General features: G+C 40.1%; 4 protein-coding genes across 4 annotated transcripts; 2 read left to right on the plus strand and 2 right to left on the minus strand.

The window, feature by feature from the left end:
• The first annotated feature begins 4,677 nt into the window (after positions 1–4,677).
• Positions 4,678–30,084, plus strand: pcsk2 (proprotein convertase subtilisin/kexin type 2). The gene is made up of 12 exons (XM_070840852.1): positions 4,678–5,094; positions 6,961–7,065; positions 11,336–11,449; positions 11,889–11,997; positions 12,797–12,834; positions 17,679–17,755; positions 18,716–18,804; positions 19,729–19,904; positions 22,352–22,567; positions 23,870–23,970; positions 25,407–25,634; positions 29,053–30,084. The coding sequence occupies exons 1-12, from the start codon at positions 4,912–4,914 to the stop codon at positions 29,540–29,542; spliced, it is 1,926 nt and encodes a 641-aa protein (XP_070696953.1). The 5' UTR covers positions 4,678–4,911; the 3' UTR covers positions 29,543–30,084.
• A 2,083-nt stretch (positions 30,085–32,167) lies between these two features.
• On the minus strand, positions 32,168–40,446 carry LOC139211203 (filensin). The gene is made up of 8 exons (XM_070841484.1): positions 40,073–40,446; positions 39,325–39,385; positions 38,686–38,781; positions 37,388–37,480; positions 35,563–35,676; positions 34,286–34,506; positions 33,388–33,479; positions 32,168–33,138 (listed from the first exon to the last, which is right to left on the minus strand). Exons 1-8 carry the CDS (start codon positions 40,444–40,446, stop codon positions 32,168–32,170), a joined length of 2,022 nt encoding a protein of 673 aa, XP_070697585.1.
• A 6,379-nt stretch (positions 40,447–46,825) lies between these two features.
• On the plus strand, positions 46,826–52,241 carry prokr1b (prokineticin receptor 1b). Its single transcript, XM_070841523.1, has 2 exons — positions 46,826–47,289; positions 51,536–52,241. The coding sequence occupies exons 1-2, from the start codon at positions 46,826–46,828 to the stop codon at positions 52,239–52,241; spliced, it is 1,170 nt and encodes a 389-aa protein (XP_070697624.1).
• Positions 52,242–66,111: 13,870 nt separating this feature from the next.
• On the minus strand, positions 66,112–71,758 carry plek (pleckstrin). Its single transcript, XM_070840980.1, has 9 exons — positions 71,685–71,758; positions 69,069–69,224; positions 68,689–68,870; positions 67,794–67,885; positions 67,493–67,677; positions 67,218–67,322; positions 66,795–66,878; positions 66,619–66,688; positions 66,112–66,474 (listed from the first exon to the last, which is right to left on the minus strand). The coding sequence occupies exons 1-9, from the start codon at positions 71,724–71,726 to the stop codon at positions 66,335–66,337; spliced, it is 1,056 nt and encodes a 351-aa protein (XP_070697081.1). The 5' UTR covers positions 71,727–71,758; the 3' UTR covers positions 66,112–66,334.
• Between the last annotated feature and the right edge of the window lie 331 nt (positions 71,759–72,089).

The following is a 72,089-nucleotide window of genomic DNA, read 5'->3' on the forward strand; positions in this document are numbered from 1 at the left end:
TGCCATGCCTCACTGCACATCAAGCCCAACAACCCTGTGTCGTCCCTCTGTTCCCTTCTACGTGCTTCTCCAGCTGGCCTGATGGGAGTAATAGATTTGTACAACGCAGCGTTATAGTCCAGTCTGCTTGTAACGTGGCTGCAATTAAACCCTACTTCCACAGTTACTTCAGTTTGGCCACTTCATAGACAGATTTCGCTTAAACATCAGAATGGGGAGACTTTACATCTCCTGTGCACAAAGATCAAAAACTTACATTTTATATGTGCCACTTTATGCACAGGGTTTGTATTGACTGGCATCCTGGTTTCCACAGCTGAGCATATTACCGAACCAAGTGTCATTTGACTGCCCGCTTGCCTGCTTCCATGTCTCAAAAACATAGGTTTATCCAAAATGAAAGATCTAAAGCGTGGGGTAATGATATGTCATCATGTGGCAACCCCCTGTCATTATGAGGAGCAGTTATGTGTGTGGGTTCTGATATCTGTCCACCTGTGAAGACCAACATCTTATCTCACAGAACCAGAGGCAGGCAGTGGCCTCCTATGATACAGAGAGAGTGAAGCAGCGCAGAGAGACACAGAGAAAATAATAGAACAAGAAAGTGGATGAAACCATTAGAGGCGCAGCTCCTGACACTATCCGCACTGTAATCAGTGGGGAAATAGTACCCACAATCCCCCACTCACTCAAAGACATCCCACAACAGCGACACCAATTCCCAGTAAAGAGCTACCTCTGAAATGACAGCTTAAGTACAAGGAGGCATAAGAAAGGCCTTTTGCTTTTGTGTTTTTATCTCTGCGCTCTCTTTTTTCTCTGTGCGCTCTTAATTTCTGTGACGCTAATAGAACAAGAAACTGTGATATGTTGGCTCATGGTTCCATTTGCATCTCTTTACTTGAAGTTCTCCAAGAGCGTTCAGTGAATCTAGAGAGTTGTGGTTAAACCCATATCTAAAAGAGAGCAGAGGAATTTGATCTCTAATCATAAACTATTCATAAACTCTGCATATAAAATCCATAAAAACTAAAAAAAGTGCGCTTTGAAAACATATTGGATGTTTCTGGATGGTTTTGATTTAGCATTGAAAACAACACATTGCAGGAGTGAAAGATCAATACTTACTTCTGTGCGAGCTACTGAACAATTCCAGTGTAGTTGAAAGGTTGGTGGCAGATGTTGCATATGTGTGTGTACATGTTTGATCATCTTCTGGGTATCAGCTTGTAGCTGCCCGTCCAATCGCTCCGGTTCTCACTGAAACCTAGTCTACTCCAGCCTGGGGCGAGTATGAAAAATTAAAGATCCATGTTGTTCAGCTCCTCCTTCAACACTGCCGCAGATAAACACCCATGCTTTTTAACAGCCCCCATTAAGGTTATGTCATCTCTGAACGCCAATTTATGATAAAGGGCAGTGTTTCCCAACGCATCTGATTCAAATAATGTTCTCATCATCAAGTTCTGGGGAAACCTGATAATGGATTATTTGAATCAGGTGTGTTGGAGCAGGGACGCATCTGTATGGCATGAAGCAGGTTTGACAAACACGGATATAAACATTGTACAAAAGTCTCCGGAGCTTGAAATAAACAGCTCATGATATTTTCATATGATTTGCTGATTATAACAAGATTGTCCCACAGCAAATAACAGTGCATGTTAGCAGTGGTGTCAGCATATTACTATTATTATGGACTGTTCAGTGTCTAATGAAGTCAGCTAATTACATAACAAAGGTGAAATGTGCCACCAAAGAAACATTTGTCTCCTATGTCTGTGTTTTTTTGTTTTTTTTTGTCTTTAGAAGTCAGTTAAACAGGCACAAGATGCTTCAACTTGCTGTCTCAGCTCATATTGCACGATTATCCTCCAAATATCTATCTATAACAATAATAAACAATTATAACATGAAAATCCTAATTTCAGAATCTTTTCCAAAGCAGACGCACTCTCAAATATCACTTGAGATGCTATACAAACTCATAATGCAGTTTAGTAAGATCAAGTGACATTTGATCATTAAATAAAAACAAATGGGCGACAAGCTTCTGCTTCAGAAAGTACTGAAAATTACGAGTTGAACGAATGTCTTTCCAAATATGAGCTAAATCAAATTATGTGAAACTTTAAACTTTATTATGTCTTTCCCAGGATGCCTTGTACTTAATTGAAACATCTGAAAAATGGCCTTTATTCATCCACCAACTACGAGCCACAAGATGAAAAGCTTTAGATGCAACACACAAGTTAGACATGTTAATTATTGTAATTTTTATTATTCAAGATATATAAATCAAGAATAAACCTCTAAATTTGACTATTTTTTTTCATGTTTGAATGATGAATTCACTGATTCGTGCTTTTTTGATAGAAATGTATACAGTGCAAACCATGACGATCACTGGTATTGTTCATTTCACGTCACATTTCTTCCTCTCCATGCTCAGTAATGGCAGCGTCTGCCTCTTGTGCATTAGGACAGATACAGTTGATTCAAAGCTGTTATCGCTATATGTCACAAACATTGGCTTCATTTCCCCATCCTTTCTTGTCCCACAGACCTCAATTCTGTAAATGTTAAAAAAAAAACTTTCTTTATTTTTATCAGACAGCATGATCTTAATTTAGGTTGGTTGCAGCAGACTGTCTTTGCACACTGGGAACAATGTGCGCTAAGAATCACCAATATTATCATAAATAACCTGATTATATGCTGCACAACTGAGTGACACCATTTCCACCATGTCAAATTGAGTCAATTTCCTTCTGCAAAACAGGCATGCACAGGCAATATAGGCACACCTGCCCACAGCAGAGGTGTCATAATCTTTGAGTATTACTTCACACAGTGGGAAATAGAACAGCTTTAAAGGCATACAAACGCCTACTCCTCTCGCAACATTAATTGTTAATGAGTTGTCAGAAAACCCTGTAACTGTCAGAAAGCAGAAAATGCTGTAGTTTTCCTTCACATGTTTCCCATGCATGTGTGATGAAGAGGATGCAATCAGCACTTAAAACAGGAGTGCGGATCAGTCACAGGGGCCCAGCCGTGAGGAATGGTGCACTGATTGAGAAGGATGATGGCTTGCTCAAGCTAAATAAATAATCTCTGGGCTCCAGAATTGCAGGAGTGTGGGAGCAGGTCCGTGGGGAGCATAGTGATTAGTAAAGTGGATCCACTTATAGAAAATCCACCTTCATTATTTTTCCAGATTTCAGTGATAACTGATCCATGTGCTGTTGTGCTGCCTCGTTAACTCACCAATAACATGAAATATGGTGACAATGGCGACCCGTCACGTGCAACGTTCATGTTGCATGTGACCACTGTCGCCATTATGTTGATAGATTAGCATCCTTTAAATCCATACTGACAGACACCACAGATAAGAACACTTTACATACAAAACACAACCCATAAAATATACACATGCATATTTTATGAGGCTTTTCTTATTCTCCTCGTGAACATGTTATCTCACTTTTGACTGAATAAGTGAAATAATTTGCTGGCAAGACCGCAGAGCCTGAGAATTAATCATTTCTCATCACCGAATTTGCAAGTTAAACTGGTTTTATGTAGCTGTCTTCATGCAATACTGAATTGTTTTAGCTCTTATTCAAGGCCATTTTTTTTTTTTGCATACTTACAGCAAGCATCCATCTAACAGACAATGTGAGCTTTAGGGGCTGACAGAATGAATTACAACAGGTAATAACAGAACTTAACTTCAAAATCAGACAAACAAACCCTAATGAAATCCTAATGAACACATACAGAGTTCTGTTAAATGGAGAACCTGCTGATTCTTAAGATCACATTTGCCAGCTGTGAAGCAGAAAGCAAATATGACCCTTTTCACCAAACCTGTATAAAAGAAATTATTAGTATCACACTCACTGGAACCCATTTCTCCCTTTTCCTCTCCACTTTCTCACACGCACTCATCATTGATGCATGAATCCACAGAAGCTATGTATCCCATTCATGTAAGGTGCAGCAGCAGGGAAGCAGGGGGAAGGCAGGGGGGCTGGAGCCCTTTCATGGGTGGCCTTTGTAAGAGCAGTCTTATTGCAAGGTTATTTCTAACAACCTGCTGTTCACATTTAAACGACCAATTACAGTCCAGAGGGCTGTTCTTACATTCCCCGACAGAAAGAGGGTCACACTGGTCATAATAGAGGTATGGAGCATGACAAATCTTTAAAAAGAGAACTGCAGGCTGAGTGGCATATTGTTGAAATTCTGCTACACAGGAATTCCATGTGAATATAAATATTAAAGAGGTATTCCTATTATATATATATATATATATACATATATACATATATGTGTATATATAGTCCTTGCTGGGATATTATGTGAACGTGTTTTAATTCTGATGGAGCCAGCATCAGATAGTAATCCACAGAATTCCAACCATCTTAAAGGACGATGGGAAGAAGACTCCAAGGTGTTGAAAAGTGCACCCGAGCTCATCCGGGGGAGGAAACAACGGGACACACCCGCCGGAGTCCATTGGTACAACGTCACGCGCAGAAAGTACCCGAGCGAGTAAGGTGCATGAATTACAGATGAGAGGAGGAGGAAGAGGAGGAGAGCTAGAAAGCTGAGGATGCAGGTTTGGTCCACAACACACAATCTCCCCACTCGAAGCACCCAGCAGGAGCGGCTACACCTCGGAGACATCCAACTTGCAGTGGTCTCACTGTGGTCTCACCAGCTGACGACGCGGAGATGCGTCCGCTAAAGCTCTGACTCGACTCCTTTACATCCTCTTCCTCCTCCTCCTCCTCCTCCACCTCCTCCTCCTCCTCCCATCCCTGGCGAGGAGCATCCCGCACACTGATTTCACTCCGACGGGCAGGCAGACAGGCGGATTGACACAAGCCAGACACGATGCGTGGATCCCCCCGACATGGGACAGCCGTGGGATTTATGGTGCTGCTGAACGCGCTTCTGCTTGCGACGCAGGCTGCAGAAGGAGTGTTAACGGACCATCTTCTGGTTCAGTTGCATGAGGACGCGCAGGATGAGGCGCACCAACTTGCAACACAACATGGGTTTCAGAGTGCCCGAAAGGTAGGGATGCTCTTGTGAAATTGTCGCGCATTTCTGCCACCATAAGCTGTGTTTTTTGTTTTTCTCTTGAGGAAAGCAAACTTCAAATAAATGATTTGTTATTGTAAATTTAATTATTCAAATTCAAACCGGAAAAACACAAAGCAATGTTTCTAGTAGAAATAGTCAAACGTACTGTATCCGGCATCACAAGCAGTCCAGTCCACTTAGAGGCATCTCAGGGTTGGTTTTTATTTTTGGTTTGAGTTCATTACACTTTTGCTTAATTTGATGACGTCATTCCTACTCAAATGCAGGCCCTGGTTAGTAGGTTGCCCATTGGCCTGTGGCCTCTGGGAGCTCAAAGACGGCAAATTCATCCATATCTCCATATCTCCATGCACGTCCAGTGTCTGTGTCATAAAAAGCAAGTGCTTATTTTTGTGAAAGATTGTATTTGTTTTTTGAGATTCATTTTATTAGGATTTTTTCCATTAAAAAAAGAGCACAACCCCTCATGTCAGCAGGGGCTTCTCTCACAACATACTGTGGTGTGAGCTCATCCTTGAGAATTCACCTTTGTGGCTAAACTCCATCAATGGATGATGAAATTCTTGTTTGTTTTTTTTAATTACTTTGAATACCTGGTTTTCCGGAAGGGGTGACTCTCACTGAATTACATTTTACATTAAAAAAAAACCCCTCATCTTTCTTTATCTCTCACACACAGAGCACTTAGGATATTTGATCACATATCGTGACATGCATGGCCTTCCCAGCAGACATGGCATTTTACTTACCTGAGACAGTATGTCTTATTAAATAGCCTGACAGATGCAGAATGCATCACAACATGTGAAAAGCCATAACAAGCCATTTATGGCAGACCAATGAAAATAATTCCCTGACAGTGTGTGTGCCTTGTCACATGTCAAAATAAATGTGTGGGTGAAATTGGCTGGAGCCTTAGCCAGTGAGGCGTAGCAGAGAACAGAGGGGTGTCTGCGCTGCTCTGAATGAGGATTTTCTCTTCTTTTTCCCCTCCACAATAAAAAAAACCCTGGTTCAATCTGTAACTCATCATAATGTGATAGCTGTGAGGTGGTCGTGCACTGGTTCTCTGACTGCTAGTTCCTTTTTCTTGTAGCCACTCCATCAACCCCCCATCTTCTGCCTCCCTGCCTCCCAGGTTATGTAATCGGCAGCTATATTTGTCTTAATGGGATATGCACCATTAAACAATGGCTGTGTTGTTTGAATTATCTTCTATTGTTGCTTAATTAACTAGCCAGGGACACATAACCAGGACATACATACAAACATGAGAACAAAAACAGATAAGAGAGAGAGAGAACTGTGATCAGCCGATATTAAACAAAACCTTTGATACTAAAAGAGCATTCAATGATAGTGCAGTGTTTCTTTTTGCATTACATGCATGAGCTTTCATCTATATTTTGCAACAACATTGGAATTAAAGAGCAGTGGAAGATCAGAATAATTCTCAGCCCTCCGTGAGAATTTCATTTTCACATTAAATCTGACAGGCGCATCTGAAAGCATTTATTTTGAGGATTGACCTGCACCCTGGCTGTTACTAAAGCATAAGGGGGTCTTTAATCTGTGCACAGTGCTGGAGGGAAAGCTCTGGATGATGCATCTCATTTCCCTTCCCTTGTGATTTATTATGGTTGATTCCGGCACCATTCTCCAGCACCTCTTAAAATAGAACCTCTGTGAAAATCAGGGAATCAGTGCCTTCATTCCCACCTGGAGCATGACCTGCTCTCCTTCTCCTGTATTTATTTATGATCTATTGCATTTTTCTATCTGCCATTCATATACACTGTGCTCCTGATACATCTCCCTCTCCCTTTTTTTACCCAGCTTCCCTTCGGAGAGGGGCTCTTTCACTTCTATCCTCAGGACACTTCAAAGAGGCGCAGCAAACGCAGTGCCCGCAGCAGACAGCGGCTGCAAAAAGACCGCAGGGTAAGCATACATGCACTGATACAAGCATGCTATGTGTCTCCTGTACTCATGTGCCCAGATAAGCATGGCTCCCCAGTCACTTTGACTATTTTGAGTTTAGCATCCACGTAGAATACAATGCTAAATCAGGGCTTTAACATAATAGGAGAAAGTTGCATGCACCTAGCTTGCAAAAGTCACAACATTTATCACTAGATAAACACAGAACTTTCTGTATGAGAACATAGAACATCATGAGAGTAGTCATATTACAAAAGAAGGGAGAGGCTGTAATGAGTGCAATCCAAAAAAAAATGGGATTCACAAAATGACAAAAGATTACAGAAAAATGAAATTAGGCGCATCATTTTCTTCAATCATCAAAACTGTTGCTACAATGGGAAAGTCAAAAAATAATTGTGTGGTCTCCACATCTAGTGGGAGGCTTGATTGTCTGTGTACTCCTGTGACTGAGTATCTACGCTCCAGAGGTTGGAGGCTAGAATCTACAAATATACATCAAAGCGAAAATGATTATTGCTTCGTGAGCATTTTCTGTATTTTACTCTGATGTACAAAGATGATGTTGGGATTGGGGACCAGTGCTGTCAGTGTGTTATGATTTTAACACTCATTATATCAACTGTCATGTTGAACAGTCACTGATATCATGCCAGCAGTTATCAACAGGGAGTCATTCATCCAGGCCTCTCACTGATAATAAATAAATGTCATTCTAAAAAAAACTTTCTCTTAAACCTGACGCTGTCATAAGATCAGGTCCTCTCTGACTTTCTGTCCAGTCTCTTGAAAAGCAAACTGTTTTGTCATTAGGCCAAAGAAAAATCACTAATTCAACATCCAGGCCTAAATCACTTAATTTTGGATTTTTCTCTCTAAACATTGCTTTGAATGTGAATGTGAATTTGTGTATATATGCCTTCCTCTGAAGTGTTTTGATAAGACACACTAAGGAAACAGGCCTAGATGTTGTAACGTTAGATGTAGTGGTAATGTTTAATGATGTTTAATGATAGAATATGGTAAATTATCATAACATGACGGGCTATTTTTTAATATACTAATATGCTATTCCAATACAGAATTATATTTGTATTTTAAGACCAACAACATTAACTAGTGAAGTTGTAAAGTGTAATTATATTTCCACCCAAATGGATTATTGACTGATTTATAAGTAATGAGTGTGAAACAACTATCAACCATCACCTATGGGTTATTTTCATAAACAATTCATCTGCTGACTATTCTCTTAATGAATCATAAATCATTTGGTCCATACAGTCTCAGAAGAGAGTAAACGAAAATGCCCTCTAGTTGCTTTTTTCTTTCTAACAGCCCAAAACTCAAAGATATTCAGTTTACGGTAGGTTAAGTCATCTAAACAAAACATTTTGGCTGCGTGCTGAGCTCTGTGTGTTTAGCTCTGTCCACCGTTGAAGGCGGTGAAAGTGGAGGTCCTGCTGCAGACAATCAGCTAACCTCTCTAATTACAGTTGTGAGAGGTGCTAATGAAAATAAGTGCGAGCTACTCCACCGAGCTAATACAGCTAATGGAGGTGAGACAGCAAGGACACGGGCAGGTCTACATTCCAGATGCTGGCTTTGAAACAGATGCTTGACATGCTCATATGCGACACTGCAGCTATTGATTTCTGTGCATCTGTGGAATGGATGAGGTCAGCTCGTCTGATTTAATGTTGCCTGTTTACCATTCCGAAGCGTCTTCCTCCCTCCTTTCAAGGTAGCATGCTGTCCATATCTCAGCTTTACACCTGCAGCTCAGTTAAAAAAAAAAAAAAGACAGGACCCAGTTAAATGCATGTGAGCATTTACGAGGAAAATATATTCAAAGCTTAAATAATATTTTAAAGATTGAACAAGAATGGCACCACCCTGTAGCAGTCTGTTTTGAATTGATGTTTAAATTACACCATCCGTCATTACACCTTCATTTAACATACTTAAAACATGTCTAATTGAGTAGCAGCACTTAATGTGCCGTAGAGTGTATTTGATGGATTCTTAGTGTCCCAGGAGCCCTGTGCTTTGTTGGACTCTATTAGTGGAGCATGTTGACCCACTTCTGACTCACCCACTATCTTTTCCTTGTACAGTATTCCTCTGCATCTTTCTCTATGCTTGGCTGTCCTTGTGTTCTCTTGTCCTTTTACATTTCATGTCCCACGGTGATTCCAAATGAGACACTTATTTGTCCACACATCCATCCTTCAAATTATCCATCCATCCATCCATCCGCAGCTCCTTTCCTCCATGTTTTTTTTTTTTTTTTACATTAGACAAATACATTCAAAATATATTCAAGACAGGAAGTAGCTGTGAAATAAACAAATACAAAAGGGATAGAGGGAAATAGAAAACTGAATAGATCTTTGTGAATGAGCAGCATCCCTTGACCCTGAAAGACACATGCCTGGGAAAGCCAGACGGGAAATAAGGACGAGGAGAAAGGAGAGAGGCTGCACAGCTCTTTGATTTGAGGTGAACTGAAGCGTTGTGAGTTGTGAGCAGGCAGTGGGCAAAGGCGGAGAGTGATGGTGGTGCATGGGCACTGTTTGATGTTGTGAGTGGGCAGTACGACATGCCGTCTCCAGGGAAATACCAGCTCTCCTGCCAAGTGATGGAATAAATTGATGATGGATGGAGTGAAGGGGGGAAATACAGGGGAACTGTAGAGAGTGCTGGTGGTTTCCGTCTGAATGCGAATAATACAGCAAATGTAACATGAGGCCAATCCAAAAGGAAAAAGAAGTGGTAAAATGATTCACCTTTTTAAAATCATCCAAGACAGAAGATTATATGCAAATTTAGCGATTTAATTTATTCAGGACTGACTTGTCATTCAGAGGACTTACTGACGCATTGATTTACAGTGTGTGTGTGTCTGCTGATTGCTTAGAGTGTGCCATAAAAGACAGATCTGGATGAATAGGCTTTGGCCATTTTAAAATGCCATCTTAAGTGCTGCTCTGCTCTCTTATCTGTGGTGGTAAACACACCAGACAATGCTCGGGTCTCTCAGTCACACTGGAGTGAATTTGTTAAGGGTAAGACAAGAGGAACATTCAGCTAAAGGGACTCATTTTCTAAATGTTTGAAGCTGTGACAAATACATTTTGTTCAGCATCACTACCTCAGGTATAAAACGACAATTTAAGACAATGATGTTTAAGGTATGGATTTATTTGTAGTGTTGACAATTTTATGTGAAGAAAATCCACTTTCCATTCTTGCCGCTACACTTAAACACACATCAAGAGACGTAGAGAGGTAGAAAAGGATCTAAACCATTAAAAGAAATTATTGTCCTTGAGATCTTGGTGACAAGCAGATTGTTGGTAGTAAATTTCAAATTGACAGCTTCACTTCAAGCTTGGTTTAGGTATCGCTCGACTAATAGATTAAATGACTCGTCCTTCCTTTACCTCCTCTCAGCCTCTTCTGTTTTTCCAAATGTGTGAAGGTGGCTATTTGATGAAACCTCGCAGGAAATGGGATGCAATTTCAAATACGAATAGCTGAATTGATAGGCTGCCGTCGTTACTCTCCTCAAAACTACTGACAGGGATGAAGGTGGTGAAATACTGCAAGTGTACTGTTTTCTTTGTGGCTTGATTTCTAAATGTAGCAGGAATGAGAATACAGCACCATTGCCGAAGACGCCTAATCACTTTGACAACAGTTGCGAGCTTATCAAGGGCCTGAATTTCATTTAAAACATTCATCTTTATCATGTATGTGCTCTGTCCCATGATGTCTTGTAGTGCTTGATATTGTGGCAGCTTTCAATAAGCATTTATAATCCAAAACACAGCTGCTCATTCGCCTAAGTGTCTTTGATGATTTGAAGAAACACAAGCGCGTTTGTGAGTGTAATTGCTGTGCATTTTGTTGAAGATGTACTCAGAGGGGGAAAAAAACTGCATCTCTTGTGTGGCAGGTGAGTTTGGAAGCCCGGGCTGCAGCTGCAGCCCCTTTGATTAGGAGAAAAAGAATAGCCAGTTTAATTTACATGATGTTTTGCCTTCATGGTACAGTAAAGCGCAGCTGGGTGTGCTCATTTCCAATGCACAGAGCAGCACATGCCTACATCTCACGCGTTAAAAGAAATCCTGTTTCTAGTTTTACTTATGTGTTCCAGTACAGACACTGTTGTGCACCTTGATGATCCTTTTATGAAATGTTGTGTGAGGTCATTGCTGACTTTAAACTGACCCTGACCTGGTATTTCTTTCGCTTTCTTCCACAGGTGAAGAATGTCTTTGAGCAAGAGGGCTTTAGTCGTCAGAAGCGAGGCTACAGAAATATCAATGATATTGAAGTCAACATGAGTGACCCTCTATTCACCAAACAGTGGTATCTGGTGAGTAATCAGCCAAGCCGCTGTCTGCATGCCGCCTGACCTTTTAGGACCAACCCACATATTCTTTCACCTTAATTACTCATAGGCCAGGCATATTTCCCCTACTTTCTGAATCAACATTGTTATTCATTCGTTAATTAACCTGGCCAATAGTGTCCATGCCATCATGTATTCATGCTGCCTAGTTTCCTCCCCTTGTGTTGACCCTAACTGGCAAGCGTGACTTTTATGCCCCGGCAAGCTTGCAGCCATTCATCTGGCGTGTCCGATGACATTTACTTCCCCTTCTTCCCACCTTTACTCTCCCACCCCCAAGTGGTCCTTATGCATTGCCTCCCCTTTGAAAACACACACCGACTCTATGTTGGCTAATTTTTTAATGGTGGCTCACCTGGGTGCCGTGAGTCATGGATGTTCTCCATATTGTCTGAGTGATTAGATAAACACAGGCCAGGCAGACGGGACCCCTGGGCTGGATCTTAATGTGGCCGAAGCTTGGCAACTGGGCTACACAGGAAAAGGAGTTACCATCGCAATCATGGACGATGGTGAGTGTAAAGTGCTGTTGTTTCTTTCCTTTGAGTGCTGTCTGAAAGCAATCAATTATACCTTCATACATCCATCATTCTGATTTAATCACTTTGTTTACATCTGTTTAATGAACAATGCAGTGAATAGCAATGAAAGGTTGCTTTCCAGAATAAGTATGGAGACCAGTGATGTTTGCCCACAATGTGTTATAAAGAATATATATTGCTTCAGATTGGTTTGCAAATTCTCTGATGAAGGTGACTCACTATATCAAACTATGACGTACTGTACAACATAAGATCACATGTCAAAACACGTCACATTTTGAAGCCTAAAATGAAGCAGGTTTTTCTTAACTCTTACTGTATATCTTGAAAATTAAAATCACCATCACAGAGTTAATAAGAAAAAAGATTTTCCTGCAACATGCTTTGTTAACTTTTATTCTGAAGAATTTGTGTCACTGAGTCACTGGTAAAATGAGTTTCAAGCCCAAATGGTGCAGCAAGTGAAATAATCCTAAAAATAAATGTAGGCTAACTGCCTTGAGAAGCTGGAACCAGAAAATGTTGATAATTGACATAAATGATTCTTGGCCCTTCATTTTCTAGTTGTATTAGCGCTAATCCATATCTGTTGTTATTTGTTTGTTTTCGTCAGAAGTAAATTCCTCATTTATATCACAGTGTAATTAAGGACAAAACTAAATAAATTTAATAATAGCAATCAAACACTTGAAGTCATGCTATCCTCTTTGAAGCACACTCTCTCATGTTTTAATTATATCACTGATTAATGCCAAAAATCACATTTCAGGCATCGACTATCTACATCCAGACCTGGCATCAAATTATGTGAGTACCTCAGTGTTATTGAATTTCATACTTTCCTTCATTTCTTTGAAGTGCTGTTATTATCTGAAGCAGTGGTTCAGGTGGTGGCTTTCACGGATTTTGTGTGGGGTGCCATTGGCAGTGACAGGTGCTTTCCAAGTTGCCTTCATGGCTGCCGAGTCTCCTTGTATTCCTGGAGGACGCAGAGACAGGCAGACGGCCAGCCAAGCTGTTTAATGTTAATGCATACTGCACTGTGGCAGGCACAATGGCAGGCCGATCTGTCACAAGCAGAGATAATGCCAGGGTAGTTGGCGCTGCATAATGTGATGCTCTATCTCCAGAATACTGATAAAACCGTAAAGGACAAGAGGGATTGCTAAATGGAACAAGGAGATGCAGAAGGCTTAGTTTGATTTGACTATTAAGTTCGCAGTTTCGTCAGTGTGACTGCATTATGCTGTCATTTTGAATCCAAGGATGTATGAATGCAAACCTTCCAGAGAAATTGAGGTGTTGTGAGAGAGTGAGTCATGGTGCTTTGTTGGCCATAAAACACCCACTTTTGTCAATAGCTTGCATGTTTTTCGCACATATTTGTTAATATGATGTTGCAAAGAGATATTAAAGATTACACCTGTACTGTGTGTGCTCTGTTTTGCTTTTCCGCTTCAGCTCATGTGCACACTGTCTGATTCTTTCAAATGAGGCTTGCATAAGTGTGTTCCGTTCCCGTGTGCATGTGTCTGTACAGTTACCACTTACTTATATTTGCCTGCCTTTCCATGTTTCTTGCCTGTGAACAAGGATAAGCCTCGGCCCAAAAATAACGCTCAGCCTCAGCTGGAGTGATGCGGGAGCATACTTCACTGGATTGATGGCTCTTGCTGTGCCTAGATCTAAACTGTGTGTTTGTGCATGCTAGGGAAAAAAATACTGTGTATGTAATCCTGTTTTGTTACTGTCGCCATGGTGTTTCACAGACCCACAAATACCTCCCGCTATCAGATGAATAAAATCAGATAAAAATAGAGTAAAATGTCATTTTGGGTCCATTTCATCTTTCACTTAGATTTGAAATTTGTGTGCATACGTGTATCTGCTTCAGACAACCAACTATTGCTATTACATAAGGACGTTGGATTGTGTGTTTCTTGTTCTTCAAGATTTCCCATTTGGTATCATGATCACACTGATACATTTTGATATGGTGAATTAATTGTGAGAATATGTGTATCCTGAGATGCAAAATTTCTAACTTGGTAGTTCAATTTCATGGCACATTTGCAAAAGCCAATAGTCATAGTACTTTAAATGATTTCTGCACAAATGAACACATCTAAACAGACTCTAGTATCATACTACTGGGTGATATAATAGCTGATATACTGCTTTGTTTATTTCCTACATTTAATTATATTTAGTATCAGATAACAGTAGAGGTGAAATTCACTGGTGAAAATAAAAAGGAGGAAAAATTGGTTGGGTTTCTTTATCAGACAATTGTGATATTGAGTTGAACTAAGACCTTCATCAGAGCTGCGAATGTGCAGTTACTCTTTGTATCTCCATGCTTGCCAGCACCTGATCAATACTCGTATTGTGTTGGGCTACTTCAGTATTTGAAGCATTGATCACTTGATGACTGTTTTCTGTTGTGTAAAAGAGAATTCTGTGAAAAGACCGGAGGTGTGTTTGTGGGTTTTGTGTCCCTGCTGTACGCCACGGGAAGTTACCATGACAACATGTTATGATGTCACATTAACATGAAGTTCATCTCATATGTCGTTTTGTTTGAGTTCAGATGAGAGAAGGAGGGAGGGGGGTAAAAGAGAGTAAAACAACGAGTATCTATGAAATTCCCTTGAAGAGATTTTTAGAGATTTATGTTGTCGGTACTGGGCTGCGATGGATGTGATTTTAGATGATGTTCACAACCATTTTCCAAGAGTAGAGCTATAGACGGAGAGTATTTGTCTTCACTGCAATCTTCTTAAAGTCGGCTTGGACCTTGTGCTTTATTTCTTTCATAGTACTTTTACTTTAAGTCGTTCCGTAAAGGATTTTTAAGCAAGGTCACATTATACAGCAATCCTGCAGCAGCTCTCATAGATTATAGATTAGGGTATCCAGCACCAAATGGACTATTGAACTCAGCCGTGAAAATATGATAAATGGCACTAAGAGAGATGCATGAGGATATTTTGTCTGCTTAGTGTCCTTCGTTATCAATCTGGTAATAATTCAGGGAGAAAGCACATCCTAAACAAAATGGCAGGATTTAATATATTTACCTTTTAAGAAGTATTCCGATCCTTCACTTAAGTAAAATTATCTGTATAGCAATGCAAAAATACTGAATTTTAAGTAAGTCCTACATTCAAAATGCTGCTTAAGTAAAAGTGCAGAAGTATTATAAGCAAAGTATCAAAAGTAAATGCATTCACTCTGCAGACTAGGAGGTTAATGTATTATTCATGTATGACATTATTAAACTGTTAGTATATTATTAGTATTTTGCTGCTGTAGCCGGTCAGAGTGGAGTTAGTTTTAACCACTTTATATATTGTTAGGTATTTTATTCCAGTTGTTTCCAATCTAGGGGTCAGGCCCCTCCAATGGGTCACATTTTAGGGGTCATGAGATGCTCTGCTACTTAGATTTGTATCCTTTTTTATTTTTTCATTAATTTTTGCTGTTTCTGTGAGTTATTGAATAATTTTCCCTCTGTGGGCCTTAAATGGTCATTTAAAAGAAACCATCCAAATCTCTTTAGTGGCTATTAACAACTCGTAGACATCTGAGATGTGACAAGGATTAACTATGGCCATGCATTGCAATACCAACCAATAACTCCAGCTCCACATGTGCTGGTGTGAATAGTACAGTATTTCCCTCTAAACTGTGGATTACAAGCAGAAAGCGAGAAAAAATACCGTACCGTACCATTGTTGATTGTACTTAAATACAGTAATTAAGTAAATATGCAATGCAAAAACTTGTTTTACGCCATCTGAATCTAGAAAAACAGAGCATACCAGCCCTCACTGCAGTGTATAGTCATTACTCTCTCCAGTACTATTCGCTGTGAGAGCGGTGAACAGACGAGGGTTGCCGGGGAAAGGTGAGGTGGCTGAGACTGGGCACAATCCATTATTCTGACCCTGGTTGCTCACAGGACATCAGAGTCTGAGCAGAGTCTGATTGATAGCAGAAGATATGAGTTTGAGAAGCAGAGCAAGTGATTCATGGACATGGCCCTGTGTCATTTATTACCAGGGCTCAGCACTTTTCACTCTATTTAATGAAAAGAAAAAAAACACAGTCCTGCTCCTGATGTGAGCACAAAACCTGTTTTGAAACAGCAGAATATCTCCTCTCAAATGTTCTCTTGTGAATAATGACAATCATTAATGAATACAATTCAAACCAATTTTTTCACATTTTTAACCAGCCTTACTGCTGGTGTTATGCCACCTGTTAAAATTGTTTTATTTTCTTATTATTTCTGACATCAACATACCTTACAGAGAGAAAAAAGACAAACAGAGAAACAAATTGGAGAAATTGTTTAGATGGCATTTAACCTTCTGTTTACCCTCACCTCTCTTTAAACAGCTACAGAGGTTTGAACCTCTTTCAATGGCCACTTCATCATGCAACCCCAGTCACCGTAAGCATTTCTACTCTCGAGTTTCCTGCTCCACATTGTGATAATTACGGTGTTTCTCCATTGGGTCAGTAGGCTGTTGCCGTTATGCTTTCTCTTTGTCGCTGACTGAGTCATCTAATCTAAATGCCAGCCAGCAGAGCTGTCAAACCCGGGTGTGGAAACAGTCCAAAGATTGATCTGATGTGTTCGGTTCTGTGGCTGATTAACATGGCCGTGGCTCCTCTCTGTGACCACGCCAAGCATCTGTTCCTGGCTGCATGGAGTAAAATAGGTACCATTCCAAGTGACATGAGTGACAGGTAAAGCAGAGGTTAGAGCAGGCTGCAATAGCCTGTATGAGCTTTAGAAGCGTGTTTCAGAAAGAGCAATAAGACTTTCCCAAGGATTTCTGTTGACTCTTACTGTGCTTGTGTCTGTGTTTGGTTGAGTGTCCTTCAGACATGGCTATTCTGATTATTATATAATCATGTTGACTGCCTTAATGTCTCTCTGGCAGATGTGTGTCTTCTGCATCTTTTTTTCTCTTGCTTTTCCGCTGCTGTTCGCTCTGATCCTATTACTTTTGGCCATGTGGAATTAAATGCTGGTAGTGATTGGGCCATTATTTTCTCAGCTTGAAATCCCCGCTGTGACCACACATTATTCCACTGTCGCCGCAGAAAGACTTGTAGTTACATTTGCGCTGAGTTTGTTCCTGTTAACTTCTCTAAAACTGTTTCAGCAAAAAACTGAACATTGCAACATCAACTTATTGTAGGTCTGTTATAGTAAAGGAAGAGTTTGACATTTTGAGGATTACACTTACTCGCTTTAGAGAAAAAAACCATACAGCGCTCATGTCTGGGTGCAGATGGGAGCTGGTTAGCTTAGCTTAGCATAAAGCCTGGAAACAGGGGGGCACAGTTAGCCTTTGCAAGAAAGTAAATAACCCTATTTCCAAAAATGTCAAATTATTCCATTAAACTGTGTCAGTTATAACCAGCTGTACCTCAGTATAACTATCAGTATTTCACACTAGGAAGTCATGTTTTGGAAAACCTAAAAATCACCCTATCTGTTGCATCCAGATGACAGAGCAGGCGGTGATAAGGTCAGCACTTCACCACGTAATGCTCCTCTCCGCTCTCTCCCCTTTTTGTTTTTCTGTCTCGATGTTGTTGTTTTTCTAAATACATCAATTTGGTACTTTCAGAATGCTGATGCCAGCTATGACTTCAGCAGCAATGACCCGTTCCCATTTCCACGCTACACAGATGACTGGTTCAACAGGTAAAGATCACACAGCCAACCCCTGTTTATACAAACACATACTCAGTGTGTCTATGTGTGCACACGTGTGTGCTCTCCATGGACTCTGGCAACTCACGTCTATTGATTTTCTCTCCGCATAGTTCCATTAAGACATAATGGTGCAGTATAAACAGAGCTGTTGTCCAACACAACACAACAGAAACATAATGCCTATTTTTACCTGCTCACTTGGAGAAGATAAGGCAGATAGAGGACTAGCACAAGTCTAGTCTCCTCTCAGGGTCGCAGTATTCACAGTGGCGACCCTCTGTCTGATAACGCCTTATCTGCCTCCCATCTCCCAATCACACTGGGTGATCCACTGCCACTGCAACACATGTCGAGGAGAGGAACAAAGAGAAATATATTCTCTCTCCGCCTCTCCTCCTCCACCGTGCCTCCATCTGCCCAAATGTATCTGTGTGTGGAGGGAGCGAGAGGGGAGTATTTGGGTTTGCCAGTGTAGCAATTGCTGACTGTCGGGCACAACTCGCTGGCTAATCAGCTGGTTGTTATAAATAGCTGCCTGTCTGTAGCAAAGCATGCTGGGAGAGAGGGGTTGACTCTCTGCAGTGTCCCTGTAGGGAGCGGGGGGGGTGGAGAGATAGACAGACATCACATGGTGCACACAAAACACAGATATGTGCAAACATATTCAGTCGGACTCAGATGAATGATGGATGATGGATGAATATGTTGCCTCTCTATGAGCTAATGCTCTTCAGGTCATAGAATTACAGAGTGTTTATGCTAATTTTAATTGATTTATGACCACAGAAAATGCTAAACCTTTTCTATTAACAATTTTAATAAAAAGCAAGAGTTACATCTAATCTGGGAAATCTTATCTCAAACTTAATCCACAATATATCCTTTGTAAATTCCTGTAAATTCATGCAAATCCTCTTTAATATATTCTCTGCTTTTTGCTGTCACCAGTCACGGCACACGATGTGCTGGAGAGGTGTCTGCGGCAGCCAACAACAACATCTGTGGTGTGGGAGTCGCCTACAACTCCAAGGTGGCAGGTGTGTGTCATATTAAAGCTTCAGTTTGGACAGTGAGAGGAATAACAACGAGCAGACAGCGACGTTAGCAAGTGTCAATTCTGATAATGGTATGATGAAAGGGCCAAAGGTGTGACGAGGGTGATTTACTTTGAGGAAAATATTATATATATCATATATAAATAGGTTATTTTGAAGAATGGTGTTGCTTTGGTAATGAAATACATTTAAATGGTATACCTCGACTCATAGAATTACTGCCAATTACTGGAGAGGTCAATAGGAATCCACATAGCAACAGGACAACACCATCAATCCAGACAGCTCCATGACTGCTTAATTTGTGTGCTGCTATGAGACATCACTCTCTTGCTGTTTTAAGGGTTTAGATGCAGCATTATAAAGTTGTATTATACTGTCTTGACACTCTAGTTCAGCCTTTTTCAACCGGGGGGCTGCAGCACCCGGGGGTGCCGTCATAGACCGTATAAAAGAAGAGTGAGAAGAGTGAAGTCAATGCGGAAGTGCCTTAACCGACAGAATGTATGGAAGTCTATGAGAAAATGATGCCACTTCTCAGTTGATTTATAGAGAGAAAAAGTCACACCCATGATACCTTATTTCAGAAATAAAACGTGTTTAGTAGTCAACAACAAAAGGCAAATAATTTTTTTATCCTGTTTAATTGTGCCATGAATTACACATGTGATGGCGATGAAATATAATTTTGCAAGTCAAGAAAGTTGCAGTTTGTTATAAATATAGTTAAGTACCATTTAATTTTGTTTGAAACCAATGAGTGAGCATCATCCAAATGGGATCAAAAAATAATTTGTCTCTCGCTGTTGACGACCAAAAAATAAGGGCTGTGCTTTAGCAGCAGTAACACTACAGTAAACAAATAATAGCTAGAATCAGTCTTAAATGCTGCTGTTGCTCTTTCAGGTATCAGGATGTTGGACCAGCCCTTTATGACTGACATCATCGAGGCATCATCCATCAGTCACATGCCCCAGGTTATTGACATCTACAGTGCCAGTTGGGGACCAACTGATGACGGCAAGACGGTGGATGGACCCAGAGAGCTCACGCTGCAGGCTATGGCTGACGGCGTTAACAAGGTAAGGCAACATCACACCTACTTTGAGACGATATTAGCATGCTGATGTTAGTGTTTAGCCGTAGCCTCGTTTGATGTCTGCAAATCAAACGACCTAGCCTTTGGACGACCTAACCTTCGGACCGTAAAGCTTCACTCTACTGTACCCTTTTAATACAGAGATTAAAAGGTCTGCACACTGAGGATGCTCTGATGCTGCCGTAACAGCCAGTTTATATCAATAAAGGCTTTCTATTCTATTCTATTCTTTAGATACAAAGAATGTGATCAGTGAGTCGATCTATCGTAGCATTCTTAATGTGTGACTCTACTTTTAACTCCACAAGAATCTTTTCTCCCTAATTAACCAACAAAGTCAGAGTGGAGTTGCAGGGTTGTGGATCTAATTAGGAATTCTGGTCTTGCTCAAGGACACAAGGTGAAAACTCTCCAAGGACTGCCAACAAGGGCTTAAATATAGGTCCTGTGGCTGGAGGGCAGTTGCCATGCTAACAATGCCATTGCCAATTACTTACTTGATTAATCATCATGCACCATGTGCAGGCAGGTGTGGGTTGGTTTGAATTGACCCTGACTCAGGCAGGGTAGCTGAGTAGGAGCAAAGCTGAGTGTAATCTCATGATCATGTAAACACAACTAATCAAGCAGCCACTCTGCAGTCTGCCTCTTCGATTCTAATGATCACTCATATAAGCTACTGTGTAGGCTGAACATGATGTGCACCGTGCAAGAAAACATTTAAAAATTCAAAATTGTGTCGGACAGAGTGGCTTCAAGTCTGCATCTTTAACATGATTGTGTGCGGTTTTGCAAATTCACCACCGATAATGGAAATAAATGACACCGCGTGCTATGCAAAATTAAAGCACTCTGTTTGGATCGTGCAGGAGACAGACGGCAGAAGGTCTGAAGCGCAAAGGTGAGCTCAATGATGCTCGAACCTGTCTTTGCAATTTAAATGGAGAGCGACATACATAAGGATCGTGGTGGGAAGGACGTGCCACTCCTCGTCCACTTGATCCTTTGTTCTGTGGTTGGCCTGTAGAAACAGTTGCAGCATTTGGTGAAGAGGATGATCTCTGCGTGGAGCCACAGTCAGTTGTTTCACGTTTAAAGGCGCACTGTCAGTAACAAAGATGACATTTCATTGTGTGTTTGATTATGCAGAAGGTGATATGCTCCACTGCAAAAAAGGAGGTACAGAAAGGACATAACAATTCTTCTCAAGTCTTGACTACTGTAATGTTTTTACCTGATGTTACTAAAAGGAGATTGTACAGCTCTGATGTGTTCATAATGCCGCATCAAGCAAGGCTTTAAGTAAAACTAAGATCTCATTATGTTATGCTAGTCATGTTTCTCAATTCAGGATTTTTCCTTGAGGCCTCGCTGTGCTCCTGTACCTGGTTAAAGATGTCTCTCAGTTTTAAAATGACTTTCGTCGTTGTTATGTTTTTGCCTTGCTAATTTCTTGTTATACAGATTTCCAGCACCTTTATAAAGATGGTTTACTTCTAATCTTATGGTTTCTGTAGTCACTCAGTTGTAATGTACTTATTAGAGAAGACTAAGGGAAGCAATGTAATGTTATTTATAACAAAATGACAAGCTGCCACAAAATGCATGCATATAAAAGGGCTAATTAAACACATACAGATGAGACATTCTCTTTGTCTCATCTGTGGAGCTCTGAAAAGAGATTCACTTTAACACTAGTAGGCAGGAGACTTTGGACGAGTTTAGAACTGAAATGTGTGTGTGAATACCGTGTGGTTGTTTCGTGTGGATCAGCTTCCCATTGTTCTTCTTTGTCTGTCTGTCATTTCCCCCCCAGCCCTGTAGCCATCCAACAGACACTTGCTTAACTAGCTTATCATCAGCCTGAGCAAATTTCCAGTTTACTGAGTGTGAACACAGTTGTCACAGATCTCATTAGACAGTGTATGATTAGCTCGTTTTTTCCACAGAGCAGCATCAAAGTGACTAAATGCACCTTCAACGTTGTGATCTTATTCTGTTTACAACCAGCACCTGATGGTCTGAGGGGTCTGGTTGGCATGTTCCCAGTGAGCTTGTTAGAAATGCACCGCAACTATTAAGTGCTTTAAAGACTACAAGTATATTGTTTGCATTGGGAGCCATTTAAGTGATTGAAGCACTGTAATAATACTTTGTGTGTTTGGGTAAAGAACTGATTCACTGACTGTTTCCTACATTACATGTCTTTGAGACACCAAACTAACATTTTGGCATGCTTTCAGTTGCTGTATCTGTCCTAGCTAGATAATTGTAATGGATTCTGTAATGATTTGGAGTAAGATTATAGTTGACATCTACTGTATAGTTACAGTCTAGTGAAATTCCCAATTCTCATTTCACCTCTAGAATTGAACCGTCCCACAAAACTGTGATATATTTTCACTTCACGTCACGATGGTGGTGTTTTAGGGGCGCGGAGGAAAAGGCAGCATCTACGTGTGGGCATCAGGAGACGGTGGGAGCTATGATGACTGCAACTGCGATGGTTATGCCTCGAGCATGTGGACAATCTCCATCAACTCAGCCATCAATGATGGACGCACCGCCCTGTATGACGAGAGCTGCTCTTCCACCCTGGCGTCTACATTCAGCAACGGACGCAAGAGGAACCCAGAGGCTGGCGTTGTGAGTGGGACCGTGTTAAAGCACTTACATGTTTCTACAGAAAAAGAAGTAATCCCAAATGTGAATTGTACAATGTATCAATCTTTTTTTTTTTTTCAATGTTTACATGCACTTTTAGCATTCAAAGATAACTCAGTACTTGCTCATACTGTGTTGTGTCTGTCATTATTCATAGATTGAACTGTAAATAGCTTCTTTTCAGTTTGTCCAGCAAACATTGCATCTTAGACCTTTCAGGAGATTACAAGAGACCAGGGATCAAACCTGAGAAGCTGTTGCACTGTAATTGCTGGCTGGTAATGAAAAATGGAGGCTTTGGTGGAAGAATAGCTCTTTTCTGATTACCTTCCTGGACATCCAGATGCATCATTTTGCTGTAGTTGCTCAGAGCAGAGCTGCCATACTGTGTTGATCACAGCATTTAAGGCACAGTGGATGTGTTGTTAAGATAAAAAGGCAAATGTTTTAATGGACTCCTTGTCAGTCTTTATTTGTTCTTTTTGTCAGAAAATGTTTTTACCAAGACAAAGGGAACCAATAGTAAACAGTTCATTTTCTCCAATGTGCTTTATTGTGAGGGGTTATTTTCTATGTGAGAGGAAAGAAAAGTAAGAAACCAAACTGAATCTAGTGACTGGCCTCAGCATGCAGTCACCAAGTGGGGATCCCTGAGAAAAGGAATGGGTGAGTCACCAGAATCAATCAGAACAAGTACACAGGCTTTGAAAAGACAGACCGCTGACGCACAACAGATGATGCTTACCTGACAAATACCTGACCCTGACGGTTAATGCTCTGAAAATGACTGCTCTTATATCTTAGCATGCTCACATCGAGAATATAGACATAGTTTACAAAGGCAGTGATGTTTGTGTTTATGATTATGCAAATTACCTTTGGTTGTTGACAGGGCCACGGATCTTCCCCAGGGTTTCCTCTCTAATTTCAGTCAGTCTGTTAATTAACCCCCACATTAAATAATAGAATGCTTATTCAATAAATACAAACATAACTTGTCAGCTGAGGTGTGTGTATACAACAGTACAGCCAATGCACTCGTATTTATCTTTTTCTGTCCTTGTTCTAAAACTTCTATACTGTACAAACGAAATGATTATATTGATTGGAGACTTGTCCTTAAAGAAGTATATCACCGCTGGAACGATGAACTTTTTATAAATTGTACCAATTATAGTGTGACTTTACTTTTTAAGTGTATTGCATTTTTCAGCAGGGAGATCTTTCCTTTTTTTAAAAAAATAAGTGTATCTCATTTAAAATGCATTCTCGGTCTTTCTTTAGGCCACCACAGACCTGTATGGGAACTGCACACTGCGTCACTCTGGAACATCAGCAGCAGCTCCAGAAGCGGCTGGTGTCTTTGCTCTTGCTATTGAGGCCAAGTATGTGCTGCCCCCTCCGCACAATTGTAATTATTGATTCAGATGGACTGTCTGTATAACACATTATTACATTATTATACATTCTGGTATTTGACTCCTGTCTGCTGAACAAAGTCCTCATCAGAAGGTATAATTTCACAATAACATGCTTTCAACCATTAAATTTGGATAATCGTTGATTTGAGAGGACACTGTTTTTATGCTATTAATTTATGAGCTGCCATTTCTTTTGAAGTACAACTTTGAGCTTTTATATCGCGCTGATGTCTTTGACTTCCTTTATCAATCTCCAGTTTCATAATACTTTATTCTAATTTTCTCCCTCTGTCTGAACTCCTTAAAATCAGAAATCATTTCTCCATTTTTCACAGAATTGCTTATTTATCACAACCGTACAGTACAGGATCCATGTGCTTGTATCAAGGACACAAATCCTATTTGGATCAGTGGTATTTGCGTCTCTGTACAATACTAAAAAGATACACTTCGTATACAGTTAAGACGGGTTCAGTGCTTATGTTTTATTTATTACTGCACTGTCTTTATGCATGTACAGCAGAGAGACTGTATTGTTAGATGAAACACTGCACTACTTGATTATCATAACCTGCTGAAAATTTCATGCAGTCTAATTGTGACACCAAAGCTTGTATTATTTATGTTTACACCTGCATCTGTCAATCGTGTCGTATCGACAATGTGGTAGTATTTGTAGTATATTTTGTAATATTTGTGAATCCAGAGCAGATTGCTCCCTGTGGATCAGAAAATAACTGAAAACCTATGCCCACTTAGGTAAACCCACCTACACATGATTAAATGAGTGTGACAAATCTAAATCCTGGAGAATTACTGCTTCTCATCCCAGAGGAAAGCCTTTCTTTTCTCTTAGATGCCTAATTGCTCACATTGAAGGCTCACAAGATTCTGCTGCCACTAACTGACACCAGCTAGTGGAGTTGAGTAAAGAAACACTGTTTGCTTTGTACACACAATAATGATGTTGCTGTTGGGAGGAGCGGATGCTCACCCTGTCCGTCAGCAAATAACCCACGAGGCTGTTAGAACAAGTGCACTGCCTTTTTACTGCCCAAACACACTTGAATCGTGCGACGGCAGGAGTCAGTGAGTCAGTCAGAACAAAGCTGTCACTACACACAGCCAAGATAATGGAGGGAGACACAAACAAAGGCAACCATCTGCCTCAAAATACAGGCACTATGATCTTTAGATAATTGAAAGGATGTAATTAAACCAAAACCATGAATCAGATTTTTTTTTTTTTACTATTGTGGTAACCTTTAAATGTTTAATTCTTCCTTACTTGCCTGCCTACTATTTTTAACTTGCAATATTGCCTCTCCTCCATTACTCCATCCTTCCTTTATCCCCCTGCGTTTGTCCTGTCTACTCTGGTGACTGTTTGTCTGACCCAGCCCCAACCTGACATGGAGAGACATGCAGCACCTGTCAGTGCTGACCTCCAAGAGGAACCAGCTCCATGACGAGGTGCACCAGTGGAGGAGGAATGGTGTGGGCCTCGAGTTCAACCATCTGTTTGGCTATGGTGTGCTGGACGCTGGGGGCATGGTGAAAATGGCCAAGGAATGGAAAACCGTGCCTGAGCGTTTCCACTGTGTAGCCGGATCCATTCAGGACGCCCAGTGAGTCACATTTCTGCATTTTTTAAATGTTTTATACTATACATATTGCATATTACATGTGCACACTACACATTCTACAACTGTCCCTTCAAAGAGGTTGACAGGAAAACACTGCTGAGCACAAGAGACATATTCATCTAATTACTGGGTTATCCCAATAAGGCCTAATTCAATAAAGCATCTGTGATGGGAGTGTCCACTTCATAACCCTGTAATATTTAGATCAGCTACTCAGTCTGTCTGATGGTCCTATTGACTTATAATGACACAGACTGGAGGCTCTGTTTGCTGGTTAATGCATGACTCTTGCAATCTGCGTGTGTTTTCAGTATGACAGATTACGGTATGGTATTATGATGAACCCTAACAGCCTGGTTGAAAACATGTTGAAAGGACATTTAGTGTGGTCTTGTTTTGATTGAAAATGAAAACGGAAGAGACGTCTTTTCAAGCATAATAAAAAAAAAAAAAAATTTCTGTCCACTCAAAAATACCTTATTGCTACTTCACTTGGATGTTTGAACTTCAGTGCGCAGACTGATCCATGTGCAGCTTTATGTGAGATTATGTAACTTTTCAGAAAATAAATAACAGATTCTTTCTGTTCCTGTCACAGAAGTGTGACAGGACATCCAGTGCACATACCTGCAAGTACACATACACTTGTGACAGCTTGTGTCGAGCAGTTTAAACATTTTTTGTAGGAAAAAACATATCAGACACAAAGACCCTCAGCCTCTTCCCTCATCTTTCACAGACACCCCTTCCCTATCTTCTTCCCCACATCTCCTCCATCTACACCCTTGCTTTCACTTTATTCCCTGTGCTTTCAGCCTCCCACCCTGTCATCCTTTCCTTTCCACTCTCACCCCCTCTTCCTCTGTTTCCCCTCTCATCCTCTGCATGCCTCACAGGAGCTCTGCTATCCATCCATCTATCATGTTCATAGGCTTTGAGCTCCTGTGTGTGATGCCTGGTGGTTTCCTGTGGCAAGCCCTCTTATTCGCTCTAATTAGAGCACCACTAGTGGCCCAGCATAGCATGCCCTGGAAACACTGTCAATTAGATTGACTGACAGCCAGGAAGGGATTCCAGGTGGAGGTGTTCATTTGTTTAACTGTGTGTGACCTTACCACAAGCTTTCACACACAATGTGAAAATGTCAATGTGTGGGTGAAGATAAAAAAGAATAAGTAACGTCGGTGTATTTTTTGCCACCATCAACACCTCCAATTCCCTATTTCAGTCTCTAATCAGTGCTCCACAGATGATGCAGTCACAACAGCATGCTGTGAAAGTGTCCCTGTGTGCGTGCATGTGTGTGCCTCCCTTGAGTGCAGTGCCAGATAAAAAAAGGGAGCATCCTTTAAAAGTCATGTGGCTTTATTGTATCCCTGAGGACATGACATGCAACTGGTGGAGAGGACTTGCCGACTTGTGCAGCGCGGTCGTGACTTTAGACATTTCCCTGATCATTTAGTGTTCCACTGCAGAAAGTGGCATCAACTCTTTGCTCACATGGACGTACCTCATATAACTGAAAGAATAAGAAAGTTTGTAAAAAAAAATATAATATTCACGATGGAGAGATGCATCTCTTTCTCAAGCTTTTTTTCGAGCTGCGTTAAAAGCTGTGTCATATTTTTCATCAGTTCATTGTTTCCACAGCAGCACCGCAGGGCTTCTGCTGCCCCTATTGTGGTACAGATATAATTAGAACAAGCCTACCTCTGATGATAGTGTATCGCCAGTGCAAAGCAGTAAACACCAACACAGCCGTGCCCACAAACAGACTGCTCAGCATTGATCTGATAGCCGCTCTGCCAGGCTGTGGCTTACTTAGCTGGAGGAGAACTTCTCATCATCAATGGAGCTGACACGCAGTACCCCACTATGCAGTGGGGGTTGTTTTAATCTCCTCTGGTCCTGCCCTTCAGAGGCACCCCTCTCCCTGCCTTATGACCAGCTGCTGTAATTACTCTTGCAAATTGTGTGATGGGAGCTGTTCACCTACTGAGCACATAATTGTTTTGCCGGTCAAAATCCAAACATATTCACCCCCAGTTTTAGTTTTACTCACAGTCAAGTGTTTTATAATAAGAATTAAGCATGAACAATAATGCCACTTTTAATGATAATGATGATAGAGAGAGGAAAATAAAAGAAATAAAAGCAAATTTTAAGTCTGCAAAATGACTTTTACGTTGTCTCCATACAGTTTCTTTTTACACACACACATCAACTCACATCTGTAGAGTCTGTAGAGTCAATGGAAAAAAAAACTGTTAAGTGTTTGGTCATGTCAAGTTTCTCAACATGCATTGAAGGGTGTAACTTACTGTGATACATCCCAGTGTGAATTGTTCTGTTTTTCTGGGAAAGGCAATTTGCCTCATCAGCCCTTAGCAGTTCACTCACCTCTCTGTGCTCAGCATAGTGCTCTATTAATCATTTCTTCAAACTGAACAGTCTCTCGCACTCAGTTGCAGTGTCTTGTCCCTGTTGCCTTCTCTCCGACAACCCCCCACCCCCCCACCCCCACCCCCCACCCCCCCGGCCTGTGGTGCAGCCTCGGCCTCTAATAATGTTATTAAGCCTCCTCATAGTCTTTGGCCACCACCCCTGCCCTGCTGTGTTCTCCCTCTTCCTTTCCATCACCCAAGGAGATAGGAACAGCAGTATGTCTGCCCAACCACAAAGCAACAACTAGACCAAAGACCATCCTGCTTTTACACTCTGTTCTGAACAAATCCATTGTAGCAAAATAAGAAAAATAATCTATTCAAACACTGAAAAGGAGCTAGAATTCAGAGGTGGCCCAGTATGTGACACATTACATTTTATATTTCTTCTGCTTTTTCTTTTCTTATGGTATTATAATATTGTATATATTACCATTCATAATTGAAAGTGTATCAAGCAAGTATCAAAAATTTGCAGTTGCTGTTACTCATGTGACAATTTGCTGTTTTTCTCTGTTTTATACATCAACTTAGACTCCTAGAAATTGGGATGTGAATTCTTTGCATATTTTATAGTTTGATTAATTGATAGATTACAGAAAAATAATTGTTAGATTAAAGGATAATGAAAATAATCATTATTTGCATCCTCTGTGTATTGCACAGCTCTCACAAGAGCTGGGTGGTTGGTTCTGGAGGATAAGTAGGTCAAGTATTGTGCTTACTGGGACATTCAAAGGAAAGCAAGGCTGATTTACTACACTGACTGGCAGATAAAAAATGTTCCTTCACCTACTATCTCAGGAATAGCCAAACCCTTATAATTGTGGTCATATTCTGATCACATTCTTGTTTGATTTGACTCCTTTTACTTGACTTGAATGATTTTTTAAATCGACTACTCTGTGTCTCTGCCACATCCTGTTAATTTGTTCAATGTATTTCTCCTTGTCCAGTAAAATCCAGTCTGGCAACAAGCTGGTGCTGGCCATCAACACTGAAGCCTGCCAGGGGAAGGACAACTTTGTCCGCTACCTGGAGCACGTTCAGGCGGTGGTCACCGTCAACGCCAGCCGTCGCGGCGACCTCAACATCAACATGACCTCGCCCATGGGCACAAAGTCCATCCTGCTGAGCCGAAGGCCCCGTGATGACGACTCAAAGGTGGGCTTCGACAAGTGGCCCTTCATGACCACCCACACCTGGGGCGAGGACCCACGTGGGACCTGGGTCCTGGAGGTCGGCTTTAAGGGCGAGGAGCCGCAGCGTGGAGTCCTGAAGGAATGGACTCTCATGCTGCACGGAACACAAAGTGCCCCTTACATAGACCAGATAGTGCGTGATTATCAGTCCAAACTTGCAATGTCCAAAAAGGAGGAGCTGGAGGAGGAGCTGGATGAGGCTGTAGAGAGAAGTCTGAAGAGCTTGCTGAGTAAAAATAACTAAAATCCCATCTGCATGTTGCCAACTCTTTCACTTATCTTTCTCCCTCTCTGCAATCTTGCTCTATCCTTCTCTAAATCTCACTGCATCTCCTCAGTTCTTCTCACTCTCTCTTTATCCTCCCTTTTGTCTACCTCTCTTCCCCTCTTCACTCTGCTTTTTGTTATCAAGTGTTTCAATAAGCCCCGAACCTTCAATGAATGTTTCTTGTAATCCCATCATGATAAAAGTGTAACGTTTAATTATCTGTTCTACATAGAGAAAGGAAACTATATTACCTGAATTTTTACACTCTACAGAACTGTACATAAATATAATCCACTCTTTAATGCTCTTGCTTTAACTACCCTGCATCTCTCTTCTGCCAACTGTTGTACAGTTTGTGACTGTAAATGATTTTCTGTGTCATTCTACTTAAAGTTTAATATCTTGCAAAACAGAGCAGTGATACTTCTTTCTGTTTATATTTTTATGTGACATGCACTGTTTATATAAACAAGGAAAGGAATATGTGATTCATTTTGCAGCCTGTGGTCCTCAGTTCATATTTCATAATCTTTGACGTATATTATAATAAATCTATTCAGCTGTTTATTAAAGCACTTGAGTGATTTGCAACACACTTCCAAACATACTGAGTAAAAGCAACATGCCATTCTCTGTCATTTAAATGCCCAAATCTTTGAAAGAGAAAAACAAAGAATTTGCTAAAGACAAAGAATGAGGAGTACATTTTTCTTTGTCTAAGAAATTGTATTCTGAAAAGTACTTTTAGTATTCTGGTGGTCCAACAATCTACCCTAACTGTAAGGTATCCACTTCAAATCGTTCCCAGTGTTTCTTTCAGTCTGTATTGTGCTATCCAATAAAATTGAAAATGCCCCCTAAAAAGTGGAACCTGAGCTACTTATGCCAAGGGACTCTTCACTTTATAGACACATTTTTTTCAAACGTGCTACATGTAGCTTCAGCTCACTGTAGCATCAAATCACTGTCATGACAATTTTGAGTAATATATTGACTAGAAACCTGCAGCACATGTCCTGTATGAACAATGAATCACATGATTATGTGTAATGTGAAATGCGTCAGTCTTAGTAATGAATCCCACAACCAACCAACACCCCATCCTGCAGTTCCCCTCAGCACTCAGTGTTTTAGCATGTTCCAGCTCTTTGTTTAGGCTTTAGGTGCAACTTTACTGTTTAGATTCACTCGCAGAGCTCTCATCAGCGTATTTTCCAGAGATATCAGTTTCACTCCCCGAGCAGCACCAAACAACAGCTGACGTTAGCGACTAGCCTCTGAACAAAGTGGAGGAAATGTAGCCAGATATTTCCAGCTGGCTGTCCAACATTTCTGGCTAGTTAGCTAAAGTAGAATTAAATGTTGGACTTGCATTCATCATCCAAATGAATGCTAATGTTATAGATAGAAGTGTAAGTGCGCAACTGTCATATCAACTTAATCAGCTAGATCTTAACCATCATCTGTCTAAATATATATATATATATATATATGTATATATATATGTATACCAAGCTATCATAAATACATTAATTTAGGTCAAGAGCTCCACTCATACTCTCCTGTTTTCTTCTTTTCAGTCACTTTTTTCTTGTCTTCAAATTTTCAAAATCATACAATAATAATACTTACTTGCTTAAACAAATATTTCTTATTTTTTTCTCACTAATGCTTTATGACAGATTTTGTTCATTACGTCTTTCATATCTAAGCTAATATTTATGTTTTTTGATCTCCACTCCTTTTCCTTTTACTTTCTCCTCCTTCTGGAGACAAATTGGATCGTATTAAATGCAGAACACTGTTCAAGATCACATCAAAACATTATTTCCCGTGGATACTGCAGCACTTAAAGTAAGACCTGGGTTTAAATGAATACTGAGACAAACATCTGTAAACTGCTTCGTAAACTGAAAGTATTGGTGTATTTTTGAAAGCCAAGGAGTAATTATTATACTGTCATACAAATCTGACTTATCTCCGCACACACGAGTGGTTTCATGACATATGTGCTTGATGTCTGTCTAAATGCAAAAAGAACAAGGTATCAATTGAAGTTTGATTCTTTTTTATTCAATATATCAAAGCAAATTAATTCACAGCAAAATTGTGCTGAGGGCAGGCAGTGGCATCCAATTGAACAAATGAGCTCAAAGGGGAAAATTGGAGTTCTAAGACAGAGTTCAGGGTGGCACAACTTCTTAATTTTTTATTCATTTTCTTATAAATTTTTATTGGTGGCATGGAGCTTCGTTTTTCATTATTCCAAGTTTTCAGACAGTAAAGGACTCATAGCATGAGCATGGGTGTTAAGTCGAACAACAACAGCAGTACTTATTGAACCAGCAAAATGTATTCTGGACGCAAGACCAGAGACTGCAAGCAAATGGAAGAGCACTGAATGTCAGAGCAGGAATGTGTAGTTGGTCTTCAAGCATGGTTGGTCTCAGAGACAAAACATTGGTCTTGTTACAGTAGTTTGAGGAACAGTTGTATTTATGTAGTCTAATACCAACATCAGTATTGTCTTCTTGTTAGAGGACCTGCACCATGTAGGACCCTTGTGGAGTTGGCTGACTTTTTGTGTCAGGTGATGTGGTTTCAATGTTTCTTCTTGCTGGACTTCTCAATCATGGTCTCCACCACCATGGAAGTCTCCTCGTAACCTTTAACCTTGCGGTCGTTGGAGAACTTCTCCACAGACTCAACCACCTCCACCTTCTCGTAGCTCATGGCGTCTGGGGTAAAGCTGCCAGAGCTGGTGCTGGTGCTGGTGCTAGAACTGGAGCCAGAGCTGGTGCTGGCACCACGAGGTGCAGGCTGTGGAGTGGGTCCACTAGGCCCATTGTCATCCCTGTTTTTCTTGGTGTGATTGGCGGTTGGGGTGGGATCTTTAGAGCTTGGGCCAGGAGGTGGAGGGCCGGGGGTTGGATCTTTAGGGTGAGGCTCTCCGTTCTTACGCTTGCCTTTACCATCATTGTCCTTATCTTTCCCACCCTTATCATCTGCCTTTCCTCCTCCTCCATTAGAGGGCTTGGTGGGACTGCGAGGCCTGGGGTCTACTATGGGCTGAGGAGGTAGGGGAGCTGGTGTGGGGCGTCCGTAAGGGTCATAGGGTGGCATCATTCCATCTCTAATAGTGACGAAGATGTGGCCAGCTGACGGCGTAGATGTGTAGAAGCAGGGATCTGGGTAGCTGCCGTCGCCGGTGACAAGGACATAACGACCCTTGGTGTAGAAGTCAGCGATTGGTTCAGGCTTTTTGTACTTCCTCATTCTATCTCTGACGATGTTACAAAGAGTATCAAAGGCCTTGCTGATCTGAGCTCCATCTGGGACATCCTGTGGAGACAATCCAGTGATAACAGATCTCTGGTCATTTCTCATTTCCTCAGATGGGATCCCCTTTGTTTCTTCATCTGGAACCTCTCCAGCGGCTCCCCCGTTTCTTTCCTCCTGGCTACTGTCCATCACATCTTTCGGGGTCAGCTCTTTCTTCTTCAGCACCTTCTTGGCCAGGATCTTCTGGCGGGGCTTGATGCTGGTGATATCTTGGATAGCCTGGGTGATATCTAGACAAAAATGAGGTCATACATCAACTAGATGAAACTGATAAACCAAGAAAAGACTAAAATTATGTATGCACCAACACACCCAAATCTGAGGTACTAAAATAAAGACAGATCACTTTAAATTGTCAGGAGTTTTGTTAGGTTTGTAAATGTTAATCAACAGAGAAAATATTAATCTCTAGCAATGCCAAATGATTTTATGTGCACTCAGTAGCGATTTTCAATTTAAACCAGCTGTGATGTGCTTACCTCTCCCCCTGCTCGTTGCAGTGGGTGTGTGAGTGTGGCGGTAATTAGTGGTGAACAGGGTGATGGGAGTTCCAATTATCGCTGAATTCAACCTGCAGAAAAAAGAGCAGTAAAATGTCACCCATGTCAGCCATGTACTGAGCGGTTTTGCTATGCAGGGAAATCTGGTGAGGAAATCAATTAAAAAAAGGGAACAACAGAGAACTAAATGACAATGAATATAACTAATTGGACACAGAAAAAAACCCTTCTGTTTATTGTTGTGCTAGTGCAATAGAGGAAACTATTTGTTGTTATGTAGCGCCACCTGCTGGTGTGGACTGTTGCACACTGTACATTAACTGAGTAATATAATAACACGTACCTCCTATGAGCAGACCTAATGTCTGTAGCTGTAAGTCACCAAGGCATTTTTGGGAGAGCTGGGTTTTAACAATGGAAGGAATACCTGAGTTTACTTTAAGGCTGATTCAGAGAGTCTTTAAAGTCTATAATCCAGTTTGCTAAATATAGAAGTGCTTGTGGAGAGTCAAGAGGACTCGTGAGTTCTGGCTTTAGCCTTGCATATATCTTAAGAGAACTTTAGAAGACTGTAAACCCTTGATTTTTTTTGGAGCTGCTGATCCATGTCAATGTCAACTGATTAAGCCTATTTATCCTGGTCATAATTTGGTTGTATGAAAACATTATGCATTGCTTTTGCATTTATATTAGATTTACGGAGGGTGTTAATCATTGTTTCTCAGTAATTTAGCCCCCAGTGAGAAACTCTATTCCCCTATTTTATTTTTTTTTCAACCTAATCTGACTGAAGTGAACAGTGAGCCTCGTCAGTCAGGCCTTACATGTCTGTGTAAGTATGCCTCTGTGTTCTGGCATGCAGGTGGAGGCTTCCTACCTGTTATCCTCGTTCTCAATGATCCTCTTGTACCTCTCCAGCTCATTCTCAAGAGATGTCTGGTACATAGCCAGGTGGCGACATTCACTGGTGAACTTCTCCAGAGACCTCTCAGTTTCCTCGATCTCCTTCCGCAGAGATTCGATATTCTCATTGTTCAACTGGATCTCATCGTCATAACGCTCCTGTGTGGTTTTAATGCTTTGCTCCAACACTGTGGTCTGAAATTAGTGACAGAGGCAGCGATTAGGAAGTTATGATTATAAAATGATAAAGCCCCTAGAGAGGAGTGCAAGTGTCATAATAACTCTAATTTAGTAAGTGTTGCTAATAAAAGAGGGATCTCAAGAGAAATGGTAAGTGTAAAAAATAAGAGCAGAATTCAATTTGTGCCCAACACAGAATTTAAGTCTTTAGTAGTTCATATAAAAAATGTCCAAATGAAAACAGTGTTTTCAGACAAATAGCAGTAAGTTATTGATGTAAAACAATGTGATTAACAAATAAATGTGATTTAGAATAAAGTCTCTATAGGGTCCAAATAAATGAGAGAACTAAGGTGCATAACATAAACAGAATGAAGAGCAGAATTTGTGCAGATAGCAGAGGTATGTCTTTAGTCAAAACCTGAAAGAACAAAGAAGCCAAGTGAAGAAACACTTTGGTACCAAATCTGATTGTGTGGGATTTCATTCCTTTAAACTAAAGCAGTGGCATGTTTCTCATTTCCTGTGAGGAAACACCATCTTTAATAAACCTCTAATCACAGTGCTGCTGTTATGTGGTCACGACTGACATCTAGTGGTACTTCTGCAGCATCTAGCTAATGCACTAGATAATGGAGGCTGCAGGGTAAAGGCCAATTTAATGCCTTGCTGAGTGAGTAGTTAAGACAAAGTGAGATGAGAAACGAATGAAAATGCCCCTTAAAGAATAATCCTGAACGGAAATATATAAGTGTTTACTGATTACTATTGACTAAATAACAAGTAAACAACAGTTTCATTCATTTTCCCTCTTGAAAATTTAACAAATTATCAATTCATTGTGAAAATAATCTGCAGATGAATCACTAATGGAAGTAATTGTTAGCTGTAGCTCTAGAGAATTGTACTTGATAACAGATGCTTGGACTGCTCTTTCTTCTATTAGAAATACCTGGTTCCTTTGAGAAATCTTTTATAATGTGTCTTTATGTAAATATTGATGGGAAACAGGAAAACAGTGCATGTAATCAATGTGTAACCTCCAGTTGTCATGGTAACTGTGTGACCCACCTCGGTCTGTAGACGCTGTTTCTGGGCCTGCAGCTGGCAGAGGGCGCTCTTATATTCCTCCAGCTGACTCTGCAGCCCCGGCACTTTCCTCTGGGCCAGCAGCTTCTCCTGCTCCTTCACACAATAAGCACAAATGAGTGAGAACACGCAGAGAGAAGCTCTTTCTCTTTACAGCATGAACGCAGCATCACACCCACAGACCCTCACACAGCTGGCAGTCAAGTCTTTCTGAAGTCTCTGTGTGAAAAGCTTCACTGATTGATTTCTTATTTTCAGGGTACAATGACGAGTGTGTTTCTATCAGCAGTCTTGTCTCTGTTCGCACAGTTTTCCAAATCAATCTACTGAATGTCTGGAGTGCGTTTTCAGAGCATGTACTTGTTACACCTGGCAGATGTTATCTATTGTAAGTACTCATGGTTCTCAACATTTAAAATCAGTTTAGTTCATACTTAGTTTACAATATCAAAATATTTATTGGCAGCCGAGGTGCTGTTTTATTAAATGATTATTAAGATTTGGACCAATTTAAAATTATAACCTAATAATGGATTTAAGCCTGCTACATTGGTAAATAAGTGTTTGTGAAATTAAATGTCAAATTTGCGGGTTCTACACTTGAAGATCATCAGTGTAATTAGTAACACCTGCGCTAAATCTTTCCTGAAGGGTTGAGGCATAAATTTGAGCTAGAAGTGAAATTAAGATGACATTTTTAAGTAAGTAAGTTGATTAAAAAATGTAAAGCTGGTAACAAACCAGCCAACCTGAGGCCAAAGGCTAATGTTACCTAAAAAGTAAAACAATGAGCGATGGTTTCAATCTTTTTCAAGCTGATGGACGTTGATTTTTCATCAGAGCACATAAGCTTATGGTGTTTGGTTGTGAGTGTGCTTTTAGCAAGCTTGTCCAATCACTGGTAATCCAAAGAGTGGGCTAGCTTGTCTTTAGCCTACAGCTAACTTAGCTATTCATAATGCGACTAGTGACTGAGACAAAAATGACTGGCAACTTGCAAAACTGAGTTGCCTGTAAGTAATTCCTTTCTTGTTTTTCATGGAAGTGACAAATTGAAGAAAAAATCATGGTGGTGCTGGAAAACTGCCTTACGCATCTGGTCCAAAATCCTTCCTAAATGATAGGTGAGTATGATTTCTAATAATGTTTCAGTGACCCCTTGCGCTCTGCATGACAGTAGTTACGTTTGTTATGCTTCTCCATTTATTACTTTTCCTTTAATTTGTCATCCACTTGGGGCCGGGCCCTAAGGGACTACCAAGATCACCGTGCTCCACACCAGTGACTCCCTACTTGCTTATCCTTTTCTTATTTCCACTGGATTTCTGTTCAGCGCTGCAGCAAAGAGCTTTGGCTCTTTATCTCTGCCCTCTGAGATTTGAACCAACCAATTAAACAATATAATAAATATAAAAATAACGCTCAAATCTGCTGCACAAGTGCCAGTCACTGTAGTCAATGTTCATTCAAAATTAGCATGCACAGCCCTTCTTTCTGGCATTTGCTTCATTATGTGTTCTGACACTCTCGTGCTGCTGGCCTGTCCAAGTGTCCTGTGGACTTTTTGACTGTGCTTTCTGCATGCACACACACACACACACACACACACACACACACACACACACACACGTATACACAATTAAACACAGACAAATGCAGGCACAGGCAACCAATTGGACTGAGAAGCCAGTAACCTCATCAACCCTCGACACGTAGCCAGGGTTGACACACATGCAAACACCATCTTCTCCCCCAGGGACTGCAGCACGCACACACACACACACACACACACACACAGCGACCTCACCTCAGAGATGCCCACTGACACATTGGGAACAAGGGGCATTGTCTGGTTGATTTGCTGCAAAATGTTTACATAGGTCTGGATCTCTGCAAGGTTCTGTGTAGAGGGAGATAATATGAAAGGCAAACATAAAAATATACAACTCAGCAAAAGGAGGAATATCCCCAAGCTATTTTTTTTTGCAAACTCAAACCATTTTATCAGGTCTGCTCAAAAACCTCATGCTTATTTATTTTGCACTTCTTATCAAGGGCTGGATGAGAGAATGAAAGCATCCAATAAAAGGCTGCATTTAGCTGAAATGTATTTATAAATGATGTTAGCATTTCTTTACAGAAAAAGAGAGTTTCTTTTAAAATCCATTTCTACAAGCATGGTCTCAGACTCCGTCATAAAGAGGAAATATATTTGTTCTCTCCGGAGAGATACTTCAAAGCTCAGGACCACAAGTCCAATATTCATGCGAGATGACTTCCTATTCTTTCCCACCTAATATAGCAAAAGTGGTGCCCTTTGATATCTTAATATTGCAGAGTCACAGATTAATTCATCATCAAAAGCGAACACAAAGAGGAACTGCTCAGGCAAGAAAGGCTCTGGAAATAACACCTGATGCATTGTGTAACAGTTTTCTTTGGTCTCAGCTTTTTTGTGGCTATTGTGTTGCACCTTCAAGGCATTTCTACTGCACAGGGAGTAATATGTCAGCCTCTCTTTTTATTTTTGTCTTTCCTCTGTGCTTTTCTGACATATGTCAGTGACTGTGAAGAGAAGCGTTACATTTTCTCTGCAATCCTTTCCTCACTTACGTCACAGACGGCAGATTGCTGCTAAAGCCCCATGAACATCATAGCACATCCTTTTGGCACCCAAGTCAAGGTTTTGAGCCTTGTCATTGGAAGGGGTGTGGCCTGAGGTTAGCAGTGTTCGCAAAGCAACAGAAAGACAAACACACACTGAGGTCTTAAATACTTTGCACTAATATTCTTTGATGGGCATTTGGTTTCTTGACTGACTATGAGTTGTCTAATAAACCCAAAGCCATTTCTGAGTAAAGTACAATCCATAACTACATGCCTGATAAGTCTTGAAGAACCATATTTTGGATTTACTGTAAAATAATGCCAATTATCCATTCAATCCATGTTGGGTTCTCCTCATCCTGACCTCCTGAACAAATATAATCGCCTGTTTGAAGGAGGTTTTATCAAATTATTTTATTGTAGGGGTTATTTAAGAACATCTAGTTGCACAACAAGTTTCCCTTTAAGTTTTTGTAATTCATCATGAGCACTACTGACCTTCTTGTGTCTATCCCTGGTGGAGTTGACGTCGTCCTGCAGGAACTGTGTCTGGATCTGGTACTCGAGGTTTCTCAGAAGAGCACCGTCAGCCTCCTGCGTGAGAAGAGAAGAGAAGAGAAGAGAAGAGAAGAGAAGAGAAGAGAAAAGAAGAGAAGAGAAGAGAAGAGAAAAGAAGAGAAGAGAAGAGGGAAAACAACAATAGGCACCCAATGGAATGGGTTTATGCTACACTGTGAAGTGTACTTAGCTCAGCAAAAGCCAAAGAACACTGAAGTGACATACTGAAGTCAAACAATGATGCAGCAAACTCTTTCGTGTCTAATCTAGTGTCGTACTGGCACAGTGGTTTGTCCAGACCAGGCTAATTGTGTTTGATGTATTACATTCAGACTTCATAAATCATTTTTCTTTAGACAGACTACTGTATTTCTTCAATCAATATGTCTAGAATATAGTAAAACATCTCATAGATTTACTCATTGATTTTAGTGCCATCATTGAAAAATAAACGTATGCTCCCTTGTTTTATATGTACAGGCTGGTCCATGCTTAAATGCTGGAGAATTCTGATGCAGAATTACTGAAATGCTATTATGAAATTTTCGTTGTATGATTGTGTAAAAATCCATACAGTACCTTGTTTAACTGTTCCAGAGAGCCGCGTAGCTGTTCTTGATAATCACATTCATTTCTGTATCTGAAAGATAAAGCATCTCAATTATGTGTTGATATAAAGCAGAAAAAGGTACTCCTGCAGGAATACCACAGTGTGACTGCAGTGAGACTGGATGGATTAACAAACTCGTGTCTTAACTACTACTACTGAACTACTTTCTACTGAACAAATAGCTCTGATTAAAACGGTTGACAATGTGTTCTGTAAATTATCCAGAGTGAAATGCAGATTCTTTCTGGAAAGAAATGTTGCAGTTGAATTTTTGAAGTCTTCAAATGTTGCTAGACATTAAGTGAGCATTACAAAGTCCATTAGCTTCATTATTTTTAGAGGATTCATGGATATTGTGTTTGTTCTTTGTTTTTCTGTGATATGAGTAAACAGACCCTTTAATTAACCATCATTTACTGCCTCCGCAGTATTTCGTTTTGTGGCGTCTAGTAATGAAAACCAAATAGTCACAGTATTGAGAACATTAATTTTTCATCTGTATGATTACCTGATTATATGATATTTGATATAATTTTGCATCCATACTGACATTTATTAATTGTAGTTTTTGCTGAAAAGTATAAATGTTCTGCTTTTTGATTTTTTCTTCATCGCTCTGTCTTAATTCTGAGAGCATTTCTACAGTTTTTTTATGATCTAAGGCCAAAATTTGACCTTTCACACACAGATAAGACAAATCACTGCCCACTCTCTTACTTGCTGGTGAATTCATCCAGCATGCAGCAAGCATCTTTCAGCTCTCTGTCCAGCTTGGCACGGTCAGAGGACAGCTCTCGAATGCGCTGCCTGTTGACTTCTGTCTGCTCTGTGAAGGCCTCCTCCAGACCACTGGCCTCTTCCATCCGCTGCAGCGTCTCCAGCTGCTTGCGGAAGACTGCGTTGCGTTGCTCTAGGACTCTTGCCCTGTTGATGTACCGGGCAAAGCGGCTGTTGAGCTCCTGGAGGCTCTCCCAGCCCTGGATGGCCGAGATGCCTGCGGAGGTTTCAGAATCCTCAGGTTCCTCATCAAAGACATCTGAGCGCTCATACTTTTCCTTGCGCACCTCGCGCAGGTAGCTGGTCTTGAACATGGTGGTCCGCTTCTCTCCCCTGGGTTGGTGGTATCCCCGGAGTGCTTAGTCCCCTTCAGCACCTTTATTGTGTGAAAACTCGGGTGCTCACCCTTGGCTGTCTCATGCTAGACTAAACGCTGCGCAGCACTGGCTGGTAGCGAAATAGCCCCCAAAACCTCCCCCTGGATGTAGCCACGCATGCTGCGAGCCTGGGGCCTTCCAGAGTTTATTGTTGCCTTTGTGGCAGAGCTTAGAAAAGCCATGCTCTTGATGACAAAGCAGAACACCAAAAACAAACAATTGGCTGGCCTGCGAAAGCACTGGGTTGTCACACACCATTATTTTGTTTCTTAGTCAGCTGCTTTCTAGATCCCTGTTTGATATGGCAGATTGGATGTTGGCCCACCATCGGACAGAGGGGAAATTTCGTGCAGTGCATTTTGTGTGGACGGTGGAGAACTGTTCCTGCCAGAAGTGACTTGTTGATACACTTTGTAGGCTACACTGCGCTGAAAAAAACAAGTGCGTTTTTCAGTGGTTACCAATTATGTTTTGGTTCATGATCACAAAACCACCATAAACTACAGAAATGTGTTCCTTTTTATTAATGGGCATGCAGGCTCAAAACTCTAAGAGATGATTATTCAATACAGTCAGTGTTTAATGGTTGTGTTATATCTTAGAATTAGTTCTGTTTATAGCCAAAATAAAATTACATACTGAAAGGTGTAGCAAACAAGGTAAAACTGAACTCACTACGGATGCAGTCCTGATCTGAATATCTAATAAAAGGTTCAGTCTTTATTTCTAGACATTAAGTTGTTTTTTTCGACGGAAGCAATCAAAGAGAGGGCTCATAATCAAATGTAAAGTATGCCGCAATGTTTGTGTTTTGCTGGGCAGATGGCTCATAAACAGAAGTATCTCAGCGCTCTATTTTCTAACAACAAGACAAAAAGCCTCTAGTCTTTTTTTTCCCCCTCCGGATACATTAAGTCGACATCTCGATACAACTTATTTTCTGTTTGTATTTCTGCTCTTTCACACTTGCAATAACATTAAGTGAAGATTGGAGGAAGAGAGAATGATAGAAGGATGAGAAAGAGACAGAAGAGCTTCTGCTTCAGGTTGTTCTCTGCAAGGCTGTGGTACAAGGTCAGTCAAAATGTCCGTCAAGACGGATCCAGTAAGCTGAAACACATTAAAATGGCCTTACATCAGCTTTTCAGCACATTTTGGCCCCAGCAAAGGCAATGGCTCAAGTGCAGATGGTGACAGCTAACGTGAAAATTAAGCTACTAAACAAAAAAACGTAACGGGCGTAATGTAGTTGAAATAATGCTATATAGCTAATTGCTCTCTCTCTCCTCCTTCCTTTCTCTCACATTCACCGAGGGCTACCCCGTTGATCCTGTAACATACACTTGTCACACAAATATCTACATCTCAGCACACTCATATGTGTGATATATCACTCAAATACTACAGATATACTATACGACAGCTACTTGCAAAGACGCACAAAGAGCCACAGTTTAAATGAAATCCACAATCATTTTCTATTGCTTAGCTTTCAATACTTATTATTTTCCACAGTACCACAAAAAATGTTCTGTCTAAATAATGAGCATCCCCAAGGATGCCCAACAGGAGCCTGCTTGAATCTTCAGGTAAAGGCAGGGATCTTTATCAGTCACTAGCGCACTAGATGAATACCTTATAAATCCATCTGTGCTCATGTATGTGTGGTGGTGAGAGACATCACTCTTCTCTAGAATGTACAAGTTGCAAAATGTTGTTGCCAGTATGGACACTATTGCACACTTGCATGACTGGTATTGTGCTCCTTAGTGCATCACTTAAAAAAAATGTCACAGATTTCATTGTGCAATTGGTGTGAAGTTCATTTCCACGTTGTAAACCGTGGCGCTACAGCCAGGGGGAAACGAGCAGTGACATTTAGGGGCACCTCTTACCTGCAGCCAGGAATGAAATTTGTAGAAAATGTTTTCTGTTTTATCTGTGATTGAGCTTGTGAGGAGATTCATAAAAAATAAAAAATGTTCCTGCAGAACCCAGCCAGATATTCAGTAACTTGTTACCACACAACTGTATGCACATATAGAGTCAGAATGAGCAAAAAATATTTTCTTTATCATTTGCAGTCATTCAGTTTTGAATTTTCTTGAAGAAAAGTAGAAAAGAAAAGTACGTGAACACCAGTTAGAATGGTTAAAAAAAAGGGCTGTGTGGTCGAACACTGACAGATAGTTTGGACAAACACTCACACACAAAGTCAGCTTCCCCAGCAGAACCAATGTTTTGCCAAAACAGACGGCCTCTGTTCAGATTTAAACCCCATCTATATATTTGTATGGATTCTGTTTCATTGCTGCTTATTCCCCCATATAACACTACATAACACTGTCATCAATAAACCACCTCACTGTCGTTCCACCCTCACTCAGAGACCGTACATTACAGGTCTTGTGCATATTTTCCATGGTTGACGAGACAATGTCAGGATCACACTGCCCTCTTTTCCATCTATATTCAATGGTTACGAGTGGCAGTAAATTCGAGGCCTGGGCGAGATTACAGAGCTGTCGAGAGCTGGAAATGAAAGCTTTGTGTTTATCCTGCTGGTCAGGCCTCCTGGGCTGCAGTGACATACACTAGCAGGGCTGCGCAAGTACCCCCTAATATTTAGAGGGTAATAAAAGCTAATAGGAACATGCAAAGACAGTTCTCTTCTCTTCAGATTTAAACTGAGCTGGGGATGTTCAAGCTTTAGAAAAGAAAGCAAGTGTTTTCTCTTGTGTCCAGTACAGATAGGAAAAGGAGTCGTTTGCAAGCTCACGTTTGTTTCTATTATTATATTTGAACAATGCTGGCTCTGTCAGATAGCACCAGATTCATTGTGAGACAATTCAAAAAGTCATCTCTTTGCTGTTGACAGATGATTGCCAGATGTGATACAAAGTGCAGCTGTGCTTCCTTTCTATCACAATAAGGAATCGATCGCAAGAAGTCATCAGTGCTGCTGTCTGTGCCAGTTTATCTGCAGTTCAGGATGGTTGACCACAGAGATGTGGTGCTGACAGCTTTCCGCAGCTCCGTCTATATATTGACTTCAAACCAAAAAGAGGAAGTCGCTAATTACTTGAGTTTGATATATCGGCGTTGCAACGTTTCCAATGACAACTGCAGTTCATTATTGGCCCACTCCGCCTAACGAAGGGCTTATTAAAAATGTAAAGAGCACTTTTCCACAGCAGAAAAATAAGACACTGTTTCTTGTTGACTATGATAGGACTGATTTCTTTTCCCAAAGCCACTGCGCAATCAGTGTCAGGAATGACCATCGATATGTATGTACATTACCTTTTTTTTTGAAGTACCGTCACAGATGAGAGCACTAGAGGCCCGGGGTTAAAATGTATTTATGTCCCTTGTACACCAAATGCAATTGTGATTGTGAGTCTCTGCCAGGCCTGAAAAGTAATCATACTGTAGACTGAAGATGAGATTTAAAATATGTACATTTTAATATCTGCATTACAAGAGTACTAAAGACATTCAAATTGAGGCTCTTTTATCAAAGGAGGAAAACCCAAACCCAGAGACGTACGCTGTCAAATGCTGTCACATAGAACATTTAGCCACTGCCTACAATAATGGAACATTCAATGTTATTTTGCAAAGAATATGTCGAGGCTTTTTTTAAGAATTATGTTTTGTTGAATCATTTTTTTGATATCTAAAAATGTTGTCGACAAATCCTATATTTATACAAGTGGTCTCATTGAGGTCAAGATGCATTTTTTGAGAGAAACCTGTCCACAAAAATAAACATCACGAAACACATGGTTTATTCAAGTAACATTAGATAAGTATTAAAGAAAACAGCTACAAGTGTATAGTGCTTATAAATACTTAAAAAGGAATGAGAGATTTTGTGTCTTACACCAATGTTTAATTAATGCTTCCACATACGAGCTGAACTATGCTGCTACATCACAATGAAAGTGGAATATGTAAACAATAACAGCATAAATTTTTTAACCTGGTATGCCCATCCTCTTTTTTTTCATTTTCTGCCAGCCTTGATAATGTCACAATCAACACCCACTGAGCATGGGGCAACGTGATGTTCGCCCACATTCATTTTCTATTGGACAACGGCAAATTGTTTCGCAAGGCATTATGGGATTAAAACTGACAAGGCACTGACCAGAAAAAAAGAGGGAGGTCAAAAGGTGGAAAAATTCAACTTCATGCAAATGAGAGCAACATTTATCTGGCAGTTATTCAGTATTTTGCTGAACAGCCAAACAGCTGTGCAGCGGTAGGTTTAGTCGTTACCTCACGTAGATGCAGGTATGTCGAGGTGAAGATCATTGATGTTGAGGAGTGTCTCTGTGTCCCTGGACTCCAGGATTACATGCACGTCACATAAATGCTTGAAACAGTGCGGGTTGCGAAATGGCGTGTATGATGTTTCACTGTACCTGCCCTGCTTCAAACAATAGACAAGCAAAGTTAGCGGCTACTTTGTTAACACAGTGGAGCGACTAGCGGCTAAAGAGCCACATATTTCCCTCATGAGTTGGTGGAGACCAAAAGCGAAGCTAAAAAAAAAACGTGCTTCTACTGCTCCGAAGTGGCCAGTTAGTGCTGGCTTGGTGTCAAAGTAAATCTTCCTGTTTATAGGGAGCATTAAAACCACTTTAAAAGCAGTTTCCCAAACCTCAGTTAGACCATGCAGTACATCATGATTACTACACTTTAGATCTGATTAAAGAACAAGGATAAAGCAGTTCTGCTTTATAAATAATGTACTTTGCAACCCTTTGGACTTAATAATAAACATCAGATGAGCAACATATAACCATATAACCATGGAGTGAACGCAGCCTCTTATTTTCTAAACCTTGTGGGAAATGGTCACGGAGCCTTTAATGTTAGGAACATCTTGAGTACACTATGTATACATTCACAGTCATTTGACTGATGAACTTTAGGTCCTTGCGATGATCCATCAGCCTCTCTCCCACACACCTCGAGAAGGACGTGCGACATGGTCGTCCCCCACACCACCGCACCCCCCCTCACACTCCCCCCTGCGTCATCCTTCAGATTTCTCACTTGAGGCAGAAGAGAAACAGACGCAACTTTGATCCCCCTCTCAAAGACGCGCAGTGGAGGGGAGCGGAGCGGAGCGGGCTGCCTGCAGATCCAGTCTTGCAGGGAGGCTTTAGGAGCGACCTTCAAGTCTCCACAGGTGGAATTGTCCAACAATGCGGGACTGCTGCTCGGCTTTACACCAGACAAAGAGCGGGCAGTTGAATTGCTTTTAATCGTTTACCTGAGAAAAGTCGTGGAAGCCTCTGCAACGTTTGGTGGTAAGTGCCATGGATGTGTAAGAGTGAGTGGGCTTTGTTACTGTTTACTTTAACAGACTGTGACTCCCCTTCAGGCTGTGGTGATCTATAATAGTTTAATTCTCCCCTCTAGTAGCTTATTAGATAAAAGTTTGATTTTATAAACTACCTCAGAGCACTAATTTAAAGTATATTTTTTGTTCCAGCTCTGCAGATATTTATGTTTTTTGCATAGCAATGCTTTGGGAAAAAAAAAAAACATTACTGGTCTCCGTAAGCAGTAACTGGAGATCACTTTTGAGTGATGACTGTGAGCGTTAGATCATGGATCATCATCACCATCACCATCATCCACCTCTTTGTCTCTTACAGTATGTGTGTTTGGTTAGCAGCTAGGTTTATTGCACTGTGCAACTACACCCATACACGTCTCGTATAACCTGGTTTAATGCATGTCTTTTTTCTTGTAATTAGTTTTATGTTGTAGTTTTGCTTTACCTTATATACACGCAGGGGGATTTAAGTGTCCACTTGCGAAGCAAATTAAATGCCATGTCATGACAATGAGCCTAGTCTGTGACATTGGCTTGCAATAAAGTGTCAAGGTCCTAATAAATTACATCGAGGCATGTGCTAGATTTAATGACCTCACCCAGAAGCATTTTTCATCAGAGAATATCATAGAGATGTCATGTATGCCAGCATGACTACATCTGAAGCCCTGGCATCATGCAATTTATTTAGGTTATGTCTTGTGGAGATGAATTTTGACGCTGCATGAGTAATGCTGAGGTGGGGGCTTTCTGTTTCAGGTCAGCATGCGCAGCCGTTGCCAAAGAAGATTCAGCCTGTTTAAATGTTCATCTTCACACAAATGACTAAGCAATTAAGCTGGTTTCAAGGAATCATTGGCATCATGCATCCAAAAAAATCATTTTTAACCTAAATTTGTTGGATTAAGCTGTTCTCAAACACAAGTCTTTCTAAACCAGAATAAGAGTGTGTTCTAAGAGATGGGGGAGCCCAACATTAGCCACATGGTAGCGGCTTACACAGAGATGCAGGAGAGTCACCCAGCAAGCAAAGTGGATCATGTGGACAACTATGATATGGACTATGGCATCCCTCCGGATGAGATCCCAGACACCACCCAGGGCCAGGCCTTCTTTGTGGCTACCATCGTTATAGGCATGGTGCTTGTGAGTATCATGCTCGTTTGTGGGTTTGGAAACTTCATATTCATTGCAACACTGACACGCTACAAAAAACTCCGCAACCTCACCAACCTGCTCATTGCCAACCTGGCCATCTCAGACTTCATTGTGGCCGTGGTGTGCTGCCCGTTCCTGGTGGACTACTACGTGGTGAAACAGCTTTCCTGGGATCACGGATGGGTGCTGTGTGCCTCTGTCAACTATCTCCGGACTGTGTCACTGTATGTGTCCACGAATGCATTGCTCGCCATTGCAGTTGACAGGTGAGTCTGTTATTTCTTTCATATTTCTTTGACAGGATAAACTGCAGAGATTTGAATGGAAAGATTCCGTGTTTTCATCTCTCACATAATCTGCATTCCTGCACAGCTGTATGAAAAAAATGCATGAGAGTAGAAAATTGATTCTTTTTGTTTCTCCAATCCTTCCATTGGACTTTAGATCTTTGGCCGACTTTGCTGACATGACCTTTCAGTCATTCACTGTTTTCTGTATCCAAGAGATGTGAGATATTGACTCACTGACGCTTTTTTCATGATTTTTATTGGCGGCTACTGTAAACACATTTTTAGATTAGAGCAGACAACAGGTGTACAGGTGTTTCAAACAATGGCTGTATTGTAAAATAAATCTTTTAAATGTGTTCAATCAGGCTACAATGATCCCCTAACCACATCTGAATTTAGCTGAACTACTCCCAAACTGCTGCAAAATACATTTATACTGTACTACTACAAGTGGAATCACAGCGGTTCTGCTCTCTGCAGGTTCGTAGCTTCTGGCTTCATTCACACTTAAGTCCACATGTTTACTTTTATCATCAATTCAGTCCTTTTCATGGCATAAACTGGCACCATTCTGCAACTGAGATTTGGGGATTTAGATTTGTCTTGATGTATAACTCATCAAAATATTGGACTTGTATTTGTGCACACAGTCACTAGGAATTCAATGGCTATGCTATTCATTCATTTTTGATTGTAAATTAGCCTAATAAGTTCCCTTGCTGCTCTGTTCAACACGCAGTAGGTAGATATTCTATTATATTTATCTGTGCCAGCTACATTATGTATTTTGCCATCTTCTGGCACAGGCTGAAATATACTTCAAACATGGACCAAACGCTGATGGGCTGAGCATGAAATCATTAGCATTAACAAAAAAAAAAAAACAGTATTCAACAGCATTCAATAAGACTTGGATTTGGCTCTCGACATAAAAGTCCTCACGACTAAAGGACAGATCAGTGGATTCTAAAACAATCTGTATGAGCATCTCTGGCACCTCCATTGGTTGGATGAAGACTCACCAGCAGGACTCTTGTTTAAGTTTAAGTTGATTTGTATTTGATGAAGGTTTGGAAGAGATCAGCTTAAATGTTAGATGGAAATAACAATAACTGGAAAGAGAATGGATACATTAGTGAGCACATGTGCAAAAATACCAATTCTGAATTGCATGCTGAGGGTATCAGTAGGGAAAGACAACAAAGGTAGAACAGGACACTTCAAAAAGCACGTTCAGTTAATTAGTGGATGAAAGTGAAGGCACAGACACACACATGTTCAGTAGCTGCCCTGTCACTATAGGAAAAGCATGGGTGTCAACAATATAATTACTGGTGACTGGATTCATTTAGCTGCTTCTGTTTCAGGGTCCTGGTATTGTTCATGCTGGCTCTGTGGTCTACTGGGACACTTGAATACAATAGAGCTGTTGTTAATGTTGTTAGAACCACCTCTGCTTTTCCTACTCTGGGTTAGGGGTCAGGGTTAAGGTACTGCTTTGATTCAAGAAGCACATAATCCAAATTTGAAATGTGTTTCAGAGAGCCTCATCAGAGGAAGGATTAACTATTGTAGATTAACTCGTACCTCCTCCCTATTTAAACATATTTGTTTACTTCCCGGGGGAAACAGGTTTTTGTCTCTGGATGTTTTTATGTCTTCACACTGGCAACAGTCATGGCCGGAGACGTTATGTTTTGGGGTTGTCTGTCCATCTGTCCACACGTCAGTCTGTCAGTCCCATTCTTGTGTACGTGATATCTCAGAAAGACCTTGAGGGACTTTCGTTCACTCTGGCAGAAAATTGGACCGCTTGGACTCGACTTTGGTGGGCAAAGGTCAAAGGTCAAACAAAACAGTTTTTTTTTTCATGCACTAATAAAGACAATGACACAATGATGACATTTTATATCCAAAAGGTCAAAGGTCAACTTCATTGTGACATCATACTGTTCTGCTAAATCACTTTTCTGACCATTATTCAACACCATAACTCAGGAGACTGTGACACTAATCTTGGGTGTAGACAGACATGGATGTAAACTGCTTGACTTGATTGTTTGGTGGAGACACATGATCGTGTATTGAATAATGTAGTGTAAATGTAGTTTTTAATGATTTTATTTTTTTATTTTTCAAAATAGCCATGACCTTGGGCATAAAATGGCCATTATTGTTCAGGTCGTCTGTCCATCTGTGGTACAAATGTGTACTTGGATTCACAACAGAGTAAAGAGATGAAAAATAAGATGAATAATAATATGTCACAGAAATTAGATAAACTCAACACCATAACTCAGGAACAGAAGGAGAGATTCTGACCATATCTCACATTTAGAGGGATACCGAACACTGATCTTGTTGCCCACCTTGTCTCCAGTCATGGCTAAAACATTTAGTTCTATCAGGATCATCTTTATTGGCCAAACGTGTGAACACATACAAGGCATTTGACTCACTGAATTTATACACTAATAAGAAGAGTACAGTAGACCAAGAATAATAAATCTTAACAAAGTCAAGTCAAATCACTTATATAGATGTTCACAAATCCATAATTTGTCTCAAGGGGCTTCACAATCAGCACAGCAAATGACATCCTCTATCCTTAAACCCTTGAGGAGATGAGGAGCAGTGGTAGTACACCACAAGCTGACATATAGACACGAACATACGTGTAAGAGAGCTTCCACAGTTTCAAAGGTTCAGGTTTAAGATGCCTTGAGGTGAGTATTGGTGTGTTGGATAACGAGTGTTTTGTGTGCCATGGTGATTATTTTAAATTACTGTTCAGTCAATAATCCTTCCAACATTCAGTGAGAGAACTAGTTGACAACAAGCAACAGCCTCTGAGTGCAGCTTGTTCCACAGGCCAGCTGCCAAACTAATGGGCAATCATTTTTTTCTTTGTAGGTGGTGCTCAGGCTGAACATGTAGAACATAAGTGCATTCTAGGGTAGTGCACATGGCAGCATTGTAGGGGAAAAACAAAATGAAAATAGAATTGAATTGGACAACATTGCTAGAAAATAAATATGACGTATTTTTTCAAAAACTATACACAATCAGATTAAATAAGAAAAAAATATGACATCCAAATGAAATATGAAGTCCAAGGTCTAGAACGGCAGTCAAACTGAAATCTGTGGTGCATGTTAAAAATCCTTTATTAATTCATGAATAAAGAAATGAAATGAAGGATTTTAAATATTAACTACTGGAGTAACTTGGATTTCTATTTGAGTGCTGTTCTGCATCTTAGACTCCCACCTATGCTATACTATGCTTGGCAATCAAAGTTTTTTTTTTTCCATCTCATTAGTTGTGCCATCCTTGGGAAGCACCTGGTTTTTCAAACCAACATTTCTACCAAGATTTTTCAACTATACACCATACACCACAGAACAATCTGCTGCTTCGCTCTCACCCTCAACATCTTTGTGTTACTGGAAGCTGGTGTTAGTGAGGAAAAAACAATGGTGGACAGCGAGGTAGATTCAGGAGGTTTTCAGTAGGTGGGGGCAGTCACACTGCTGAAGGGCTGTAGGAGGTCACATGAATCTAAAGCGAGCGTTTTCACACACGTTTACTGAAAGACGGAGCAGGAGCACAAGAGAGGTGACGGTCTTTTCACAAATAGTGACAGCCTGTAGCACTAGGGACATATTCGTATTCATGATTTCCAGAATTTCCCCCCGGGGATCAATAAAGTATTTCTATCTATCTATCTATCTATCTATGATTTATTCCCGTTGAAAAGACATTGAAAAGTGCATTGTGCATAATATGGGACCTTTAAGTAAAATAAAGTGTATCCACATTGAAGAAGTTGATCCATTGATGTTTCTATGAACATATCATGATGATAAATATGGGACTGTTTGTAGAAAATATACATGAACATTTTTAATTGAAATCATTCATTTAGATGACTGTTGATCAATTCCTTAGAAACTGATATGGATTAGAGATTGTGTCTTATGTAGCAAAAAGTCTGTATAGTTATACAATGAGAAGAAACAATGAAAATGGCCTTCTACTAATATGAAAAATTCAGTTGACTGAATAATGGAGCACTGTGTATTGAACTTTAATCTTTTTTTGACCAAGAGCCATTTTCCAAAGCTCAGCACTCAGACTGCTAAAAAGGTTCTTTAATTGTAAAATATTACAGATTTCTTTTCTGCCTCCTCAAAACAACAATGTGTCTGTGTCCTTTCAGGTACATGGCTATAGTCCATCCTCTGAGACCACGTATGAAGTACCAAACCGCCTACTGTCTGATAACTGGAGTCTGGATTATTCCCATTCTGATATCATTTCCTTCTGCCTACTTTGCCTCTGAGACCATGTACCCTCATGGCGGTACCACCCCAACCACTCACAAAGTCTTCTGTGCCCAGATCTGGCCTGTGGACCAGCAGGCCTACTACCGGTCCTACTTCTTGTTTGTCTTTGCTTTGGAGTTTGTTGGGCCTGTTATCATCATGGCAATGTGTTACGCCCAAATTTCCCGTGAGCTCTGGTTCAAGAATGTCCCAGGTTTCCAGACGGAGCAGATTAGGAAGAGGTTGCGTTGTCGCCGCAAGACGGTGATGGTCCTGATTGGAATCTTGACAGCGTACATCCTGTGCTGGGCACCATACTATGGCTTCACCATCCTGCGAGATTTCCATCCAACAATCATCTCCCGCCAGAAGAACTCATTGGTGGCTTTCTACATCATTGAGTGCATAGCCATGAGCAACAGCATGATCAATACTTTCTGTTTTGTCAGCGTCAAGAACAACACAGTTAAATACCTGAAGAAGATTGTATTGCTGCGCTGGAGGTCAACGTATGCCCCCAGTAAGACTGTCGATGAGATGGATATAAGGTCCTCCTCCATGCCTGTAACAGAGGAGATTGAATGCATTCACCTGAGATGAAGAGAAGAAAATCTATAATGTAACAGTTAGATTTGAACTATTGATGTACAGAAACTACATAATTGACAGTGATGATTTTGACATATTGGAAAGATTTAATGCATGCTTGAGCTTTAGAAAAGTCCAGCCCTGACAGTATATTGGTTAATGGAGCAACAGCTCAGTACAAACAGTACAGAGGTACAGTACTTCTATTTGAGGTATTATGAGAATGTAATTGTTGTGTATGCTGTGAATATACATTGTGTTATTGTGAATCGTTGTGTATAATATATATTACACAGAAGACTTGTAAATAACAACTGGCTCTGTCCATTGACCAACTACAGTTCATAAGGTTAATCTCTGTATTGCTCGTATCTGTTTTGTTTATACTGATTTTCGTTAAGGTCAAAAACTCTTCATGCTGAAGTCTTTTCATTGACCATTCCTCTTGCATTTTGATTTGCGTGTGTTTTGTATTATCCTTTTTTACCTCTTGGAAACAATTTCTTGTCTTACAGTGGAATGTAGAGTATTAAAAAGGTTCAAAGACATATTCCTCCGTCTTTTGAATGTTGTAAAAAGATTTTTTTTTTTTTAAACATTATTTTTTCCCTAAAGAGAATCTAAACATTGCATGCTTTCTTTGAAGATTAATGTGTTGTGTCTGTACTTAATGGTAATAAACAATGAGACAGTGGAAAGAATATCTGTATTATTTATTAAGCTGTGCTTTTTTTCCTGTATGTTAATTACCTATAACATCAATGGACTCATTCTTCATCAGATGTAAATCTTCAAACGTGTAAATCTACAGCGTACAGCAAATTACTATTATCATAAACATGAGAAGTATAGACATGCACATGAAAATATTGACAAGCTACAGAACAGCCTCTTCTCAAATGGCCACTTGCGGCCCGCTGGCTCCCACCTTCCTCTGATGTCATAAACACAGTGCAATCCGGACCGCGAAATATTTTTTAATTTAATAATTTTTTTGATGATGCTTAAACCACTGTACACTACCCGTTCATATCAAATTTAAAAAATAACTAATTCTACAATAACGTGTTTTGACGAGGTAGCAAAGGGCAAAGGTGCCGCTCGTGACGTCACAGGTTCGCCATGACGGAGAGCAGGTGCCGCGAATGCGTCATTTTTTTGGCTGTGAGCCGTAAAAGTGTCACTTTCCAAGGCAAAAAGAAAAGTGGCTGAAGAACACAGAGAGTTTCAAGGAAGATGGACATTTCAGTGTTTATTCGTGGAGTTCAACGGTCACGCAGCCTGATATGAAGGAAAAAGTCTCAGTTTTAAAGGAATATAAGCTCAAGCTGCGTCACTGGACCAAACATGGAGAGCCGAAGAGGATGCTGCAGACGTTCAGTGACACGGTGAGTGAATGATTTGCCAAAGCAGGGAAACCCTCCACTGAAGGACAGTTTCTGAAGGATTGCATGCTGCAGGTTACCAATATTTAGTGTCCAGTGTTTTCCTCTTTCAGCAAACACTCCTGTGGCTGTGTTCACTTTGTTGCTGGAGAGTGAAGCTTTGTTAGATCATTTTAATTAAGTTATTTTAGTTTTTTTTTTTTTTTTTTTTTAAAAAGCAAGAACAAAAGACCTGTACTAGAAGTTGAAAACAACTGTTTGGAAAATGTTTCTAAACTGCAGTTTACATTTTGTTTTGTTTGAAATGACAAAATAAAAAGTTGAACTTGAATTTTGTAGTGGCCCTCCTGTAAGATAACAATACTGTCAGTGGCCCCAAGCCAATTTGAGTTTGAGGCCCCTGATGTAGATGAATGTTTTTCTATCTGTCCTGTGGATAGATTAGAAAATGCACAGTACAGGCAAATTTACTGCACTGTGTTAACAATCTGGGCAGCTCATGAAATGTACGTATTTGTATGCTCCTGCTGCTAAATTAAAGTAGCTAATTCCTGCCCTTTTCTTTTTAGTAATAAAATACTTTGGAAATATCCTTTGACACACTGTCAAAAAGCATTGAACATCTCAGTAGGTAATTAACGTCTTCAAGTTCGGAACATGGGTCTTTGATTATTTAGTGTGACATGACCATGTCTTAAATTCTGAGAATAAATTCTATGTAATGATCATCCAGGTGTAAGATATTCAGCACTGTTATGGTACCATCTTTCCAGATTGGCTGCCATGTAGCTGAAAAGAAAGGGTTTGTCTGGTATTCATCAAGTGGTAAAGTAAGTCATTGACCCTTGTGTGCATTGAAGAGCCAAAGAAGGAGAAATCCTACCACCAGACAAAAAAGTCAGTGCTGGAAAATTGTGCAAAACCTTGCATTATGTTGACTGACAACATTATCTAACGGTGGTGATATTTAAAAATGTTTTGCTTTCTACATTTTCTGTGCATGGTAACTATGGTATAGTTGAGGTTAGGCAACTAAAACATTCGGTTAAGGTTATAAAAAGATCTTGGTTACAATTAAGAAACAGGCATAACATTATAGCAACTCTGATCTCCTGCATCAAACTAGGTACTCGTCAATTCACCACCAATAAGAACATCATTTTTAGGATACTGGACTGAGGCAATAGAGGCAAGGATGGGCTTCCCTGCATTACAGCACCTGACAGCATCATCACCTCTTGACCCTAGTGTGAAGTAGGTTCATGGACACCTTCACATCAGAGGCGCTGGCGAGTCCTACATGTGCTAGTAACCCTAGCGATCCGAAGCTCTTTCAGTGAATAGTATTGCGTGACGCTTTACAGATACTCAGTATTACATCTCCATGAGCTGATGCAGTTGACTGTGTGTCTCTCCTTCCTTGTCTATGGTGGAATCAGTGGAATCACATGTCAGTGCTTTCAAGGACGAAATAGCAGCTGAGACTTTTTGGTTTCTCAACATGTCCTGAATCAGTACTATGCCTACACATAAGATATTGTGCAGACTCATTTGTAAGCCATCTTTTGGATTTTACTGTCTCAAGAGCTGATTATTTCAGATGAATGAAGACCAGTGAGAGGAAAAAAGCGTTTTATTATCTCAGATTAGGATCAGGCTGAGACGAGAGAAAGGCGATTTCTCAGGGGCTGAATTTAAAAAGTATGAGATAATGGTCTGAATCTCATATTAATGTCAAACTGAGCTCAGTAACAAAGGAGAGGATAAAAAGGGGATCTTATTTCGAATTTACCTACGAACAGCATTGGAAGTGGACATTATGTAGTGGAGATGATGTGTCAGTGAATTGTAGTGAGCCAAAGGGAGTAATATTATTGTCCCATTTTTTTCTCTTGAATATATAGTCTCTATGCCTTGAAGATACAGTATTTACCTCTGTAAAACCCTGGAGTAACGAAATTAATCTAAGCAGTGACCCCAGCAGGTGACTTCCTGCGTCCTGCTGGTGTTGTGGCAAAATCAGATTGCTTAGAACAGCTTTAGATGAAACCACAGCAGTGGGTCAAATAGGCCATTCACATTCTGATTCACATACACCATTTAACAAGCTCTAAACCGTTTACGATGTATTAGTGTAAAGTAGGAACAGTAGCAATGAGATACTGTCTCTGGAACACATTTACTTTAAATTGCGTATGCTGACCTTTTTCTTATCAATCCCATTCCACAGTGTGCTCTTATTGTTTTACCATGTGCTTAGTCATGCATCTCCTGACTTTGTCATTAGGTTATTTTGACAGCTTACGAAGATTGTCGCCTCTTATGCTAATTTCCTTACAGGTTGTTGTTGGATGCTGAAATGTTTATTTTTCCAATATCAGGGTCCTTGTTTATTGTCCCCATTAGTCTCTGTGCGCTGGCCCCTGTGGGTGAAGTGTCAGTTAGAGCAGGGGTGTTTTTTTTCCCCCCGTACTTTACTCTCATTACGTTGTACAGATAACACCATTTTCAAACACATATATTTTGCTGCAAACAGGCTGCTCAGTTTCTCATTGTCTGGCTCCAGTGGGCTCTTTCTCAGTGAGACTCAAGTGTTTACATGTCACCGGTCCTTCTCAAGATTGCATTTGCTACCCTCTCAGAAGCTACATGTTTTCCTATCCTCCACAGACGTTTGCAATAATTTTTTGTTTGAAATGTGAAAAGTGGTAAACATTACACTTTTCTAATATTTCGCTCACTGTAAATGTGGAAATTATACAAGAACCAAAAACCAGTAGAAACCAGAAGACTTTTTTTGGATCGAACTTATTGAAAAAAAGTGTAGGTATTGATCAATGGTCACAATAAAAGTCAGCAAAATCTTATTTAGACTGGTTATGGAGGGCATTGTTTCAAGTTATGCATAGTAATGCTTTAAATGCAGGTAAAAATCAAGCTCGGTTTCAGAAATCTTTTAAATGTTCCTTAAATTAATCTTGGATATGTTTTTTCTTGTGCACCAGGAAATATGCTGCTGGCAAAAATTAATTGATGGGTGCATTCCTGCCATACACACACTTGACTGACAAGGATGTTGTTACTGTACGTCCTGTAGCATTAAGAGATACGCCATGGGAACAGACCCCATCAGTGCAAACACAGACGTTTGATACACTGCATGATGTATGCATAAACTAATTTTCTCCATTCTTTATTCTTTTCATCAGTGGAAACCGCTGTTATCTGGTCTGAATTCCTCAGACCATGAAATAGCGAATTAACTCACAGCCTAACAATTCTTTTATGGCTCTTTTAGAACAAATGTCATTTGAGAAGCTACGACTTAAGTTCAGCGTTCACTTGTTTGGCATTCCACAACAAAATGCAAGCTGTGACCCCACCAGGCTACACGAGGAGTGTGGAGGATGAGTTTAAGACTCTTACAGCATGAGGGAAGAAGCTGCTCTGAAGTCTGTTGGCATGACAGCAGATACTCCTGTATCTCTTAGCAGTGAGCAGCAGGGTGATAAGGTGGTTGTTAGGTTATCTTTTAATAAGCACAGATTTCCCTTAAAAAAAGATAACACAATCTGTTGGTTTTAGTAGTTTGAGTGACTCTCCCTTTGACATATTACTGGGAAGACAGGAATAATTTCACAGAATTCTTCACAGACTCATACTAATGTCTCCCCACATAGTTGATGCAGTGTTTATTATTATTTTAATCGATAAGTCTAAAGTAGCAAAGACATTATGCAACTTAGTGGAAAATGTTGTGATGTTGATATTTCTCTTCATTCCAAGGAGTGTAATTTTACCATCCTATAATTTTACCCTCCCACCAGGCTGTGCACAGTCTGACCCTTGTGTGTGTATGATGCTAATCTATGGGAGCAATAATGTGTCTGTCTCTTGACCTGTCTGCTCAGCTGACTCTCAGTTTGACCTGCCATTAGCAGCAGATCCAGCAAGGTGACTCTATGCAGCAGACTAAATCTGACATTAATGAAAAGTTTCTTTGTAACCTTCCCCCCCCCCCCATCCTGAATGCGGTTAGCTTGAGCTTAAATAGATTTCATGTTAACCCATTCCTTACAAAGAGATCAGGCCGTAGAAAAAGCCTTCCTTAAATGGTTGACCACTAAACAGATCCAGCAGGATGACTCTCTCCAGGAAGGAATGTATTTGACATTTACAAGAAGTCGCTTCTTTCTCTTCTTCTCCTTGTTTACAGTACCTCGAAAAACCCAGAATCATGACCCAGCATGATCAACCCAACAATGTGTTTATAGAAACACCCCAGCACAGGAGTTCATGTCGATCCATTCCCACTGACATGCATATCCTTCTTTTTCCTTAAATGGGAATTGAATCTCACTTCACATAAAATTGCAAAACTCACTTCAGCATTTATCAGTGCCAAAATTGTTATACGGTATCCATTTAGATCCACCTGTCAATGTGACTCAACATGTACAGGGTCAGGTGATACCAATTACTGTGACATGGCAGCCATTTCTGCAGTAAACTATTTTAAAGAGAAAGTGGCTTCTCTTGATCTTCTCATCTAACTCTTGATTTGAAGGCAAATAAGCCTTTTTTTGTAATGTAATGTAGCGTTTGGGAAATAATATTTATATTGATTAAAAAGCAAAACAATTATTGCACCTCAGCCGTCTCATCTATTAACGTACTATAGTCTAGTTCTAGTTTTCATATCTAACTATGACATTGACAAATCTCAGTGAATGGTAACAAATGTGCAACCTTTCTCTGAAATTGCACTTAAAGTGACTGATTAAACATGTGACACATCAAAGCTTTATTAATGCATCCGTTTGCGTGCGTCACAGGAGCATACAGGATGGAAATTGTTCAGTTTGGGTAGATTTTGCTCAACTCTGCGACAACAATCTCCACTTTAGATCAACAGGTGAGTTGCCAGGAGCTAGCATGCTCAACAGATTAATGACTATTAGATGTCAAACAAGGGCTATTAAGGCTACCTCACTTATAGCAGTTAAATGCAATGTTTGTGTGCTTCCTTACCCCTACATGGCCTAAAGCTTTGTGGGGAAGAGACATCCTGTGACAGCAAATCGTTGGCTGGTCATGAGTAATGATCCTGATTTCAGGCTCAGTTGACTTGGCGCTGACTTGAGAACAACTTGATCAATACTGCTCCTTTAACAGCTTAAATGAAGAACTGTTCATTTGTCCCTTCTCCTTTATTGTACAGTGTTGCAGGTGTTGCATCTTCATTGTTTATTGTTGTAACCTAATTTTAACTTCAATATATGAATTGCTTTACTTTTATACATGCACGTTTATCCATACTTATCTTCTGTTTAATGTTACATATACATGATTAAAACCAAGTTGATTAAGTGCTTTTCTAATTGGCTCCATTATTACTCTCAATCATCAATCATGAAATTGACTTGACTCACAAAGCTGAGCTATAAGGGCATAGTATGCAAAAAAAAGACCTGCACAGTGTGATTGTGGATATGTTGAAATTAAGAACCACTTGCTGCTGTACTGCCTTGAACACAAGTGGTGTAAAGCAAATGCTATTTTAAATCTTTTTTTAGTCATCAGAAAATGTACCCTTTAAAGTATGGTAAGGCTATGTATGAGGGCATGTTTATGGAGTAATGGACCAGAGGGTCCCTAATGGGGTGGCTCTAATTAACAATCAGGATGCCAGATTTGTTAAAAAAAGGCGTCAGTAACGTGGTTTTGTGGTTGCGCTGTGATCATGTAATCTGCATTTTGCACATGGATAAGGTGATAATTGATGTTAAAATATCATTAACTGTAGTTTATGTATGTGACTCTAATCTTCAAGGCAGCATCACATCCTACAGAGCATCATCCTTTTTGACTTCATCCCCACCAGGCCTAAAATCCAACAGGAATCCATCCATCCCACTGTGTCATTAGTTGTTAGTGCGGCCGAACCCTCCCTTGATGTGGCTGCCATAGTGGTGACAGCCTGTCAAGGTCCAGATTTTAGTCACTCTGGATCAGCAGAGAGTGAGAGGACGAGGACAAGTAAACAAATCTAAACGTGTGCAGTTTCTTATCACATATCTACTCCATGCCAAGACCTTGCTACCCTAACAGTCTGACTAGTTCAAGTACTGCCAGGCTTGAGGCGTTTGTCAATCACATCTGTCAGTCACAGGGTCACACTGCTTGTTGTCAAACGCTGTGACGCTACATGAGACTGATTACTTTGGACTTTGAGCACTCAAATCAAACCTAACCTAAAAGAAATATTTGTCTATTATTCAATGACACTTGAAATAATTATTTGGTCATTACCACTGTTATAAAATGTTTCATTATTTGCCTCTTGTATTAATGTTGGCACACCATGTTGTTTTACACTGTATTGCACTGGATGTTTGTGACCTGGACAGTCATGGTGCAAATTCAATGAGACTCTTCCTCTCTAAGAGGCCCGCAGAATAACAGAAAATTAAGTGGTCTAGTTTGCTGGCTTCAGAAATAGCTTCTCCTTCACCCCAGGGATAACAGGAGAAAAAGGAAGATAAGGAGAAAACTCCAGAGCTGTTTTTTTTTTTTTTGTCTTACGGTCCTGTCTGTACTTTGGTAAGAAGACACACTGGAGCACTGCCATGAGTGGTTTGAATATCCATGGTTGTCAAATAAAATATAAATATTTGGATACAAAATAATTTATTTCTGGGATATTGTTTTCCAACTAAACATAAACATACACAATAGGGGCACATTTTGATAGGTTATTGATCTGACTTTGAATCTTGGCACTGGTACAGAAGCCATAATGTTGAGAAATACATTTTCTAACTTTGAGTAACAGCGTCAGACACAATATCACAGTGCAGACAGTTATCCCCTGAAATAAATGATTATTAAAGTCTGTACAGAGAGTCTGTTATTTTTTTTACTATAATCAACATTTCCTGAACGATACACTCAGCATTAAATTGACTTTACTTGCTTATTTTCTTAGTAAATACTGTAATCTCTGCTTTAAACTGGTGCTATAGAATCGTAGATGCTGTATACTGATGAGAGAGTGTTTTCACGACAGGACAGAATGTTTTGCTGATTAAAAGTCAGAACCAGCTGAAGCGAAATGAGGTGATTTGATTCTGTCAGAATCGCCTGGATATTTTTTTTTGCTTGTGTGGAAAGTAAATATTTCTGACTGAAATACCTCTTAGCATGACCTTTGAAATGACAAATTGTCTGAATTATTTCAAGCATCTTCTGACCTCTTGTCCTCCTACTTGTTTAGTTGTTCGATGAAACATGACAGCTCAAAGTGCATTACTTTGGATGACTGCACCACTGCACTGCTTTGGTCTTTTGTTCAAACTCCTTATACAACCTACAGTGTGTTTCCATTTTCCTGGAATATTTCAATAAAGGCCATCCTCCCTCAGCTATAGGAAGATGAAAGCAGCGTTACCATGAAGGTGATCTTTCCTTGACGTTAACCAATTAGTTTATTAGAGTCATTCATGACTCATTTGTATGTATTGTGGATTCAGGACATGAAATGGTGAATATCAAGTTAAAATCTTCGAGAAGGGAAACTGCTTTTCTAACCATGAGTTGGTAAAAGATGTGCACTTTGTACAAAAGAGACTAATATTCCCAACAGTGCTGTCAGAGAGATCTGTGCTATATTTGAGAATGCAGCAGTTTCAGTGCTGGAGCACTGGGACAGATGAGGACAGATGTCTCCCCATGAAAATCCATTTAATTAAGGATTATGGGCCCCAGCAAGTCCATTTTCAGTCTTTACCATGTGCAATTTCTCCACAACCATCAATGTCAAACAATGTCTCTGTCATCTCACATAATCCCACAATACCACCTACAAAACATTCTGAAGGTCACTGGACATCTCCATGTCCTGGATGCACATTTTAACCGTTCAAATTGGATTTTAACAAAAATCTCTGTTTACTTTTCTGTGCAAGAGGGATTTTTGTGCGAGGAAAAGACCATAGACATTTAGATTCAAGGAGGGATAGAATATACATTATATAAGAAAAAAATGAGTCGAATGAATTGCGTGGAGAATATCATACTCAGTGTCAAGTATGTGGTGAGTATGCAGCTGAGCTAAAGGCAGCTATTTCTATGTGAAAGCACAAAAGAAAGAAAGACATGAAAGATATGGTGGAGTTAACCAGTAATGATAAGTAAACTGAAAATAATAAGATACATGTAAATGTAAAGTAAAACATCCAGTCCTCTGAAAGCATTCCTTTATTTGGCGTTCTCTATCTAACCGGTAGTCCTGAACAGTCCAGTACAGGAGTTCAATGAGGCTGAGATCAAACTGTGAAGGCCGGAGCTTATGATTCACATCATTTTCATAATCCAAACATTCAGTGACCCCTCTTCAGGGGCAGGGCCTTCATCCTTAGGCGTTAGACCTTTTTTTTAACAGAGAACCTTTTGTACCAAATTCCCATTGAAGTGGATTGTTTGGTCTGTTATCAGTGGGAGTTGTTTAAACTGCAGCTCAGCTTCAAATTCTGAAGTCAAGGTAGTGTCTTATAATACATATCTAAATATGTTATCCACTCTTCACATTGCAGAGTATAATATGTAGTCATATTAGTCGAGGTAGGAAGACCTATCTTGTAAAATGTATTTATTTATTTATTTTTAGATTATTATAAATTTGCACAGTCAACAGACAAGCAGTCCTTCCCTGAAAACTGAGGACCCTGAGGACCCTGATGGAGCTATAGAGCTACGGAGGGCACTTTTATCTGACTGGGCTCAGAAATGAACTGAGGGTCAGGGAAGATTTCTACACACCTTACTCCAATACTACATTTCACAACTCTTACTCCTTTGCTTGTTATTATTCCGGTGTCCACCGCCTTCAGATTGGTTCTGCTCTTGAACGCATGAAAACGTACAACAGAAATACAACTGGATAAGCCGTCAGACCCTCAGCACCATCTCAGTAGAGAAAGAGCTTCTCTTCAGCTGAAGAAAGAAAACAAACTGCAAGAGGAAGGGATCAGTCTTTTCATTAGAAAGGTTTGATTTGGTTTTCAAGTGAGTCCTGCTGTATTATTTAGCTATCTACAGAGTTGGTTAAGATTGTTGTTACTGGTGCTTACATTTGCTGCTGTGAGATATATGGCCTAATTTTTAACTCACAAAAGATTATTTAACTTTATTGTTTGTGGAATGTTTATAGTTTCTAATGCATCTGATGTTTCTTATGGTACAAGTGAATAGTGTTTCATTTTGTCCAAGAGGAACACCAAGGAACTGCATGGCACCGAATGTTGTCATGTTGGTTTATGATCTTACTTTAAAAATGTAAATGTTTCATTGGTTCGCCTTCTGGTGCTTTGGAGAATTACTGCAGCGCACAACATGCTGTGCATAAACTCCACTATGTACACTCGTAGCTTGTGTGCCATCCCCAGGCGCCCACGCCACGTTGTCTAGAGTATAAACAAGGTTTGAGAAATGTTTTTTCAAACCTATACATTCCATATTTATATTTCATCTGTCCCTGAATTAGAAACAGGATTTAAACATAGAGCTGGTACTTCTTCTTAAAAGTGTCTCTGCTTCATTGATGAGTCACTGGCCAGTAACTCCCAGTTTCATTTCTCTGCTGAATGAGAAATATCATGTACTTGTTTCCTTATTCTGGGCGAAATTTGATAAGACCACTGCGGTATGTTTGGTTGAAGTTGTTTCTGAAAATAGTCACCAACTTCAACTTCTTTATCTGCTGTGCGGAAGCAGCATGTCTTTGTTGACTACTTCATGGTCACAAGTCACTGCTTTTTAACTGTGCAGGTCACAGTTAGCATAGTAACCATGCCATGGTTTGGCACTATATTCAGTAAACTTCATACCTAATAAAGTGTCAATAATAGCATGACTATCTTTCCATGAAGAAAATGCAATGAAATGTTTCATTTTTGGTACATAATGTGTTAGCTGGGGACTCGAAAAGATAGACCTGCACACTAAATAGCTTGCGTTAAAAGGATTTTAATTTCTTTGACATTTTGAGCACATGGCTCTTCCTGAGACTTCTGAGGAAAAGCCTTGTATATTGCTCATGGTTTAGCATCTGTAGCAAATTCCCAGTTCATGTTAATGCTGCTAATGCTAGTTAGTTAGAGCTTTGAATCACAGTATATCATCTCAAAAGGCCTTACAGGTCCACACGTTTGCAAAAAAAAACAGAAAGTTATTTCTCATACAAGGAAGTACAAACACGATCAGTTAAAGCTGCTAACGTAATTTTTTTCATTTTTGCATGTATGACATGCAAGCAAATGCCTGTTCTGCTTGGCTGAGGAAAAACCAATGCTGCATTGGCAAATCTCTATTTTATACTGACAACAGCTGCGTTGTGTGACCATCCACATTCAAATTCAAAAACAGTTGCAGGCAACACACAGTCTCTCACCTCCACTGCTTGCTTGACTCTGAGATGAATTATTTATTAATTTGTTTGTCTATCCAGTTTGGTGGGATCCACATCCGTTTTTTTTAATCTATTTTCTGTCTCCAATCCATTCACAACATGAAATTGAATTTCTGTGGAAACAAGCAATAAGCCAATTTGCTGTACACTGCACCCTTATTGCAACAGTGTGCATGAACACGACTTTTACAGAGCCACATTGTGGTTCATTTAAGTGCTCTGTAATTAGCTCTTGGGGGATGTATGAAACAGTAACAGTATGTAATATTGATTGATGTCAACATGTATTCTGAGCTTTATTGAATTGTTAAAGTTTCTATCTTTCAAAGGCATTCACAGAAGCATGAATGACATTAGTTCTATCATGCAGCATTGACATACACCAAGCTCTGAGGATATATGTGTGTGACTGACCACAGGGGGTTGATATTTCACCTAATTTTTTGCCATGTTATGCAACTATAGTAAATTGACCATTAACCATTGAAAAGAAGATCCCACTTTGCTATGGGTCAGTCACAGGCAGTCTTAGGTTGTTATATAGTGCCCCCCTGTGTGAGTACAGTGAAACATGCACGCAGGCAAGCAGCCACAGCAATGTATGTTTGTTTCAATGTCAGTGCTGACAATTTCTAGAAATGTTCCATTAATTGACTGATTTTTATTTTAGGCTTCAATAATAAGAAGAATAATAAAACAGAAAACAGAAATGTACCAGATGTATGGTATTTTATGAATATGGCAAAAGGCACGTTAGATATGGGCTGTACTGAAAAGTGGGAAGATTAAACAGCTATGTGTGCAAGCGGATTTGTGACCATGTATATCACCACAGAAAAAGGACAATGTTGTTGAAATTATTCAAAATGCCTTGAAAAATACTCACTGAGAAAATGTCACAAACATGGAAAAGAGTTGTCATCTGCAAAAAGGGTATTAAATCAAATCAAAGTGAAATTAGATCATGAATTTTCTTGGTTACAAATGTGTCTTGTGTTTATAGTTTGGATCGTAACTGCTTTCAGTTATGGTAGTATTGTACTCACCAAAGTAAATGCAGTAACATCAAAGTGAGCTGGAAAGTGGCTAATAATACTGAAGGGAATGAAATGAACAGGGTCAATCTGTAAATTGGAAGGAAAAATTGTATCATTTTATTTTATTATTTTGTCCTACATTTGGCTCAGCAGGGAGTTCGTTTAAAACCTGCATGACTTTCATACAGTCATGAGTGTGTGTGTTTCTTGACCTGTTTGACTATCAAAGCTCAAAGTCATTTTTGTCACTGATAAATTCTCTCACAGAAGCTGCAGGCATATGAGCCACAAAGTGACACTGAACTGTGAAAGCGGAATATGATTCAGACTTGGTCACAGTCAGGAACTGAGTGTACTTGTATGATAGCTCAAATTATCTTGGACTTTTGAAAGACAAGGGAGCGAGTAGGAAATCAGAAAAACCACATTGGGCAGAAGTATAAGCCTCAAGCCAAAAACACAGAGCGTCTCTTCCTTTGTGACCGCTCTTTATTATCTTACTGCTTGTTATATTCTCTAGTTTTGGACTTAGTTAAAAGACACAACAGCTGCAACATCGTCTGCATGTCTGCTGTAAAGTCTTTTGTGAAAAAATACAGTAACATTAGTTTACTTGGCTGGTTACTTTGCAAATAATGGATTAATAAGTGGATTTAAGTGTTGTTAACTGCAAAATGCAATGATAATGAGGAATAATTTCTATAATAGTGTAATAATTGGTAAGAATATTTGATGGAAAAAGCATCAAAGTAAACCGTAACACGACAACAATATTCTTATTGTTATCACCCAAACATTACCACCTTATTCACTGTGTAATTACTGTGGTACTGCACCATTAGTGCTCGTTATTCCCAAGATTATTACTCCTTATTGCCTTGTTAGCACTGAGCTGAAATGTAAAGTGCTACAGATTTAACAGCATATTGCCACACACTGCAACCTTATTTGCATGCAAAAATAGAATTAGGCTTTGACAATAAGGTGTGATACTGTAAAACTTTTATTTATCTTGAAGTAGTTGCCACACAAAAGCTTTATAACATTAGTTTGATAGAAGAGTGAGCCTTGCCAGTCATGCTATGATACTAATAATAATACTCAGCTGATACACTTGGCCCCATATGTAATTATCTACATTTCAAATGTGGGATTTTATAATCAAGAGGTTGAACTGTGGCTGGCACATATTCCACAGCTCCGTCACTGCTCCTGTTATTTTCCAGCTTTTGATACTGCCTGCACTGCTTTGATCCACTCCTTTCTTTCTTCGGCTGTAGCAGCTTGGAGGAAGTAGTGAGTCTCATCTGAGGTGATGATCTCAAAGAGGTTGCCATCAATATCGTACTTTTTGGCTGAAAAGGTGAGGAAAGGGAGTTCAAGGGGATGAGTTGAAGAGTAGCTGCTGACTGTAAACAGCAATCATATGCCCTGGTCACAGTCTGTCACAGTGGGGAAGCAACGGGGCATGTGTTTCCTGTGACAGCGGACTCACTCACCATCAGGCACATGCTCCACTGCTGTAACCACGGACCCTCGGAGATGGATCGAGCCCAGAGGGTCATCGCCCTGCCACAAAGACAGAAAGGGGACAAGAGAAGGCAGAAAGAAAAGTTATGTGAGTAACAGAAACAGTTTTATTCTCATTTCAGCTTGAACAACTTAATGTATTTACCTTTGTAGGATCATAATAATGAATATAAGCAGGGTCGTCCCTCAGTATGAACTTTCGCACCTTCCAGTTTTTTCTCCTATGTCCCTGTGATAGAATGACACAATGTGCTTATTTCATTTGCTGAATATCACGAAGCCGCGACCAGACTTTACTTTATGCAAATGTGAAGTAGACTTCCTCTTTCATTTAACGTGACAAGTTCCTTGCCTAATAATAACTAAAACATTTCTGACTTTCCACCACAACATCGCTGTGTGTTATTTTTATCTATCTAAGTGTGATGCTTTTCAGTAGGACAGTAAAGACCCTGGTTTCTCATCAAAAATATATTTTATTAATATTATTGAAGATTTTTATCATGTAAATAAACATTTAAAAACCTGCAGTGAAACAAATATACAGTGACACTTTTGTTTGATTCACCTGTTTTAGTAAACAGCCCTGTTTTATGATGTTTCCTCTGAATTCTTCCTTCACAAGCACATCTTCATCACTGGAGTAGCCCTCACAGAAGAAGCCACTGTCTGCCTGCCACAAAGCACAGCCATGCACACACACACACACACACATCAAACACAGATATACATTCATCTTTTTTCATGATAATCAATCTTACTGATACTGACTCATTATTTCTCTTGCTGGAAAAGAAAGAAGGAAAGAAAAAAGCTGTTAAATAGTAACTTTGTGACACTTACAAAGTAATAAAGAGCTTTTGTCTGATCCAAGAAGACTGTTTGCTCTGCGCTCTCTGCTCCCTCTTTTGACACGTCACCTGCAGGCTGGAGGAAGCCCTCATTCAGGAGCCCTGTTGCTAACATGAGGGCCTCAGGCCTATTTCTCGCTTTCTCCTTTGAAATCAGCCACTCTACCACTGTCGCACCTGTGCAAAAAAAAAAAAAAAAAAACAGGAAGGAGCGAAAAATGGTGAGGGCAGTAGAATGTCAAAAAACAACTTCTTCCATGCCTGTAACTTCAGTACAACCAAGACAACAGTACCAGTGAAGCAGTGGTTGAAGACTCGATTCTCCTGCTCCAGTTTTAACTCTCTCACTCCGTCATCTTGGTCTTTCATCAGTGTGTACAGCTCACTGAGAAAAGGAAAGGGAGACACTGTCATCATGTCTTGCTATACTATCATTCTATCACCAAGCGCAAGTAATTAATGATTCACCAAACCCCCGCCCCTGGTTGTTCATCAATCATAGCGCATCAGTCATAACTTAGCACTGCAGTCCTGTCAAGCTTAACTTAGCATGTGTGGGGACTTGCAAGAGTAAATGGTGGCGAAAAAAAGACTTTTTTTTCGTGCTTCAAAAACCAAAACCACAAGAACAAAGTTGTAAGATTGATGAATCCATCTGGTTCAATCCAGCTAATTAGCTCTATACCTATATGCAAACATAGTGTTAGTCTAAGGCGAAGAAACATATCTTAAGCTAGTTCCATTATTTGGTGCAGTTGAATTACAATAAGCCGACACAGACACACCAGACTTGGATGCCTCTTTGTCAGAGTTTGGGTTATTGTAAGCAGCCCTGTCTTACTTTTCTTGCAGTTGGGCAAGTTTACGCTTCAGCAACCACAACCAAACTCATTATTTGCCAATCACATCAGTTAGTCCTCATCCTCGAAGAGTTTTCTCTTGCAACTTTAAAGGCGAGGCAAATTTATTTGTATAGCACCAATTCAAAGTGCTTTAAAAAATGAAAGACGCTGTTTGAAACAACAGTAAAGCATAAATCTAACCTCTGTGTTTCTTCTCCAAGTATGATTTCTTAATAATAATAAACTAATCCAGGCTAAAGGTGAGTTATTAGCAAAAAAAAAAAGTCGATTTATTGGTATTTTCAAAAAACTGTTTCAACCACCAAGCAGATTTTACAGAACATACGTCAGGTTGACTGTGTCAGGCAGGCGAATCGAGCGTCTCGTGGACTTCCTGGCAAATTTCTTTCCCCCCTGTAGGCAGGTAATGGCTCTCTTAATGTCCTTGACCCACATCTCTCTCTCCTCCACATGCGAGGCTTGGAAGAAGTGATCCTGCTTCTTCTCTGTTGTAATCTTGAAAACAAGCTGAATGGGGCATCATTAGTCATCATTAGAAATAAGGAAAATCAACAACAAATACAGCTGTAAGATTAATCAAATCTGCAAATTCAAATTAATTGTTAACCATGAATTGTAGTCTTGAAATCCACATGTTCTACATGTGCCATTTTTACATCAAAGCTAGTTGAGATTTTTTAGCAGGCGAACTTGACATTTTCTTACCATCCTCTTGCCAAAATCCTGGCAAGGACTCGTGAGCGTGGCTCCCTTTAGGGGGATCATTCCTTTCGGAGAACGGTCTGTTTTCTTTTTATAGAATTCCACCCCATCCTCTGACAGCACCACCCACACTGCCTTCCAGGAGTTTAGTACTGTACCCTGAGGATCAATAAGACAGGTGACACCAGGCAACCTTGAGCACAAGTGCAAAAGTATTGGTCGAGGATTGTAGCTGTTACAGAGAGCATGATTTATACTTACTGTGTCACCACTAACGGTACTCGTGAGAATTACAGTAACTTCTTTGAAAGATAACGTGACATGAAAAATACCAAATTCAATCTTAGTTTGGCATGAATTCCCCCTTACACATGTTACTTTTGTTTTGGGTTTCATTTCCCACAATGAGTTTAATGACATGAAGTAAGATATTAACACGCTGAGTTCTGGTAATACATATGGGGAAGAGAAATCACTGGCTTTGGCAAACCCTTTCGGGAATTTGGGTTTGTGTTTTTATATGTTCTGTTTCACTTAAGTTTGGTTTTTTATCACACTATCATGCCTCGTTAAGCTTGCAGTGTCCTCTGCTCCCTCCACCGCTTCAGGGAACAGAAGCATGTTGTTTAACTAGTGTGACTGTTTGCAGCAAGGCATGCTTTTGAGAAAGTATAACATTCAAAGTCACATAACTTACATTACAAACAGCCCTCCCAAAATATATCTGCTGTGAAACACATGACTTCAAAAGCATCACAAAAAAACTCATCAAAACCTACCATACAGAGGACAAATGTGTAGCATTATGGTGTTGGAATATCAGGCGTTGCCCTCTGAACAGCTAGCTGTCTGTGGCATTATCATCATCATACTTTCTTTAATACATAACGTTGTGTGATGTTTCACTACGGTCAATAAGTCATTTTCATTTCCAAGTCCATGCAAGTGCAACTTTAAAAAGTGATTACAAATATATAGATTCAGTTTGAAAAGGTTATTTGAAGTGATTACCTACTTCAGCTGCGCACAGCAGCTTTTAGCAAGGACTATATGGTGTATATGTTAGGGGCTAGTTTCAGTAGCAGACTAATATATATTTGGTAGGACGGTATATGTGGGGCTGCAACAGTATGGCACATTGATGTATTTTTGACAACAATAGGTCTTTGGCACAGAGCAATAGGCTGTTGTATTCAAGGGTTTGACTACAAAGACGATACTAAGATGGATCAATTTATTATCGACAGTACATGAAATAAACAATTGAAGATGATTTGGCCCTTTATTGTGCAAGACAGTTTTTATATTTTTGTTTGACCAATTTTTTGCCTGGAGTGCAGTGTTCTATTGTATTTTATTGACACTGTTTCAACAAGTGACATCATAGACACACCATTAATCAGCTACGTGCATGTCGCCTGTTTCTGTTCCACGACTCAATGAAGAAAGATGGTTCTCTGACAAGTGCCTTAGTCATCTTGAGGCATGACCGTTACGCACAGCTGTGGCTATTCATATAGCCGCAACCATTGTGTCATCAGATTATTCATAAAATATAACACTTTATCTCAGTCATCATCAAGCAAAAAAAAAAGGTAATCAGTAATGCATGTAGGGTACATAGTTATATCAAACAATATTATTAACTGGAAGGGCTTTCAGAGAAGGCAGACCGCTGCCAAAGCCAACAGTCCAGATCCAATATGAATTGCTTGTTCGTGTTTGGGATGCAGATCTGCTCAAAAATGTAATATGTTCTTACTTGGCCAATGGTATGAACTCAAGTTACATGAAAATCGAGCAAGTAGTTTTTCCATAATACTGCTCACAAACGGACAAAAGGCACCAAAAACATGCACTCTTTGGTGGAGGTGATAAAACTGAGCGCACAAAAGCAAAAAAATTGAAATACAATTCATGAAGGTGTCTTTCAGTGGCATGTTAGGTTGTAAAGCGAAAAGTCACACTTAGCTTGAAAAACATGTGCGTGGGTTCAAGTGCCAAACGTGTGAAAACAACACATCCTAACTGCACCTTTTTTTTTTTTTGGTAAATTTCAATTTACGTGTAGGGCATGGCATATATGTAAATGTGCATACGCAATGTAGAATTAATGGTCATGTTTTGCTCTTGGCTCTGGAGGGAAGCAGGAACTTGAGTTTTTGTTGCAGCTGTAGAACAGAAGTGTTCACTTGTGTTTTACAGACTGCAGCAACTTTCACATCTGTTCCTCTCAGTGCCGAATTGACATAAACAATGTACTTATGTACCGGTGCTGTTCGTCCTGTCAAGTCCATCACCACTGCACTAGTTATCTCCTCTTGGTTCCCAAACTGAATTTGTCAAACCTCTTATAAATGTGATACATTTGACACATAGTTTCATTATTTAATTCATTACTTTAAAGCATTTTCTCATGTAGATGACAATAAACCCTCTTGTTTTACTTTAACAGGTGGAGAGTGTGTTGCTACATAGCCGAACACGTACGTAACTCTTTTGATTCAGAATGCATCTACTTTTTGATGCAGGACCGACAATGGAGTAGTCGGTTCTGTCATAATATTGTAAAGTGTTAGATTTTTGTTAAGCAGCTCTATAAATGTAATGCGATCTCACCTTTTTCACCAAGTATCCCTCTCTGATTACTTGTGGCTCCATTACCCTGCTGTTTGCTGTGGTCACCTGCAACTTTGTCAGTTTTTCAGTGACTGTCAAAATTATTTCCCAACCAAACCACCCCCACCGTTTCTCTCTCTCTCTGTCTCTCTGCCTCTCTGTCGAAACCACAAACACACAACCACACTCACAAGCAGGAAGTGCTGTTGGGTGTGTTACAATTTTGACTGGTCAGACAGCTTCCTCTTCTATGTTGTATAATTAGGTACAGCTACTGCTCGGCTGATGTCTCTGGACAGTATTATTTTAAAAATAACAATGCAGCACTTCTGATAAAACATGCCGAACAACTCTTGAACATTTGGCTGCGGTTACAGGAAAACTCATCTCTTCACATTTAGACAG

This window comes from Pempheris klunzingeri, chromosome 12 (genome assembly GCF_042242105.1).
Source record: "Pempheris klunzingeri isolate RE-2024b chromosome 12, fPemKlu1.hap1, whole genome shotgun sequence".
Lineage (NCBI taxonomy): Eukaryota > Metazoa > Chordata > Actinopteri > Acropomatiformes > Pempheridae > Pempheris > Pempheris klunzingeri.

Bases quoted from the DNA above. Each gene is read 5' to 3' on its own strand.
- LOC139211203 (XM_070841484.1), bottom strand. From the start codon at position 40,446: ATGTTCAAGACCAGCTACCTGCGCGAGGTGCGCAAGGAAAAGTATGAG. The intron at 34,507-35,562 runs GTGGGTCACACA...CACTAATTTCAG, and splicing joins AACAGCGTCTACAGACCGAG to ACCACAGTGTTGGAGCAAAG. The intron at 33,139-33,387 runs GTAAGCACATCA...ATTTTTGTCTAG, and splicing joins TGCAACGAGCAGGGGGAGAG to ATATCACCCAGGCTATCCAA.
- pcsk2 (XM_070840852.1), top strand. From the start codon at position 4,912: ATGCGTGGATCCCCCCGACATGGGACAGCCGTGGGATTTATGGTGCTG. The intron at 18,805-19,728 runs GTGTGTGTCATA...TTGCTCTTTCAG, and splicing joins CTACAACTCCAAGGTGGCAG to GTATCAGGATGTTGGACCAG. The intron at 19,905-22,351 runs GTAAGGCAACAT...GTGGTGTTTTAG, and splicing joins TGGCTGACGGCGTTAACAAG to GGGCGCGGAGGAAAAGGCAG.
- prokr1b (XM_070841523.1), top strand. From the start codon at position 46,826: ATGGGGGAGCCCAACATTAGCCACATGGTAGCGGCTTACACAGAGATG. The intron at 47,290-51,535 runs GTGAGTCTGTTA...GTGTCCTTTCAG, and splicing joins CTCGCCATTGCAGTTGACAG to GTACATGGCTATAGTCCATC.
- plek (XM_070840980.1), bottom strand. From the start codon at position 71,726: ATGGAGCCACAAGTAATCAGAGAGGGATACTTGGTGAAAAAG. The intron at 69,225-71,684 runs GTGAGATCGCAT...ATTGATCCTCAG, and splicing joins AGGGATACTTGGTGAAAAAG to GGTACAGTACTAAACTCCTG. The intron at 66,879-67,217 runs GTGAATCAAACA...ATTCTATCACAG, and splicing joins AGGGCTGTTTACTAAAACAG to GGACATAGGAGAAAAAACTG.